The 65,504-nt window shown below is 44.3% G+C and overlaps 2 protein-coding genes across 2 annotated transcripts; one reads left to right on the top strand and one right to left on the bottom strand.

Moving 5' to 3' along the window:
- Positions 1–18,764: 18,764 nt before the first annotated feature.
- Positions 18,765–49,163, top strand: LOC149440717 (uncharacterized). The gene is made up of 6 exons (XM_089658229.1): positions 18,765–21,434; positions 27,360–27,434; positions 36,246–36,342; positions 37,650–37,745; positions 41,788–41,926; positions 45,696–49,163. The coding sequence occupies exons 1-6, from the start codon at positions 18,818–18,820 to the stop codon at positions 45,831–45,833; spliced, it is 3,162 nt and encodes a 1,053-aa protein (XP_089514355.1). The 5' UTR covers positions 18,765–18,817; the 3' UTR covers positions 45,834–49,163.
- Positions 49,164–52,167: 3,004 nt separating this feature from the next.
- Positions 52,168–52,697, bottom strand: SYCN (syncollin). Its single transcript, XM_089658234.1, has one exon. It carries the CDS (start codon positions 52,695–52,697, stop codon positions 52,302–52,304), a length of 396 nt encoding a protein of 131 aa, XP_089514360.1. The 3' UTR covers positions 52,168–52,301.
- Between the last annotated feature and the right edge of the window lie 12,807 nt (positions 52,698–65,504).

Genomic DNA, 65,504 nt, shown 5'->3' with positions numbered 1-65,504 from the left:
GGTCTTTATTCTGATTCTGCCATGGATTACCTAAACTCAGCCCTTATGTGTACAGAAAGGAGTGCCTGCTGCAGTTACACTAGTCTGAATGCAAGGCTGGTATAAACTGCGTAATAATCAAACACAATGGGGTTGATTTACTTAAAGTTATATTAAAGGCAATTAAAAAAAAAAAAAAAAGTCTCACCTGCCCTGTACAAAACCACTGCCCGATCCTTCTCCTCTTGCCAGAGCTCATGGCTCCTCCCTCCTGCCAAGTGCCCCCAGACCCAAACTTGCTATTGGAGCACCCAAGCAGGCTCACTCCTGAGCAGCTGCCCTGTGGGTCCATTCACACACAGAGCCACAACCTGGGCCCTCTCTATGCTCATTGGCTGTGATTGCTGCTGCTGTCTCAGCTAATGAGGATGGAGAGTCCCTGCAGAGCCAGGGCTCCCATACATATCGCTGGATCGCGATGGGGCTCAGGTTAGTATTTAGACTGGGGGGGGGGGGGGTCTGCTGCACCCAGAAGACTTTTTTACTTTCATGCATTGAGGTTAAAAAACTTGAGCCTTTACAACCACTTTAAGGCAGAGACTGAACTTTGAATATATATATATATATAATATTAGTTTAAACATGTATTTAAAATTTATCTCAAGCCATTATAGTGCTCTAAAACCTTCAAAATAAAAAAAATAAAAAATCAGATGAATGCAGTGCCTCTTTCTTTCCTTTCACACCTGTCACGGTGTGCCCTGCTGTACCTTCACTCTCCCCCCTCCTCCCCCCTTGCCGCATCCTCTCATCCTGCACACAGCCTCTGAAGCCAGGCTGTGCAGGATGGGGGGAGGGGACCCCTGCGGTGAGGATCACAGCTCATCCAGCAATCTAGGCAGAGGAGCTGTGACCCCCCCGCCAGGAGACCCCAGCAGCAGACCGCTGAGATGTCTCTGTGCGCCCCGGCGGGCATAGGGGCTTCCCGCGCTCTGCACCCACCAGTGACAAAGGCCGCGCTCACGAGAGCACGGCCCGAGTCAAGGGGGTGTGCCTTGTTGCACCGGCAACGCGGCGCTGGGTCGGCCGTTGCCGGGGCAACCCGGAAGCATCCTGCACGGCTTTAAAAGGCTGGTGCGGGACCAGGCTGGTCTCTCTTCCTTCTGTGCTGTCCGGCCGCTCTCTCTGCCTGCCGCCACCGCTCTCATGGGAGGTTAGTTCAATAAAGCTCATAGTTCAATAAAGCTTTGTGTGTTTACCATCTTTTTTGTGCGTTCTGTCCTGCCTACACTTCCGTCACATTGGTGGCAGCGGTGGGATGACCAGAACACGGAAGAAGGTGATGGAGAGCATTAACACCCCACAAGTGCCTCCAAGGAGAGGTCCCCTTGCCGGCACTTGTAAAATGAAAGGGGGAGGAGTTGTCACAGTGTGTCCTGCTGTCCCTTCACCCTCCCCCCTTGCCACGTCCTCTCATTTTGCACACAGCCTCTGAAGCCAGGGTGGGGGGAGGGGACCCCTGTGGTGAGGATCACAGCTCATCCGGCAATATAGGCAGAGGAGCTGTGACCCCCCGCCAGGGGACCCCAGCAGCAGACTGCCGAGGTGTCTCTGCGCGCCCCGCTGGATGCAGCGCGGGCACAGGGGCTTCCCGTGCCCTGCGCCCACCAGTGACAAAGGCCACGCTCACGAGAGCACGGCCCAAGTCAAGGGGGCGTGCCTCATTGCAGCGGCAACACGGCGCTGGGCCGGCCATTGCCAGGGCAACCCGGAAGCGTCCTGCGTGGCTTTAAAAGGCCGGTGTGGGAGCTGTGCTGAGACCAGACTCCACAGCCAAGGTCCCGCTGAGTCTCCGTGAGCCTGATGTTGTCCCTAGTAAGCTGTGTGGGAGCTGTGCTGAGGTCAGACCCTGTGAGCCTGCTTAATGTAGGTGTCCCTGCAAGCCGCATGTTGTGGAGTGCCATGAACTGTCCTGATTGAGTGCCTTTCATAGTTCAATAAAGCTTTGTGTGTTTACCATTTTTTTTGTGCGTTCTATCCTGCCTACGCTTCCGTCACAACGCCATTTATTTTTTCCAAGGCGACAGGTGCAATTTAACCGCCTCCTGCCTGCCATTTAAGGAATGACGGACAGGCGGTGGTTCCCTCATTCCCACTCTAGCTGCACATGCGCTCCCCTGGGGCGCACTGTGTCCCTGAGACAGTATCACCGAGCGCAGTAAAGAGACAATGATATAGGCTCTATCATGTGATCAGCTGTGTCCAATCACAGCTTGTAAATAGAAAATGCCAGTTATCGGCAGTCCTCTAGTCACACTGACAGCGTGTGAGGAGAGGAGAGCCGGTAAGCAGCATTCCTCAGAGGGGACATCTACACAGATTATCAGGGCACTGATGGATCAGTGTAGCCCCATCAATGCCACATATCAGAGCTGCCTTTCAGTGCCAACAATCAGTGCTGCCTATCAGTGCCATATAGGGGTGCTGCCTGTCAATGCCCATCACTGCAGCCTCATTAGCTCACAACAGTGAAGGAGAAATTTACAACATTTTATAACAGAGACTAAGAAAATACATTTTTTTTCAGTCTCTTTTAGTTTGTTTAGCAAAAAATAAAAAACCTGTGGTGATTAAATACTGCCAAAATAAAGCTCCATCTATCTAAAACAAAAAATGATAAAAATGTTGTTTGGGCACAGTGTTGCATGACCGCGCAATTGTCATTCAAAGTGCGACAGCGCTGAAAGCTGGCCTGGGCAGGAAGGGGGTAAAAGTGCCCGGTAGGCAAGTGGTTAAAGTGAACCTGTATCGGCCACAGAAACACAGAGCATTGAAACCCAAGCATGCAAAGGTTCCTCATTACTTTAACCCATAAACTTGCATGTGCCACCCCAAATCCAACACACAATAAAAAAAAAAAAATAATGAAATACCAACTATGGATTAGGATGGCCTTTAATTAATATAAAATATTTTATTTATTTTTTTAATTATATATTTTATTAGATTTTTTTTTCCATTACAAAAAAAAACATTAAATGCAGATAAATCTGAGGGAAAAAATGTTATTTTATAACCTCCAATAACTAAGCGATATTTACGTGAAATCTTTGACCAATATCCTTATTAAAAAAAAACTGTTGAAACAATGTATCCACCCTCCAATACATTTTAGCCAACAACATAAATTAAGGGTGGGCGCTCGCCAATTACACTTGAGACACCTGTGACCATATTAACATTTGACACAACTGTTCCCAAGAGAAACTCCTATTAAATGAATTGATGTAATCAAGGAGATTAAATAAAATTAGGCCATTAAATGATCAAAAGACGAAAGATATAAACCAAGTATGAGGATGAAGGTGCAGCAGTACTGAGGACACAGGAGTGGCCTTTCTATTAAAACATCGCTGGAGCACTAGAAGTCTTAAAAACTATTTTCTAAAAGGCACCTTGCTAGAGGTAAAATGGATGTTCTTTACTTTAGAATTCAGGTTTTGGGGGGAAGGGGTTCCGCTAGATCCTTGTGGGGGGGATTTAGTGTCACTGTAATGGACTGTATCACCCTTGGCTGCCATCTACTCAACACTTCCTTTACTTTTGTTTTGTGGCCAGTCCAGGGTCCCCATCAGGGTGTAGGTTCAGCCATAGCAGAGAGTGTCACACAGCCAGCTGAATAAAGCCGATAGGAGTGAGTCAGCAGGGAGGGGACACTAATATTATATTACAATCACTGAAACTTCCAGAACAAACACTAAGGTCACCTAACTTTATTTAGGTCTTGTCTGCTAACACTCCCTGAAAAAGTCTGTGCTGTTATAGACAGGTATGCTGTTCTGTACCATTGAAAAACATGAAACAACACTAGAGTGCTGGTAAATCAAGTAGATCCTTTATTTGTAGGCAGCCAAAAAAACTATTACAGCGCCTTGAAAAAGTATTCATACCCCTTGAAATGTTCCACATTTTGTCATGTTACAACCAAAACTGTAAATGTATTTTATTGGGATTTTATGTGATAGACCAACACAAAGTGGCACATAATTGTGAAGTGGAAGGAAAATGATAAATGGTTTTCAACATTGTTTACAAATAAATATGTGAAAAGTGTGGCGGCATTTGTATTCAGCTCCCCGGAGTCAAAACTTTGTAGGACCACCTTTCACTGCAATTACAGCTGCAAGTCTTTTTGGAGATGTCTTCACCAGCTTTGCACATCTAGAGATTGACATTTTTGCCCATTCTTCTTTGCAAAATAGCTCAAGTTCTGTCAGATTGGATGGAGAGCATCTGTGAACAGCAATTTTCAAGTCTTGCCAAAGATTCTCAATTGGATTTAGGTCTGGACTTTGGCTGGGCCATTCTAACACATGAATATTCTTTGATCTAAACCATTCCATTGTAGCTCTGGCTGTATGTTTAGGGTTGATGTCCTGCTGGAAGGTGAACCTCTGCCCAACACCTTCTTCCACATGTTTGCTGTGTCCCCCACATGGATTCTCGCAAACTGGCAAGAAGAAAGCCATTGTTGAAAGAAAACCATAAGAAGTCCCATTTGCACTCTGCCATAAAGGCCAGATTTGTGGAGTGCACAACTGATAGTTGTCCTGTGGACAGATTCTCCCACCTGAGCTGTGGATCTCTGCAGCTCCCCCAGAGTTACCATGGGCCTCTTGGCTGCTTCTCTGATTAATGCTCTCCTTGCCCGGCCTGTCAGTTTAGGTGGACAGCCATGTCTTAGTAGGTTTGAAGTTGTTCCATACATACTCTTTCATTTTCGAATGATGGATTGAACAGTGCTCCATGAGATGTTCAAAGCTTGGGATATTTTTTTATAACATAACCCTGCTTTAAACTTCTTCACAACTTTTTCCCTGACCTGTCTGGTGTGTTCCTTGGCCTTCATGATGCTGTTTGTTCACTAATGTTCTCTAACAAACCTCTGCGGGCTTCATAGAACAGCAGTATTTACACTGAGATTACATTACACACAAGTGGACTCTTTTTACTAATTAGGTGACTTCTGAAGGCAATGGGTTCCACTAGATTTTAGTAAGGGGTATCAGAGTAAAAGGGGGTGAATACACGCCACATTTTATTTATTTATTTCAGGTACTTATATAGCGCCGTCAATTTACACAGCGCTTTACATACGTATATTGTACATTCACATCAGTCCCTAACCCTCAAGGGGTGTACAATCTAAGGTCCCTAACTCACATTCATACATACACATACTAGGGACAATTTATACAGGAGCCAATTAACCTACCAGCATGTCTTTGGAGTGTGGGAGAAAACCGGAGTACCCGGAGGAAACCCACACAGTCACAGGGAGGACATGCAAACTCCAGGAAGGGGGTGCCATGGTCGGGTTTCGAACCAGCGACCCTAGTATTGCCAGGCGGAAGTGCTAACCATTTAGCCACTGTGCTGAGGACTTCACAGAACAGCTGTATTTATACTGAGATTAGATTACACCCAGATTGACTCTATTTACTAATTAGGTGACTTCTGAAGGCAATGGGTTCCACTAGATTTTAGTTAGGGGTATCAGAGTAAAGGGGGCTGAATACAAATGCACGTCACATTTTTCAGATATTTATTTGTAAAAAATTTTGAAAACCATTTATCATTTTCCTTCCACTTTACAATTATGTGCCACTTTGTGTTGGTCTATCACATAAAATCCCAATAAAATACATTTACGATTTTGGTTGTAACAAGACAAAATGTGGAAAATTTCAAGGGTTATGAATACTTTTCAAGGCACTGTATATGAATAATGAACTGCAAAGTGCAGGATATATTATTATTATACAGTATTTATAAAGCGCCAATAGTTCGCTCAGCGCTGTACATTACAAAGGGGGGACAGAACATGTGACAGAACATGGATATAGGGAAGAAACAGTTATATAATTTAAAGGCAAGCTGATTTATAAAAATGGAAACTGTTGGCCATAGCAACCAATGCGGTTTAGAGACTATGAGGGTGAATCTCCCCAACAGGGGCATAGGCAGCAATAAAAACCTGACAGGGGTTCTAATCCCTCTCAATTCTATCCACAACTAAAAAAAATGCGTTCAGTTATACTTTAACCATTTGTATTACTGTAGATAGCACAGACACCTTTCCTACAGTGAAGGAAATAAGTATTTGATCCCCTGCTAATTTTGAATGTTTGCCCACTCGCAAAGAAATGATCAGTCTAAAAATGGAATGGTAGGTGTATTGTAACACTGAGAGACAAAAGAGCAACAAAAAATTCAAAAGAAATGCATGTCTAACAAATTCTGCACTGATTTGCATGTTCATGAGAGAAATAAGTATTTGATTCCCTTCACAAAACATGAATTAGTATTTGGTGGCAAATCCCTTGTTGGCAATCACAGAGGTCAGACGTTTCCTGTAGTTGGACACCAGGTTTGCACACATCTCAGGAGGGATTTTGGTCCACTCCTCTTGGCAGATCCTCTCCAAGTCATTAAGGTTTGGTGGCTGACGTTTGGCAACTCGAACTTTCAGCTCCCTCCACAGATTTTCAATCGGATTAAGGTCTGGAGACTGGCTAGGCCACTCCAGGACCTTAATGTGCTTCTCTTCAGCCACTCCTTTGTTGCCTTGGCCGTGTGTTTTGGGTCATTGTCATGCTGGAACACCCATCCACGACCCATTTTCAATGCCCTGGCTGGGGGAAGAGGGTTCTCACCCAAGATTTGACAGTACATTGCAGGGGATCAAATATTTATTTCCTTCACTGTATATGTACTGTATGTGTCTCAAGTCCAGACTTTATGATAGTAGTTTCTCTTTGATGAAAAGCAGCACAAAAAGTTAACAAGGAACTCCAAGCAGTAAGGTAATATGCATTTGAAATACACACGATATTAGCTTTACTTGCCTACGTTTTGTAACTTTGAAAGTCCTGTGATCCAGGCACCCCTGCCAGACAGCACAGCAAGGCGCCAGACCTCCTCCACAAAACTAACACAGCTTGGTCAAGAAGATCCTCCCCTCCCTGCTGATTGGACAATTAAGGAACAACAGCACAGGGATGAGTCATCCCTCTGCTCACTCTCCTGTTTTCTCTTGTCAGACCCTGACTGGCTCCTAGCGTTGCCCCTCTCATTCTGAGTGATTCTGTACATCTGATATCACATTAAGGTGCATTTTAAAATACATGCTCAATGAAGGTAGAGCTCGCCGGCGCCCGGTGATTGATGAGGATCTCCGACGGGGAGGAGAACTGTATGTAAACAATACAGTTCTCCTCCCTGTCAGCTTGTGCACAGCCATGCAAAGCAGTGTGCTTACAGTGAAGCACCAACACACAGACACAAGTAAAACAGAACACAGTTAACCCTTTGATTGCTCCTCATGTTGTCCCTTCCTGCCCAGTGCCATTAGTACCCATGCCAGCATTTTGTTTTAGCACTGATCACTGCAATGGTGTCACTGGGGACGTCAGTGACACCAAGTCAGTTCCCCCAGTGTCAGAATGCCTGCCACATTCCCGCTTTAAGTCGCTGATCGCCACCATTGCTAGTAAATATAAAAAAAAAAAATTCCAGTATCTATACCGGCATTTGTAGCAGTATAACTTTCACGGAAACCAATTAATTTACACGTATTGGGATTTTTTTTTAGCAAAGACATGGAGCAGAATACATTTTGGCCTAAATTTATGACAAAATTAGATTTTTTAAATTTTTTTACTGGACTTGTTTAATAGCAACAGACATTTTGCAGACCACTTTTGTCAGTCCGCCCCTGACTTTGGCTAAGGGTCAGGAAATAAAGGAAAATCTCTCCAATGGGACACAGATAGCAAAAATAATCCCGACAGGGGTTATAACCCTCCCATACTCTATCCAAAATTAAAAAAACATTGCCTTTAGTTACACTTTAAAGAGGCTATTTATAAATGTTTTCACAGAAGATTTACATAACTTTCACCCAAGATTTACTGTTTTTCTAATTTGATTTAGTTTGAAAAAATGTGTGAATCCTGGGTGAAAGTGTGTAAACCTTCTGTGAAAACATTTATTAATAGACCCCTACGTCTTTGTCCTACCAAAACATTTTTTAAAATTTGGATAGAGTGGGCAAGGGTTTTTCCTGCTGGCTGGGGCTCTATCAACTGCTTGTCCACCGCCCTATAGCAGAAATACTGCTACAGGGCAGCAGGACTGCGCAAAATCATGTATATAGATGTGATTTTGCATTTCCAGGTAGGGGGCGTGCGCACGCACCCTACCCGTGCTGCCATTGGCGGTTTCAACTGTCGTTCACCGGGTCCTGGCCGGTGATTTCCCACTGGCACCCGCCAATCGTCGTGTATCACTGACTGGAGAGAGGTCTGTATGTTAACAATACAGATCTCTCCCCTGTCAGCTCCTGCACATTGCTTTGTATTGCTCTGCATAGCAGAGCAATACAAAGGAATGTGTTTACACAGTAAGTCTGGGTTCACATACGTGCGGTGCGGTATATCGCATGTGATTCGCACAGGGACTGCAGCGCATTCCTGTGCAAATCGCATGCGATTTGTGTGTGGTGCGATCTGAGCCATACATTTTGTATGGCTCTAATCGCACTGCACCAAAAACATGCAGGACCCTTTTTTTGGGTCCACACTAGAATCGGATCGCATGGGTATTCACACCTATGTGATCCGATTCTACACATCGCACCACGTTTTGCGGACCACTTTCGGGGTGTTGTTAACATACACACCCACAGTGGTTTGCATGAACGGGGTGCGATTCTGATGCGGTGCAGAATTCGCACTGCAGTGTGAACCAGGGCTAAAGCACACACAGCACACAGTTAACCCTTTGATTGCCCCAGATTTTAACCCCTTCCTGCTCAGTGTCATTAGTACAGTGTCAGTGCTTTTTATTAGCACTGATCACTGTATTCGTGTCACTGGGGATGTCAGTAATAGTTAGTCATTTCCCCCCAGTGTCAGAATGCCCGCTGCAGTCCCACTATAAGTTGCTGATCACCCCCATTACCATTACAAAAGAAAACATTTTTAACTCCCAGTGTCTATACCACTATTTGTTGACGCTATAACTTTCATGTAAACCAGTTAATTTACACACTTTTGGATTTATTTTTTTAGCCAAGACATGTAGCAGAATACATTTTGGCCTAAATATATGAGGAAATTAGATTTTTTTTATTTTTTTAACTGGACATGTTTAAAAGCAAAAAATCTAAAATATTGGTTTTTTTTCTCAAAATTGTCAGTCTGTTTTGATTTATATCGCAACAAAATAAAAACCGCAGAGGCAATCATATACCACCAAAAGAAAGCTCCATTTGTGGAAACAAAAGACATAAATTTCATTTGGATGCAGCATTGCATGAACGCGCAATTGTCAATTAAAGTAACGCAGCGCCGTATTGCAAAAAAATTTCCTGGTCAGGGAGGGGGGTAAATCCTCTGGAGGGCAAGTGGTTAAAGCACATGCACAGATGTGTTGATCATCGAAGGCCCAATGTAATGACAAGCTGAAATCCATTGATTCCAACAGGCCCAGTTCACACCGTAGGGCTGTGCTAAAGTGCACTGAGTGAAAATAGAACGTGCTGCAGTGCACTACAGCGCATGACAGTACACCGCAGCATGCATTAAAGTGGTAGTAAAGCTGTTTTTTTCACTTGTTCCTACAGGCAACCTATAATAGGGCTTAGCTGTAGGTACTGTAAATATTTCCTTAGTAAAGGAGCACTGGCGCATACACTCTGAAGGAAAGGCATGCCCGTGCCTTCCCGCGGAATGCGCAGGACTGACACCATCGCGGCTCGGCCATTCAAGTTGCCGGAGCCCGCAAACCCGGAAGAAGGACCGGATGAGGATGGAAGCACTGTCAGCAGTGTCAGCGCACTGCTGGAGGGCTTCGTTTCAAGTTAAGTTTCACATAAAGTACTAGTATGTGATGCATACTAGTGCATTATGCCATTGTCTTGCAGGTTTCTTTGTTTTTTGTTGTTTTTTTTTAAAGGGTGCAGTTTACTATCACTTTAAAACGTAGCACTACTCCCAAAGGAGCTGCTGATGATGATGGGTCCTCAGTGAAATCTTTCTAACAGAGAAATGCAACCAAATCTCAAGAGATATTATAATCCTTCCCTATTCTACAAAAATGTAGAAAAAAAGTTTTGTCTGGACTTACACTTTTAGCAAATTCCATAGGGATCGAAAATTTATATTTGAGACTTCTAGCCAACACAAGTGACACAAGTTAGGGTCTCGGTTATATCTATGTGCTCAGGCATTGTACTAACACATCCCATTCCATTTGCAAAGGCCCTTAACAAGCCTCAACACATGCAAAAATGAAGCGAATGCTGAATCATACTGACTTCTGTCTCGGGGACTTCATTCGTGAAATATTCCCTAAAGAATTCACGTTTACACCCACCTGTTACAGACATTGCAAAGCTAAATGCTGCTTTCACACTGTCCCAGTGTATTCTCTATAATATAAAATAACTGAAGAATTCACCCTTAAAGTGGTTGTAAACCTCAGACATGAAATATGAACAAAGCACATCCCACTATAGTGTGTACTTGTCTCAATCCAGAGCACTGTGTTTTCTGTCTGCTGCTTTGTTCCTCTGCTATCAGTATGAATCACTTCTGACAAGTTTTCCAAGAAAAGAGGTGACAGGGAAGGGACAGGGAAGGGACCTCCAGCAAAGTGACAGCCTCAACTCTGTTCCTGTGACCTGTGTCTCTTCCCTCCAATCAGCTCTTAGAGATCTCCTCACTGAGCTCTGCAGAGTGCTGAGTGTAACTTCAAAGCTCCACCCCCTGCTTTCTGAAAGCTCAGACAAGCTGTATACATTCTGTATTTGGGATGTAGAGGAGAGAAGACTGCAGATAAACAGGTACAAATTATGTAGGGGAATTTTTTTCACTTCTGTGTGTCACCTGATGCCAGTCACTTCACTGTGTATATGGAAGGGTTTACAACCACTTTAACAGTGGCGGGTTTATCCTGGACTCATTTTTGGACACAAAGCTTGCCAAAAGAGAATATTTATTTTAAGTACTTATATAGCTCCATCAATTTACATATATATTGTACATTCACATCAGTCCCTAACCCTCAAGGGGTGTAAAATCTAAGTTCTCTAAATTACAATCATACATACACATACTAGTTCCAATTTAGACAGGAGCCAATCAACCTACCAGCATGTCTTTGGAGTGTGGGAGGAAACCAGAGTACCTGCAGGAAACCCACGCAGGCACAGGGAGAACATGTAAACTCCAGGCAGGTGGTGCTGTGGTTGGGATTCAAACCAATGACCCTGGTACTGCCAGGTGGAAGTGCTAACCATTTAGCCACTGTGCAGCCCAGATATATAACTAAAATATCAGTTTTGAGTGGAAATGGCCTTTGTGGAAGAATCAGTGCAAAACACCAAATTCAACAATATTAGTTACTGTGAAAATCAGCGTCTAATATTTGCTTTTGGATGCACAGCTTGCTCTGCATGTTGGGGTCTGAAGCTGGAAGTGACATTTGCATGTGACGCTACACCACTCCTGTGTGTTCTGGACAAAAATTGTCATTCTGCACTTGATGTTCTGTCCAACAGTTATTCCTCCCTTTATCCACAAAATGCTTTAATTGAAAATCGATATTAACATTTATAGGTAACAACACCAGAGATTGTTGATCCTGGGAATATCTGATTGCCTTGCAATTTATTTTGCCACTCTGGAGCAAATTAAACCATGCTTTAGGGGGGGTTTCTTTGCCTTTCTCTTGATCAACTGTAAGTATAGGATTCTATATATGGAGATTTTCTGTTTATTCATTTATTTTTTCTATTAGTTGAACAAGATGGTTGTTTGTCTTTTTTTTTCAACCTGTGTAACTGTGTAAAATTGTCATCCACCTACAGGAAAATAGGTTTGGGCTTATAGTGCAGGTACTGTTGCAGCTTCCATTAGTGATGGGACCACCATGCAAACATTCTATGACATGGAGAAAGTTTAGTTAGCCTGTAGGCCAGTCTCACAAAGAGAAACACCTGTGTGATTATTCTCTGATGGAAGCTGCCATTCTCGACTCATGTGCTGCTGTAAGGGACCGCCTGGCGGTACCACTAGCACTCCACTGAATAGGCGTCCCCAGCGCACGGAGTCTAAGTCCCAGGGTGCTTGTTCACCAGGGCCCCTGATGGTGGGGATGGACTTGGAGCCCCCCGAGACCAGGTCGTGGCTACTGGGTGCGTCCGTCAGTGGTAGTGGTATGCGCCAGGTGCTCCCACGGGGAAGAGTCTGGTATGAGGAGGTCAGAAGACCCCACTGCAAGGGTTTGATGGATGGATGAGCAAGGTCAGACGGGCCGGGTTGGTAACAGAGAGGACGGCAAGGTACAAGGCTGTCAGGGCAGGAGCCGAGGAACGGACAGGCAGGCCTAACAATGTAACGCACTGGCTGATGACAACCACCACCCACAGACCGAAGTCCCTCAGGGCGCGGAGTCTAAGTCCCAGGCTGCCCTTCACCAGGGCCCCTGATGGTGGGGATGGACTTGACGCAGCCAGGAACCAGGTCGCGGCCCCCGAGACACCTCAGCTGCGGTAATGGCCGCCACCAATGGCGTGTAGCTGGTGGAAGAGACAAAAGAGTAGTCAGACAGGCCGGGGTCAACAACAGCAGGACAAAACAGTACAGGACAGCAGACGAGAATCACAGGTCACGAGCCGGGTTCAGCAACAGAGGGTCAGATCAAAGGAGAATACAAAGAATAGTCAAGTCACAAGCCGAATCAGATACCAGGAGAGTCACGAGAGTCAGAACAGAGTAATAGCAACACAAAGACACAGGACACAAGTGCAAAGAGCATGTGCGGGCCACAGGCTTATATGTCATCAGCCACGCCCCTCTGGGGGATGGATCTCAGAGACCTGAAGGCATAAAAGGATTCCCACCATGCACAGCAGAATCCAAGATGGACGCCAGCACATGGAGTAACATAACCTCAGGGAAAAGGTAGGACCTTGACAGTGGCACGGGCATAGAATGGTCGGGTCACACGCCAGGTCAGCAACAGCAGGTCAAATCCAATAGGGGGCATTCAGGAGAGAGGTCAGGCAAAGCAAGGGTCAGAATAGGAGAAAGCAGCAAGGTCAGGTACAATCCGGGTCAAAAACTTACAGGGTACAGGTTTGCAGGATACAGGATACAGGGAAGACCAGAAGGCACTGAATGACAGCTCAGGGCCATTTAAATATCCCGCCCTGCGCTGCCATTGGTGCCCAGCGGGCATCCGCGGCTTCTACTGCGCATGCGCAAACTCGAACGCCGCGGCCGGCCCGGACCTAGTGCCCGTGTCCCTGCACAGGGCGGTGCACTGCGCCTGCGCCGGGACCATCGCGGCGGTGATCGAGGAGATCCCTGACATTGCCCCCCCCTACGGGCAACCTCCGGATGCCCACCCGATCTCTCCACCACGGGTGATCGCGAAAAAACCTCCGGACAAGTTTGGGTGCATGGACATTATGGGCTGGCTCCCAAGAATTGTCCTCAGGGCCATAGCCCTTCCATTTGATAAGGAATTGGGTCTGGCCTCCCCTCCTTCGGCACTTCAGGATTGTTTCTACCTCAAATTCTTCTTCTCCCTCGACCGTTATGGCTTCCGGGGGTCTAGATTCTTGGTCAGGGAAGGCATCTGGGATTACTGGCTTCAGCAGGGACACATGGAAGACTGGGTGGATCTTGAGCGTGTCAGGAAGGACGAGTTCGTAGGCCACTTCGTTAACCATCCGTTTAATGCAGAAGGAGCCTATAAATTTGGGTCCCAATTTCTTCGACGGGCAAAGCATCTTTAAATTGGACATCGCTAGCCAAACCTTCTCCCCAGGCCGCAACACCAGATCTCCCCTCCGTTTCCTGTTGAATGCCTTCCTGTAGTCTTCCTGGGCCCGACTGATGGCCTCTTGAAGCTTCTTATTGTTCGCGGAGAAAAACGTTACCACATCTTGCGTTGCTGGTACTGGGCATTCCGAGACCAAATCCGGGAGGAAGACTGGGTGAAAACCATAGTTGGCAAAGAACGGGGACTGTCCCGTCGCTGAGTGGCGGGCGTTGTTGTACGCAAATTCCGCTAGGGGTAGAAGTGGCATCCAGTCATCTTGAGTAAACGAAGTGTAGCATCTTAAGTATTGCTCCAGGGTCTGATTGGTCCTTTCGGTTTGACCGTTAGTTTGAGGGTGGAACGCAGAGGAGAGGGACAATTTGATGTCCAGGGCTTTGCACAGTGCTCTCCAAAATCTTGACGTGAACTGGACCCCCCGGTCCGAGACAATGTCTTCGGGGACCCCATGCAGCCTTACTACCTCACAAATGAAGACTCGCGCAGTCTCGACCGCCGAGGGGGTTTTCTTCAATGGGATGAAGTGGGCCATCTTGGACAAGCGATCCATGACCACCAGGATTGCCGTGTGGTCTAGTGATGGTGGAAGCTCGACTATAAAGTCTAACGAGATCTTTTGCCAAGGCCGTTCAGGAATCGGTAAGGGTCGCAGCAGACCCCAAACTTTGTTTCTTGATGGCTTGTTCTTCTGGCAGGTGATACAGGACCTTACATAGCCCTTACAATCTTTAGCCATGTCCGGCCACCAGAAGGAGCGTCGGAGAAGTTCCAGGGTCTTTTCTGGGCCAAAGTGCCCCGCCATCGGGTGGTCATGGCAATGCCCCAAGACCAGGGTTCGGGCTTCCTCCGGCACCACAATTCGATCTTCCCTCCATAGGAGTCCCCCCTTGTTCTGGAAGGGCCCTCCGCCTGGGGTAGAGACGGTTGTGGATGCCTCCATTATCTTGGAACGAAGGTCCGACTGAAGGGCCAAGAAGTTACCCGAGGACAGGATGGTGTCGGGTACTGGGATCTCCTTGGCGTCCTCGTACATACGTGATAACGCATCTGGCTTAGTGTTCTTTGATCCAGGCCGGTACGTAATGTGGAAGTTGAATCTTGAAAAGAATAGTGCCCATCTTGCTTGTCGCGGGTGTAGACGCTTGGCGGTTCTCAGATATTCCAGGTTTTTGTGGTCAGTAAATATTAAGATGGGGTGCACCACACCTTCTAGCAGGTACCTCCATTCCTCTAACGCCGTTTTGATCGCCAGTAGCTCTCGATCACCGATATCATAATTCTTCTCCACTGGGGTAAGCTTCCGTGAGAAGAATGCTACAGGATGGAGCAATTCCTTGGTGCCTTTCCGCTGGGAGAGGATGGAACCTACCGCATTCTCCGATGCATCCACCTCCAAGATATAGGGCAGGGCGGCGTCTGGGTGACCCAAAATGGGTGCTGAGGTGAACAGCTTCTTCAAGGCTTCAAAAGCTTCCTGCGCCTCTGGTGTCCATCTGAACTGGGTTCCCAGCTTGGTTAGCTGAGTAATGGGGGAGACCAGACCCGAGAAGTTCTTGATGAACTTCCGGTAAAAATTTGCAAAACCGATAAATCGTTGGACGCCTTTCCTGTCCGTGGGTTCAGGCCAATCCAGTATTGCAGCGACTTTCTGAGGATCCATCGCGACCCCCGCGGTGGAGATAATCAGGCCCAAGAAAGTAATGCTGGATTGTTCGAAACAACATTTCTCTGCCTTGGCGTACAACCCATGCTGCCGCAATCGCCCCAATACCCTCGCTACATGTATTCTGTGTTCCCCCAAAGAAGGGGAGAAAATCAAAATGTCGTCTAAATAGACGATAACAAAGACATCCAGGAAGTCCCTAAAAATATCATTCACAAAGTGTTGAAAAGTGGCCGGAGCATTGCACAACCCGAACGGCATGACCAAATATTCAAAGTGGCCGAAGCGGGTGCGGAAGGCCGTTTTCCACTCGTCCCCCTCCCTTATGCGAACCAAGTTGTACGCTCCCCTCAAATCCAGCTTTGTAAAAACCACGGCTGTTTTTAAACTTTGGAATAACTCCGGTACTAACGGCAGTGGGTAACGGTTCTTTATCGTGACCCTGTTCAACTCACGGTAATCGATACACGGCCTTAAGGTTTTGTCCTTCTTTTCAACAAAGAAAATTCCCGCCCCCGCCGGTGAAGTGGAGGGGCGGATGAACCCCTTCTGGAGGCTGTGCTCGATATATTCCTTCAGGGCCCCCAATTCAAGCTCTGAAAGGGGGAAGATTCGCCCAAAAGGAATTTCTGAACCGGGTAACAGGTCAACGGGACAGTCATAAGGGCGGTGGGGGAGTAGAGTATCGGCTCCCCGTTTGCTGAACACATCTAGAAACTCATGGTAGGCTGCAGGGATTACTTGTTTTAATTCGGCTTCCCCCTCAGAGCACAGGAGGATTTGGGGGACCCCCGGGCCCGAAGTGCGGCAGTATACCCGACAGTATGGGGAAGGGAACGAGATTACTCCGGTCTCCCAGTCAATTTGGGGGTTATGGGCCCGTAACCATGGGAGCCCCAAAATGACTGGGAAGAGGGGTGAAGCTATAGCATCCAGGCGGAGGAGTTCCTGGTGCTGGCCGGCAATGACAGTGGCGATGGAGGGGGTTTCCTGGTTCACTACCCCCGATTTTATTCGGGAACCGTCGGCCAAATAAATATTGAACCCCTTCTGTTTCAATTGGAGAGGAATACCCTGCTGGTGAGCAAAATTAATGTCCAAGAAGCAGCTGCATGCCCCCGAATCAACTATGGCCGATACTTCCACGGTCCTTTCTGGAAGCTGAAAGGAAAGGGGCACCACTAACTATTGGGATGGACCAACATTGCCAATGGATAAGGAAGAAGAGGTGCACTTACTCAGTTTCTGCGGGCAGGATCGTACCATATGACCAGCTTCACCACAGTAGAGGCACAGGTTCTGGGATCGTCTGCGCTGGTGTTCCTCTGGAGATAGTTTAGGCCGTGCGAGGCCGAGTTGCATGGGTTCAGGGATATCTCCAGGTGGCCGGTTCTGGATGTTTGGCCTAGGTGCTTGACTGGGATCTTGAAATGACCCCCAGGGATTTCCATGACCCTGGCCGGACCTCTCAAACCTGCGTTCCCGCAGTCTACGGTCAATCCTAATGGTCAGCGCAATTAAGTCCTCTAAAGTCTCAGGCACCTCCACCCGGGCGAGCTCATCTTTCAGGCCTTCTGATAGGCCTATACGGAACTGATGCAGGAGTGCGAACACGTTCCAGCGTGTGTCCCCCATCCAGCGCCTAAACTCAGACGCGTACTCCTCCGCCGCTCGGCGGCCTTGCCGGAGCGTGTACAAAGTAGCTTCAGCAGAAGCTGCCCGCTGTGGGTCATCGTATAGGATGGCCATTACGTCAAAAAAATTGTCAACCGAACTAAGGTGAGGGTCATTTTTTCCCCGCAGTCGGTGGGCCCAGTCTTGGGGTTCACCCTGCAGGACGGAGATGACAAACCCCACCTTCACGGATTCAGTCACGAAGGTCCGGGGTTGTAACTCAAAGTAGAGAAGACAGGACTCACGGAATGACCTGAAGCGTGTGCGGTCCCCGTGAAAATGTTCCGGTAAGGGTACTCAGGGTTCGGCCGCCGGGAGTGGTGCAGACGCCCCAGAAACCGGCACAGGGGCTGCTACGGCCGGGGGTGCGGGGACCGCGGCCTGTGGGGCAGGAACGGATATAGTGCAGGTCTGGAATTGATTTTCAATCTGCTGACATCTGTCCTGCAGGGCCGATACGGCCTGTGTCAAATTAGACAGGTGCCTGCAGATCTCCTCAAGCGGCGAGGGCCCTCCTCTAGACTCAGTCATGGCCTTCTGGTACTGTAAGGGACCACTAGCATTCCACTGAATAGGCGTCCCCAGCGCACGGAGTCTAAGTCCCAGGGTGCTTGTTCACCAGGGCCCCTGATGGTGGGGATGGACTTGGAGCCCCCCGAGACCAGGTCGTGGCTACTGGGTGCGTCCGTCAGTGGTAGTGGTATGCGCCAGGGGCTCCCACGGGGAAGAGTCTGGTATGAGGAGGTCAGAAGACCCCACTGCAAGGGATGGATGGATGGATGAGCAAGGTCAGATGGGCCGGGTCGGTAACAGAGAGGACGGCAAGGTACAAGGCAGCGGGCATAGAATGGTCGGGTCACACGCCAGGTCAGCAACAGCAGGTCAAATCCAATAGGGGGCATTCAGGAGAGAGGTCAGGCAAAGCAAGGGTCAGAATAGGAGAAAGCAGCAAGGTCAGGTACAATCCGGGTCAAAAACTTACAGGGTACAGGTTCGCAGGATACAGGATGCAGGGAAGACCAGAAGGCACTGAATGACAGCTCAGGGCCATTTAAATATCCCGCCCTGCGCTGCCAATGGTGCCCAGCGGGCGGCCGCGGCTTCTACTGCGCATGCGCGAACTCGAACGCCGCGGCCGGCCCGGACCTAGTGCCCGTGTCCCTGCACAGGGCGGTGCACTGCGCCTGCGCCGGAACCATCGCGGCGGGGATCGAGGAGATCCCTGACAGCTGCCTACAAGTTCTGGGGCAATAGCTCGCTAAGTTGTGTTAGCTTTGCTGCCCCAGAACTAATAGGCAGCAGATCAGGCAATGGTGGGTTGCCTCAGTCAAGGCCTAATCATTGAGGAGTTTGCTTGGTGATGGATTCTCCTCACTAAGTTAGGGTGCTTGAAAGTGCCATTGCTTGAATTTCTTGTTGATAAGCAAAGAATAATGATCTGCTTGTACTCCTAAGGAGATCACGCCTCTATGCTGACACTCCCTACACTCTATAGTTCTCATCCTAACACACCTCTGCACCTGGTTACTGGGAGGGAGGAAGAACAGATTAATAACACCTAGAAGACGCCAGAGAACTGACAGCAAGATGAGTGACGGTACGCAGCAAGCGGGGTGCTCTGACAGCTCAGATGGAGGTCTCATTAAAGTGAGACAGCCCAAGGAGAATGTACACGGTGGACAGAAGATGGCTGGGGACTCTGACATGAAAGAAGACACTGGAAAGAATGTAAGTGGAGATGGCACTCAAAAAGAAGCCACACACAACAAACAGGGTATAGAAGAGGCAACAGAAGAGAAAAATCCAAAAAAACAACAGTCTAGGAACCATACGGACAGTAATCCCGCTTTAGTAGAAAATAAGAAGACAACCAAGAAAGAAGCTAAACAGGCAGAAAAAGATGACAAAGTGTTTACTGAAGAACAGAGAATTCAGAAAGATACTTCTCAAGAACATCCAAATCAAGATACATCTCCACAGAAAGATAAAGTAACAGCAGAGGGATCTGGCAAAAGTAAAGAAACAGCTAAGAAACATAAAAAGACATCTCAGGAGCAAGCGACGTGCAAAGAAAAGAAAAGGCATTCACAGACCTCTCAGGACGAAACCAAGCATTATGAGACAGCTCAGGACCGGGAGACAGCTGACAAACAACAGAAACATGAGAACACATGCAAGGGACTAAATGAGCACAAGGGGACAGAGGAAAAACTCCAGAAAGAGTTGTGTTTGGAAAAAGGGAATTGCAAAGAAAATAAAAATGCAGATTGTGAACAGGGGGAAAACACAGAGACGTGTCAGAGAAAAGGGAAACAAGCTGACACTGAGGATCAAGAGAGGCACTCAACGACCCTTCTGGACCAAGTGAAAGACAAAAAGAGTCTTCATGGGCAAGGAAAGAAACAAGAGACATCTCAGGAACAAACCAAACACTCAGAGAACCTTCAGGAGCAAACACAACACAAAGTGACCTCCAAGATCCATGTGAGACACTCAGAGACCCCTCATGAGCAAACACAACACATAGTGACCTCTGAGAAGCAAATAAAACACTCCGAGATCCCTCAGGAGCAAACACATCACACAGAAGTACCTCAGGAGCAGGCACAACACATAGTGACCTCTGAGAAACAGGTGAGACACTCAAAGACCCCTAATGAGCAAGCACAAGAAACCCCTCAGGAGCAAACACCTCACATAGAGATACCTCAGGAGCAGGCACAACACACAGTGACCTCTCAGAAGCAGGTGAAGCACCCAGAGACCCCTCAGGTGCAAGAACAAGACACAGAGACCTTTGGGAAGCAGGTGGGGCACTCAGAGACTCCTCAGGAGAAATCACAACATATAACAATTTTGAATAAACAGGTGAGAAACTCGGAGACCTCTCAGGAAAAGGCACATCACACAGAGACCTCTGAGAAGCAAATAAAACACTCAGAGACCTCTCAAGAACCAGCACAACACAAAGAGACTCCTGAGAAGCTGGTGAAACACTCAAAGACCCCTCAGGATCAAGAACAACACACAGAGACCTCTGAGAAGCAGGTAAAACACATGGAGACCTCTCAGGAGCAATCACATCACACAGAGACCTCTGAGAAGAAAACAAAACACTCAGAGACCCAGCAGGGCCAAGCACAACACACAGAGACTTTTGAGAAGCAGGTGAAACACTCAGAGACCCCTCAAGAGCAGTCAAGACAGATAATGACCTCTGAGGAGCAGATACAACACTCTGAGAACCCTCAAGTGCAAGGAAAACACATAGTGGCCTCTGAGGAGCAGGAACAACACTCCAAGACCCCTCAAGAGCAAGAAACATACATAGTGGCCTCTGAGAATCAAGTACAACACTCTGAGACCCCTCACGTGCAAGGAAAACACATAGTGGCCCCTGAGGAGCAGGTGCAACACTCCAAGACCCCTCAAGTGCAAGGAAAACACATAGTGGCCTCTGAGGAGCAGGTACAACACTCCAAGACCCCGCAAGAGCAGAAAAAACACATAGTGTCCTCTGAGGAGCAGGTACAACACTCCGAGATCCCTCAAGTTCAAGGAAAATGCATAGTGGCCTCTGAGGAGCAGGTACAACACTGCGAGACCCCTCAAGCGCAAGCACGACAAACAGAGACTGTTGGGAAGCAGGTAAAATGCTCAGAGATCCCTCAAGCGCAACCACATCCTACAGAGACCTCTGAGACGCAGGTGAAACACTCTGTGACCCCTCAGGATCAAACACTACATACAAAGACCTCTGAAAAGCAGATGAAACACTCTAAGACCCCTCAAGAACCAGAAAAAAAGAAAGAGATATCCCAGATGCAGTGGATACATTTGGAGACATTTGAGGAGCAGATTGGCAAAGCTACTGGAGAAAAGGGTGTTCATACCTTGCAGGAGAAACAAATAGACCCTGACCACGAGAAGGCAATTCTTGAACTACAGAAACTTGTTAAACCACCAAAATTCAAAGATGGAGGTGGGCCTACAGCCCAAGAACAACAGACCTGTCAACAAACCATGGATCATGTGCCAGTGGTGGAGAAGGAACCAGACACTAATGAGGGCTGGCTGGAGCTCTGTGACAAGAAATGGGGCCTCAAGGAGAGGGCAGTGGTCATCCCTGACAACTTCAACTGGAGAGATGCCTACAAGAAGAACCCCTTTGGCAGGAACTTCTTGAGAAGCCCAAATCCAGAAGGTATGTTATATTAACCTTACTGGGCCTTCTAGGCTATATACCGAGCACAGTAATTTCTTCTCCTCATTTCTGGGTAATGTGATTTGAGGGTTACGCTTGAGCCACACGTTTACAACATTTTTAGATCACAGGGCAGCAAAAATTCAAGTATGAATGTTGGGAGGTCTTGATAGGCTGTGTCTGGCTTTAGTATTTTACTGCTATATTCCCTAATTACCAAGGTGTGAACCAATTAACCAATGAGAGGTGAAATCTGGATATTAAAGGAAGATAGAGAAATGTTCACATTTTGAGTTCTTAGAAAGATTTCAATGGTATAGGTAAGAGTTAATACGTCTGTCAAATATTTAGTTCTATGTCCTCATTGTGGAGATTTTTTCTAATTTCCTGTCCCTTCCTGTTCCTGTGACACACATACAAGAAAGGAATGGTGCCCTTGTTACAGTGACAATAAGTCACATACAGCAGTAAAAACATTGTTAGACGTTCTAACCCTCCACCATTCTACTTCAAATGTGCTGTTTGTGTCCCCATTAGAGAGATTTGTCCTCATATATTTTCCAAAACAAGAAGTGGCGGAAATCTCCCTATTTAGGGACAAAAAGGGTAAAAGGCTCTTACTCTTCCTTGGTCTATCCAAAATGAAAGAAGTTTTGTCTGGAGTTGGGCTGGGCAGTCTTTAAAGGTGACATTTTTACATGTTTGCGCTTCCTTATTTTTTATGTTTGTTTTAAAGCTGAACTCCAGGTATGATCTTAATTGCATACTTATATTGGTCTAGCTGGACACAGTGTAGATATGCATATTCTATATCTGGAGGATAGATGTGGAAGTTGACAAGCAATCTAGTAGTTGGTGTTACTACGGCGAGTGTCGCAACCTTCCTGGTCCTGTGCCAAGTGGCTGCCCTACTGCACACTAACTACAGGGGAATGCTCACTCGCCACTGCCACTAATCACACAAAGCCTTATATTTTTTTTTATACTAATACAAGACATTCTCTGATTGGACAAGGTGGTGATCATACCATTACTGCCCCTCCTCACTTTCTTGTTCAATCAGAGAATACCTTGTAACAATGTAAAAAATACATGGTGTTCTGTTAACTGCTCTAAGTCCGTCCTATAGCAGAAATACTGCTACAGGGCGGACTCCCTGCTCAAAATCACGTATACATACATGATTTTGCATTTCCAGGTAGGGGGCGCCATTGGCTGCCTCGGCTGTGGATCACCGGGTCCCAGCCGGTGATTCCCAGCGGGCACTCGGTGACTCAATGACGGGGAGAGACCTGTGTGTAAACAATACAGATCTCTCCCCTGTCAGCTCCTGCATAGCAGAGCCATACAAAGCAGTGTGCTTCCATTGTCAAGCGCAGCACACACACAGTAAAACAGCACACAGTTAACCCTTTGATCACCCTAGATGTTAACTGCTTCCTACCCAGTGCCATTAGTACAGTGTCAGTGCTTTTTATTAGCACTTCACTGTATTGCTGTTTCTGGGGATATCAGTGACACCATGTCAGTCCCCCCCAGTGTCAGAATGCCCGCTGTAGTCCCGGTACAAGTCGCTGATCACTGCCATTACTAGTAAAAAACAAATAAATAAAAAAATCCAGTATATACACCGCCATTTGTAGATGCTATAACTTTCACATAAACCAGTTAATTTACACGTATTGGGATTTTTTTTCTTTTTCTTTTTTTTTTTTTATAGCAAAGACATGTAGCAGAATACATTTTGGCCTAAATTTATGACGAAATGTGTTTTTTTTTATTTTTTTTACTGGATATGTTTAATAGCAAAAAGTAAAAAATATTGTTTTTTTTCTCAAAATTTGCAGTCTTTTTTTGTTTATAGCGCAAAAAATAAAAAGTGTACAGGCGATCAAATACCACCGAAAGAAAGCTCTATTTGTTGGAAAAAAAGGACGTAATTTCATTTATGTACAGCATTGCATGACCGCACAATTGTCAGTAAAAGTATCGTGGCGCCGTATCCCAAAAAATGGCCTGGTCAGGAAGGGGGGGGGGGGGTAAATCTTCTGGAGGGTAAGTGTTGGCAGCAGTGCTGAGTGAACATCCCCCTGTAGTCACAGTGGGGTATTACTTGGCACAAGGCCTGGAAGATTGCTGTGATCACTGTAGTAGCGCCGACTATACTACAACCACAGTTAGCTTTCACAGCAGTCCCTGAGGCATGGGACATGCAGCTGTAGCACCCTCCTAGATAGGTGCTAGGTTAGGTAAATGTAGTTATTTAGCTCTCTTGTAATTAGTGGAGCTGCTTGTGATTCCCCTGCTCTGCTCTGAGTTTTGGGCCATGAGTATGGCTGGTTCTCCCTGTTTTCTGGTTGGAACTGGAAGCTAGTGGGCTGGGAGAGTCAAATCTACAGTATGAACATGTATGTAGTCCATGCCAATCCCTGGTAAAGGGGGGCCCTGATGGTGGCTGAGAGTAAGCATAAATAGGCCATTGTCCATCCATCCATGTCTCCGTGCTTAATTTTTATGAGAATGCAGATGAATCATTAGCATTTACTTCTTGGAATCCATCTGCCCTTAGCTCAGGCATTCAGGCAGGAGGAAAGAAAAAACAGAGGGCGCACAGGCCTAGTGCATTACCATAAAAAATGTTTAATAAAAAATAAAGTATGTGTTGTACTCACAAACGACAATATAGTCAAGGCACATCATAAAGAACAGCGCGGTGTTGACCCAGCTGTTTTTTATGATGTGCCTTGACTATATTGTTGCGCCCTCTGTTTTTTCTTTCCTCATTCAGTATATTTGGATTCCCCTGGTCCATTTGAGGGCAGCAAGGTGTGCATGTTCCAGGACTTTAAGGAATTTATGTGGTTGTAGCCTGCATCGAGTCCATCCCCAAGCACAGGAGCATTTGTGTTTGCTGGTTATTTATTCAGGCAGGAGGGTGTCCTTAGCTGGGAAAACAACTTCTCCCTTCCTGAAGACTCCTGGGATGTAATGACATTATGTGCCTAGGCATGGAAACAAGGAAGTAACTACAGAATTGTAAAAAAACATTTAAAACAAGTAAATATGAGATATTTTCCTATTTAATTAACTATTACTAGCAGCATGAGGATTCAGAATGGCCAATATTAATTAAGAGAGTGAAGTTCCACTTTACAAATGGAAATGGTTCATGTTCAAGTTTTTCAATAAAACATCAAACAGATGATCATTGAGCTGTAAGAGTGACGGTGTGTCTGGCCGCTAGTGCATCTGCTGGGGAAAGAACGTTGGGACCAGAACAGTGGGCCCTTTAGGGGGTGAGCACTACGTATATTTACATTGTGCCAAGCTGGACCAAAGTAAGAATGCAATTAAGATCATATCTAGTGTTCAGCTTTAAGTATAATGATTTGTAGATCAGCCTCTAGAACAGGGGTGTCAAACTGGCGGCCCTCCAGCTGTTGAGAAACTACAAGTCCCACCATGCCTCTGCCTTTGGGAGTCATGCTTGTAACTGTCAATCCTGCAATGCCTCATGGGGCTTGTAGTTTTGTAACAACTGGAGGGCCGCCAGTTTGACACCCATGGTCTAGAAGCATGGGGGATAAGCTACTACAATGACAGCCTAACTGCTTAGAAACTGTTTTAAGAACATGTCTGCCACACGGGGAGTGCATTGTTTTCAGTTAGCCAGCAGACTCATAGACTTTCATTGTGAGTAGAAGAATCAAAACACTCCTTGGGGTGTATACTTTCCAGGGGGGTCGTTTGGGGAGGTTTGGTGCTGATCTGGCATTTCAGGGCCTTCGAGGCTGTGGTGGGTGGTTGGGAAGTGGTGGGGAAATAAAGCCTTTTAAAGGCCTGGGGGTGCTTCTTGGATTTTGGGGTCCTGTGCTTGATTGGACTTGGGGGGGGGGGTCTCTCGCGTGTGGTGTCCCTGTGCTTGGGGGGGGGGGGGGCGGCGTAGTGTGTTTTGGGGAGTGGTTCCACATGTGCCCATGGCATGTGTGGGCAATGGATCAATTAAATGACAATCTTTTGTAAAAAAAAAATGTGTTTTTGTAATTTTCCAAAAACTTGTGGTAAAAAAAACCCCCCAAAAAAACAAAAATGAAGAAGTAAAACACAACTACTGTGTAGAACTGCAAAGTAGGAAGCAGTGTCTGCACATGTAATGAGCAAATATGGCTGCTTTCATGTGCAAATACTATTTAAAATTAAACATCGGTAAAAAAAATACATGTCAATAAAACTGCTTACAACAAACTGACATTTTACATCCATACCTTCCTCGTGTTTATAATGTATGTAAAAGAATGTACATTACATTCAAAGCATGTCTAAATGTCAGAGAAAGTCTCAACTTTTTATTAGCATATGTGTTCAATTTTAGTGATTGAAAACATTTAATCCGGAGGGTCCGCAGGACAGGCAGCCAGAATTTTTAGAGGGACGGGTCAACAATGGAAGTCTCGATGTATTCTCATGATAGGTTTCCTTTAACCCCAGAGGATTTACCCCCCCCCCCCCCTTCCTAACTAGGCCATTGTTTGCGTTACAGCACTGTGTAACGTTAACTGACAATTGCGCGGTCATGCAACACTGCTCCCAAATGAAATTTACGTCCTTTTTTCCCCCACGAATTCAGCTTTCTTTCAGTGGTATTTGATCGCCTGTGCATTTTTTTATTTTTTGCGCTATAAAAAAAAGGACACACTTTTGAGAAAAAAAACAATATTTTTTACATTTTGCTATTAAACATGTCCAGCAAAAAAATAAAAACAAATCAAATTTCGTCATAAAATTAGACCAAATGTATTCTGCTACGTCTTTGCTAAAAAAAAATCTCAATACGTGCAAATTAATTGGCTTACATGAAAGTTATAGCGTCTAAAATAGCGGTATATATACTGAGATTTTTTATTTTTACTAGTAATGGCGGCGATCAGTGACTTATAGCAGGACTGCAGTGGACATTCTTACATTGGGGGAACTGACTTGGTTTCACTGATATCCCCAGTGACACCAATACAGTGATCAGTGCTAATAAAAAGCACTGACACTGTACTAATGGCACTGGGCACAAAGAGGTTAACATGAGGGGTGATCAAAGGGTTAACTGTGTGCTGTTTTAATTGTGTCTGTGTGTTGGTGCTTCACTGTAAGCACACTACTTTGCATAGCTGTGCAGGAGCTGACAGGGAGGAGAACTGTATTGGAGTACTGAGTGCTGGGTGTGTTTTACTATGGGGTGGTGTCTGCGTGTGCTTCACTGTAAGCACACTGCTTTGGATGGCTGTGCTGTGCACAACCATCCAAAGCAATGTGCCCGAGCTGACAGGGAGGGGAACTGTTAGTATACAAAACAGTTCTCCTCCCCGCCGGAGATCCTTGGTAATCACCAGGTGCTGGAGAGTAATCACCAGCCGGGACCCGGTGATTGACAGCCGCAGCCACGAATGGCGGCGCGCACGCCCCCTACCCGGAGATGCAAAATCACATATATATATATGTGTGTAATTTTGCGCACCCGTGCTACTCTGTAGCAGTATTTCTGGTACCGGTTAAACATGCAAGCTCCAGGACTGTCACCCTAATCCCTGACTTTCCTACCTAGTGGGTCATTGATCTGAAACAAGTATGTACAGTAGGATGGGACTTCATTCTTGTCAGGCTCCTCTGGTTGCATGCTGCTTCCAGGTGAGTACTACCTAGTAAAGCTACAATCAGGATGACAGTGGTAGCTGGTGAAGTGAGGATCAGGATGACAGCTGTAAAGTCTGCAGCTTCCCAAGTAGGCCATGACACCTTTGATATTTCTGTGAGAAGCTCTTCTCTGTATACTTTCCTCCCCCTCCCGCAGCTTTCTCACGCTCTGTCTTTTTCATCTGTCACTATACCAGGCAGGCTGTAACCTGTATGCTCATTCATGTGTTGTTTTATCAGGTTTATCCACCAGCCAGCCTCCTCCACAACAAGAATTTGATCCACCTCCTGAGAAGAAGCCCCTGGAGACATTAGGTCAGTACTATTACAGGAAGACGCAACAAGTTTTACCTCTTTCCAAGTCACTACCTGATTGTTCTATGATTACACTGCCCACACCCAATGTATCACTGGAAGAACACAAATTGTCAAACTGATTTCCTTCTTAATGCTTTGAGTGATGAGTAACATCAGTTTGGCCAAATCAGGATATGACACTAGCATTGCTAGGTTCCTAATAGACCCGGGCCACCCCTGGGCACTTAAATTGAAATGTTGCAAGCCTTCTAGCATACCATGTCAGTTGGGCGAATCTATATATTTATCCCTTATATCAGTGGTGGGCAACCTTTTTTTTCAACTGAGCCAAATCTGCCAAAACCCCGATTGAAATTTATTTTGAGAGCCACATTTTTAAAACTGAAAATACATCCCCCATATAGTAATTCATCCCCCATATAGTAATTCATCCCCCATAGTAATTCATCCCCCCTATAGTAATTCATCCCCCCTATAGTAATTCATCCCCCATATAGTAATTCATCCCCCATAGTAATTCATCCCCCATAGTAAGTCATCCCCCATATAGTAATTCATCCCCCATATAGTAATTCATCCCCCATATAGTAATTCATCCCCCATAGTAATTAATCCCCCATATAGTAATTCATCCCCCATATAGTAATTCATCCCCCATAGTAATTCATCCCCCATAGTAATTAATCTCCCATAGTAATTCATCCCCCATATAGTAATTCATCCCCCATATAGTAATTCATTCCCCATATTGTGTCAATTCACTTACCTTTGCTCCGCGCGTTCCTCTCGCCGTGTTCCCGCGCCGTTCCGGTCTTCAGGGCGGACTGTGAGAGGAGAGGAGTTCGTCACGCTGCCCCGCCTACATCCTGACAGCCAATGTTTGCCACGCTCCGTGGGCCGGATTAAAAGGTCCGCCGGGCCGTATGCGGGCCGTAGTTTGCCCATTGCTGGGCTAGCTGCAGAGTCCTGACTTTTGGGGCGGCCGCCCGAGAGGAGGGAGGGGAGCGGGCGCCCGGCACACAGAAGAACCGCATTAATGTGTGTAAAGAGCCGCATGTGGCTCGCGAGCCGCGGCTTGCCGACCACTGCCTTATATCATCTCCTTCCTTTCATCATTTCCTCCAGTTGGGTTCTATTCCCTTTCCTATTGTACTTTCCTGCCATTGGTTCTTTGGACCTTTGCTTATGAGATGCCAAACCAAAAAAACCCAGACTTGTGAAAGGCCCTTCAAAAGTTCCATGCAGTGCTACGGTGTCCACCACATGGTATCGTGTGCAACCTAATTAAGCTTCATAGAAGTAAGCTGATACTTGGGATTGTCTTTCATTGGTATCAATACAATCATAAACACTGCCTTAAAAATCCAAGGAGATAACCTCCTACATCAGCTTCCACCAGGGGTGGACTGACCATTTAGAAACTCGGGCACTGCCCGAGGGCCCGGGGTCAGTAGGGGGCCCCATGAGATGCCCCTGGTACCTTTTTAATAGGCTTTTTTGAGTTTGGGCAAGGACACAGGGGCCCCATGATCCCCTATTGCCCGGGGCCCCATGAGTTGTCAATCCGGGCCCTGGTTTCCACCCCAACACACCAAATGAACCATCAGAAACAGCTGGGCCGTCAGACACCACCGCAAATTCCCTTACCCTGAAGAGGTAAACATCTCAGAATACTAGCAGATTCCTTCAATAAGAAAGGCTTAAAGTGGTAGTAAACCACAGCTTGAAAAAAAGAAAAAAATCCGCTGCAAGGTAATGTCATAATGTGTTAGGGCTCATGTACACTGCAGCTGCTAAACTGACGTTCAGGAGCTGTTTCAGCAGCCCCTGAACTCTCCCTAATGTTTTCCTATGTGTCCATGTACACAGTTGTTTACAGTCGTTTACAGGCAGTTGAGTTTACAGTCATTTTTTTGAACACACCAACTTGAGTTCATGAGTAGATTTGACCAGCGTTTAAAAAGCCAACCGCTTGTAAACGCGGTTAACCGCGTTTGCATTTAGAAGCGTTTTTTAACTGTTCCATGTCCCAGATGCTGTCCAGAGCCTTTTTTCATCATCAGAAATGCATGCAAAGCATTTTCCATGTATTCAAATGGACCCGGCACACCAGCGCAGTCAGTTCCAGGTTTCGCGTGAAGGAAAAAATGGCAGAACGTGCCGCATTATGCTCATGATGGGATCCATAGTGAATACAACCCGAAAAGACAGGTCATCTCAACACATACTGCTCTCTCTGCGTCTGCTCTCTCTATACCTCTCAACATGTCTGAAATAGTTACTTATTTACTATTTTTCAGTGCATTCTGGGCATTTTGGAAGGTCTCCTGAGGTTATCTTTTAAAAACGCTTCTAAACGCAAACACAGCTAAACTGATGTTTTTTAACTTACGTTTTCCAGCAGTCAGTTTCCATCGTTCAGAAGCGTTTTCCAAACGCCCCGTGTACATGAGCCCTTAGTATGCATCGCATACTAGCACATTATGAAGGACTTGCGTTAAACAAAGCTCTCCAGCGGCGCTCTGTCACTGCTCCAGAGGCACGGGTATGCCGTTCCTTCAAAGCGAATGCGCCGGTTCTCATAAACAACGAATATCTCCTAAACGGCGCACGTTTAGGAGATATTCATTTTACCTACAGGTATGCTTTATTATTAGCTTAAGTATAAAAAAAGAGTTTACTACCACTTTACACAATGCCTGTAAAACCCAAAGAAAAAAATCTCCTACAATAACTACCTTTTTCATTGGTATTTGAAAAAACCCTTTTCTGTGTGGGGGTGGGTCTAATATAAACTATTTTACAATAAAAAATAATTAATTGTAGCTGTAGTTATAATAATATGTCACCATGATTAAATGAAAAAAGATAATGCATCACCATCGATTAAAAGCAATACAAATCTGTGAACCTGAACAAAGATTCATGTTTTGTCTAGAAGACCATTCTTGGAGTGATAGCAACAATTACTGCAAATGAAGCCCAGGGATAGGGGCTATCTGTAAATTTTTTCTGATCATTCAGTGCCCCTCCATACATTCACAATCACTCACCCCAATGTATGTGAAGTAGTCAGGGCTTTTTTTCTCAGAGAATAGGTGCAGGAACTCTCCCCTTCCGAATCCCCCCATGTCCCCACCCCCTACTCACCTCCGAGCACTGTTCCTTGGTTTCACCCTCTACCCATCTCCCAGTATTGCCCCTTTTAGAGAATACAGAACCAAGTATCATTTTGTGGTGCTAAGTAATTTGTATGGAATTTGTTAATGATATCAAGAATGGCAGTAAAATAGATACCTAGAGCAGTGGTTCTCAAACTTCCTAATGCCGTGACCCTTGAATACAGTTCCTCATGTTGTGGTGACCCCCAACCATAACATTATTTTCATTGCTACTTCATAACTGTAATTTTGCTACTATTAGGAATCGTTATATAAATATCTGATATGAAAAATGTGTTTTCATTGTTACAAATTGAACATAATTAAAGCATAGTGATTAATCATAAAAACAATATGTAATTATATATTGTGAAAGATTTATTTCTAATTACAAATACATAAAATTTTGTATTCAACCACAGATGAATATAAAAAGACCAATCAGCATCCAAATTAAGTTCCCATGGTACAGATATTTTTTTTGCAGTAGTTGATGATTTTACAGTACATGATTTTACATTTACCCAGTAATTATAATTCATGAAGTGTCGTTTTGCCTCCAATACTGCTGCTTTCAACACAGTAGCTGCTTTTAACAGAGTAGCTGCTTTCTACACAGTAGCTGCTCTTTACACATGTGTGACTGGTCCACATAAGTACATTGTGGTGCCAACCCTGTCACATACACCTCTACGGGGTGTATGTGATGGGGTTGGCGCGATGATGTCATCACGCCGGGTACTCGTATGTGGGCGGATCTGCATGCGGGTGGACCAGCCTGGAGACGGATAGAGGAGTGGTGTTTCGGCTCCTAAGACCATCGGAAATATGTGTTTTCCAATGGTCTTAGGCGACCCCTGTGAAAGGGTCGTTCAACCCCCAACGGGGTTGCGACCCACAGGTTGAGAATCACTGCCCTAGAGCTAGCAGCAGTAGACCTCCCCAGCAACAATAGAGCCCCAAGTAACAATAGATCCATCCCAACAGCAATATACTCCCAGCAGCCAGCATCAATAGACCCTCCAGCAGCTAGCAACAAGAGACCCCTCCCGCAACAGTAAATTCCTCCCTGCAAAGATTGACCCCCCCTCCAGCAAAATAAGGCCCATCCCCAGCAACAATAGATCCACCAACAGCAACAATAGAGCCCCACCACAAAAAAGATCCCCTCTAGCAACAATAGATCCCCCTGCAGCCAGTATCGATATACCCTCCAGCACACCCAAGCACCCTTTGCAAATACATACCTACGTTCAGTACTGGAACTGCATTCCTCTTTGTTCCCCTGAAGAAAAAAAGCCCTGGAAGTAGTAAAAGGGGGTTTTGAACTCCTTATAACTGGGAACATGTGTTCACTGCCCTTGTCTGAGTAAACCAATAGGGATTCCAGAGAGTACTAAAATCAAGGCAAGGTTTTCCCTAACTGCCATTTATAATTACATCAACAAAAAAATGGGATATGTGGATACTGCCATTCTTTTTTAAAAACAAGCATTTGTCAAGTGTTAATATTCTAATTTCTGCACAGAAGAAGAGGCAGGAAGGGTCTAACACAAAATCTTTTGCATTCTGTTGTATTATTGCTTTAAACAAAAGTTACTAAAAATATACACTGCTCTAAAAAATTAAAGGAACACTTTTTAATCAGAGCAGAGCATCAAGTCAATGAAACTCCTGGGATATTGATCTGGTCTGCTAGGTAGCAGAGGGGGTTATTAATCAGTTTCAGCTGCTTTGGTGTTAATGAAATTAACAACAGGCGCACTAGATGGGCAACAATGAGACGACCCCAAAACAGGAATGGTTTTACAGATGGAGGACTCTGACATTTTTTCCTTACTCATCTTTTCTGACTGTTTTTCACTAGTTTTGCATTTGGCCATGGTCAGTGTCACTACTGGTAGCATGAGGCGATACCTGGACCCTACAGAGGTTGCACAGGTAGTCCAACTCCTCCAGGATGGCACATCAATACTTGCCATTGCCAGAAGGTTTGCTGTGTCTCCCAGCACAGTCTCAAGAGCATGGAGGAGAATCCAGGAGACAGGCAGTTACTCTAGGAGAGCTGGACAGGGCCATAGAAGGTCCTCAACTCATCAGCAGGACCAGTATCTGCTCCTTTGTGCAAGAAGAAAAAGGATGAGCACTGCCAGAGCCCTACAAAATGACCTCCAGCAGGACACTGGTGTGAATGTCTCTGACCAAACAATCAGAAACAGACTTCATGAGGGTGGCCTGAGGGCCCAACATCCTCTAGTGGGCCCTGTGCTCACTGCCCGGCACTATAGAGCTCGATTGGAACACTAGAATTGGCAGGTCCGCCACTGGGGCCCTGTGCTTTTCACAGATGAGAACAGGTTCATCCTGAGCAAATGTGACAGATGTGAAAGGGTCTTGAGAAGCCGTGGAGAATGTTATGCTGCCTGTAACATCGTTCAGTATGACCGTTTTGGTGGTGGGTCAGTGATGGTCTGGGGAGGCATATCCATGGAGGGACTCACAGACCTCTACAGGCTAGACAATGGCACTCTGACTGCCATTAGGTAACGGGATGAAATCCTAGGACCCATTGTCAAACCCTATGCTGGTGCAATGGGTCCTGGGTTCCTCCTGGTGCAGGATGAAAGAATTGATACCATTGAATGGCCCCCACGCTCGCCTGACCTAAATCTAATAGAACACCTCTGGGATATCATGTTTCGGTCCATCCGAGGCTGCCAGGTTGCACCTCAGACTGTCCAGGAGCTCGGTGATGCCCTGGTCCAGATCTGGGAGGAAATACCCCAGGAAATCATCCGTTGTGTCATTAGGAGCATGCCCCGACATTGTGAGGCATGCATACAAGCACATGGGGGCCATACAAACTACTGAGTACCATTTTGAGTTGCTGCAATGAAATTTCAGCAAAATGGATGGGTCTGCTGCATCATTTATTCACTTTGATTTTCGGGGTGTCTGAATTCAGTCCTCTGTAGGTTGTTAATTTTCATTTCCATCAAACGATGGGGCATCCTTACATACCTAACACATTACCCCGTCCATGTCAGTATAGATATCCAACATGATATTTTCCCCCCCTGATGTGTTTTCAAAGTGTTCCTTTAATTTTTTTGAGCAGTGTATATGTTAGCCAAGATATTGTACCTGAAAGAGTGGCAAACCTACCCAATAATTCCCACGCCTTCATTCATGTATTCCTATCAGTCTGCTCCCTCACAGTGCTCAGTGAGGTTGGAGAGTCTGAAGTTATGAAGGTGCTGTAGTGAATTACTTAGGTTTGAAATGACCGCTTTAGAAAAGAACAGAATTTTTTTTAAACTATGAAAAAAAAAAGAATTTAAAGCAAAAATGAAATCAGTAGATATCACGCACAGGTGTCTAAAATCATTTGATAGACAGGATGGGGAAATTTTTGAATAATTTACTAATTTCTAATGCTAGCCATACACTAGTCGAAAAATTGTTCCAATGTGTTTTCAGAAAAACGAGCACATGGTCGTGGGAGCAACGATATTACCGCCATGTAATGACCGATTTTGAAACAATAAATCGTTTAATGGCCATAAATGAATCAGTTTTTTGTTCGTCTTTTTGCTTCTGGGTCACATATGTCCCGTACAAACAGTTTGATTTTTAATGGGCAAGAAACACAGTTGAATCTTTCAACTTATCGTCCATTCAGTAGAGGTTTTCCAAATTTCGATTTTTTTTTTTGGTTCAAAAATGTCACTACTGATTTTCAATTTCTGCCCATTAGCTGGACAAAAAACGAACTAACTGTCCAAAAGATTTTAAACGATTTTCTAGAGTATGGACACCTTAAGTTTGACTTTGGACAAAACCGTATCTTTATCTTTCTTTCCATCATGTTGTAAACCTGGAAAAAAATACCCCTGCAGTGGGGACCCCCACACTGTAAAGGTTAAATTCTCTTTAAATCTAGTGGGTAGAGGAAGGGGTAAGGACTAATACTTACATTATTATGCTTTAGCAAGTTTTCTCCACCCATGTGACCAGCGGCGTATTTACCATGAGGAAACAAGAGGCGTTAGACTAGGGCACTGCCCCCTGAAAGAAGGGACATAAGTGGCAGGAATGGGGACCTGGTCAGCTCTGCCATGATGTCTGGAGGAGGCTGGGTGCTGCTGGAGGGTGCAGGGATGGCTGGCTGCTTCTGTCATATGCAGGGGCGGACTGACAACTCATGGGGCCCCCGGGCAAAAGGGGATCATGGGGCCCCTGTGTCCTTGCCCAAACTCAAAAAAGCCTATGAAAAAGATACCAAGGGCATCTCATGGGGCCCTCTACTAACCCCGGGCTCTCGGGCAGTGCCCGAGTTTCCAAATGGTCAGTCCGCCCCTGGTCATATGTATTGTTCAGTGGTGGCAGCGGTGGGCTGTGATGGTGGCGGCAGGGGGGCAGGTGGGGGGGTGGAGTTTTCTGATGGGGTGGGGTCAATGGTGTCCCGAGGCAGGTGGGGGGGTGCGCGCCGCACAGGGGGACACCTACTGCATGGGGTGACACTGGACTACTCTATGAAAAAGTAAGTTGTAATGCAAGCCGACGATCCCCACAGGATGGATCCGATCCATCCTGCGGGGATTGTCGGCTTTCTTTACAACTTACATTTTTGTGAAGTGGGTCCGGTGTCACCCCGTATAGGTTGCATGCCGATGATCCTCAAAGGATGGATCGGATCTGCGGATTGGGGAGCATACTGGATTGGAGTCCGATCCATTATGCTCAATCTGCAGATCCAATCCATTCTGTAGGGATCGTCGGAGGGGGTGTCACCAAGTGTTATCGCACCGGGTGACACCAACTCTAGGGACGCCCCTGGGTGGGGGTGCCCGCTTTTAGTGTTGCCTAGGGCAGCACATGACAGCTCCAGCATTCCTACATATTGGCAGTGTATCAACTTTCCATTGGAATAAGCAGAGTCTGCAAGGCAAATGTATGGGAGGTTCAGGGCCCATCTGGGATGATTATAAGGAAGGCTGAGCTGGTCACATAATGGTGATCGCAGTGAAGTGGGCTCATGGCTGGCTGAGGGTAAGTATACTCACCTGCTTCTGTTCTGTAGCTTCACTTACCCTTTAAGGATGGTCAATCCTTTACCAGTATATAAAAGGGAACAATCCTTTTTTATTGAGGGTGTGTCTGTACTTTGTATTTCCATAGATGCATTATGTTTCACAATGTGGGGTAATCATATAATAGACAAACAAGAATTAACAGGATATGAAACAATGAAGAACAGGGCTATGACCACAAGAGCTTACAATTTGGGGGACATGAGGAGACACCTGCCTACTCTATAAAGGACTGCACACTGTTGAAATACAAAAGCTCCCATTGCTGATCTTATTTTTGAAAATGCTAATGGCCTGGCTGTCGTGTTGAGCCTGATGCTTAGACTACTTTCTGAGTCACTGACACAAACACACATGCAGATAAAAAGGTTTTCTTTGTTCTACGTCAATGCCTCAGAATGTATTGAAGCCAGAGGACCAGGATAGGCTGACAGCTAGCATTTTCAGGAGAGGTCGGCAATGTCAGATCATGTATTTTTCTCATGACTCATGTCCATTTTAATAAAAGACTGAGCATCTTTCTGATTTCTCTCTCTACATATATGTACCTTTAGGAGATTTTACCGGCTGGCAGATAAGTACAGAGGAGATTCCGGTAGACAGGAGCAAAGTCCCACCCGGGGTGGTCGTTTGTTATCTACCTGTCTACAGGTCAGTATGGGTAATAGGCAATTAAAGATACTGCCAATATTGGCAACTGAAATCTGATCTATAAGCAGGGGCGGACTGACAACTCATGGGGCCCCTGTGTCCTTGCCCAAACTCAAAAAAGCCTATGAAGAAGGTACCACGGGCATCTCATGGGGCCCCCTACTGACCCCGGGCCCTCCGGCAGTGCCCGAGTTTCCAAATGGTCAGTCCGCCCCTGTCTATAAGTCAAATTATTTACCAGCATGCTCAAAATTTTCATATGCTCAAGAGCCTGCACCTTCTGAAGATGTGACTTTTTTTATATATATATAAAAATTCATGATGAAAATAATGTTGAAACACTGTATTTTTTCTTGTCTAGGAGATGTTTTCATTCTTGGATAGCTTTAGCTGTCAGATCCTGCATCACATTATTTGTAGTGTTCATGTGAACATTCCAGCATCACTGTCACCTCGTGGTCAAAAAGTGGTACTGCAGCATAAGCAAATTATTTATTTATTTATTTATTATTATTATTATTTGTTTATTAATAATAATACTAATAATGATAATAGGGATTAGAAATTAATATAATGATTATTATTACTATATTATTATTATTGTAATAATAATAATAATAATAATAATTACTATTATTATATGAATAATAATAATGATAATAGGGATTAGAAAGTATTATAATAATAATTATTATTAATGTAATAATAATTACTATTATTATATGAATAATAATAATTATTATTATAATTACTATTATTATATTATTATTAATAATAATAATAATAATAATAATAATAATAATAATATTAATAATAATATGAATTAGAAATTATTGTTAATAATAATAGTGGTAGTAGTAGTAATAGTAGTAGTCATTTGTAATATTTTCTTTCTTGGCTGGCATGTTGACCCTCTTACTGAATCACTGTCCCTGAACAAATATACGATAAGAACTTTTGACTTTCCTGTTCTGTAGATTTGTTCCAGGTCAGTGGTTCATAGAGTGCTGAAAGCAGAAAACAGCCAAGGAACTAGCATTTTCAGATGGAGGTCATCAATGACAGCCTCCATTCTTTCATGGCCATTTTCTTTTTTTTTTTTTTTGTGGCGCTAATGAGAATCTCTTCTGTAGCTTTAGCCTAATGAGGTGCTGTTAGCAAGTGGTTAAATCCTTCAGTGGCACAAAATAGCTCAGATTCAATCCTAGTATAGCTTTAGTAAAGATCATTAAATGTAAATGAAGAAATAAACAGCAATGTGAGTAAATCAACTTCTGTTTTCACTGACATGTGACCGATGTCTGCAGTTGGTGTGTGAAGGAACAGATGGTAGATCTGCTGTCTGAAGGTCTCTGGCCTGAACTGCTGGACTCCTACCAACCTGATATCTACATCTTGGACTGGTCAGTGTATTAGAGGGATATAAACATCATAAAACATACCCACAATGTATGTTTTAAGCATATTAAATGTATTGTTTATGTTTTTTTTGTGTTTTTGTTTTATGTTTTTTGTTTGCTTGTTTATGTGGGGTTTTTTTTGTTTATGTATTAATTGCTTGAGGCATCTTGCACACTGCATTTTCTTTTTACTGATATAAATACACACCATTGTTTTCAATATGCCTGTACACATAGGTGCATAAACATAGCCTGTGTATAGATTGGTAAAAAAAATTTGGAAATCTGAGTTGTCGCTCAGTATTCTTGCATGTATACGCACACTTATGCACAAACATGTGCATATGCCACACTTCCTTCATTAAAGTAAAGCTAGAAGAATGTTTTTACTTGTGTGTGCATACTCCCAAATACATGCAAGTGAAATACAGCCCATACTTGCATTTTTATTCTGCCAGGAATGTGTGATGCTCATACATAAGTATAGTGTGCTTATGTGTAGCAAGTGGCATCCCTAGGCAGGTGCAGGGGGTGCGCGCCGCACCGGGCGACACCGGACCCGCTCCACGAAAAGGTAAGTTGTAAAGCAAGCCGACGATCCCCGCAGGATGGATCGGATCTGTGGATTGAGCATAATGAATCGGAGTCCAATTCATTATGCTCCCCAATCTGCAGATCCGATCCATCCTGCAGGGATCATCGGCCTGCATTCACTATATCTGGTCTCCCACAGTACACAGAACATGGAAATGCGATTATTTTAGTAAATATAAACTGCTAAATTCCTTTTCTCATCAGCAGTTAGAGCAGTCTTGTGACTTCTATCAGTGTCCAGCTGAGCACTGGTAAATCTTTTAGGAGGAGTTTTAATTCTCCTCTCGCTGTGCTATGAGGCTGCAGGACCCCTGACCCTCTGTCTGGACAGTACTGATTGGCCCTGTGCCAATCACATGCACCCTTTCAAGAAATAAAAAAAAGCTCTCTAATAATACACACCAAACTGAGCATGTGCAGCTTGCCACCAAGGCTCTCTTCTATCAGGAGATGAGTCAGGGACAGTGGAAGAAGGGGTGGACCAGAGAAGACAGGATTAAACATCCTTTTTACACAATGCAGAGGATTAACCCCTTAAGTTCCACAGTGAGTATAACAAGCATGCTTTACTGCATATATGGATTGATTTTACTGAGAGGCCTGCCCACTAGTACTGTTTCCCAGCTTCAGCGTGTGCATGACACTATCAATTACAGTACCAGTCGTTCATACTTCTTTTAACCACAAGGTGCCGCCGTTTGATGTAGTTGTGTGCATTCAGAAGCTGGGAGAGAGAGTGGTAGGTCAGGGAATTGACAGGGTGGCAAATATGCGGGCTTCAGGTAAAATCTACCCCCTCAAGTTAAATAAAATGAAAATATATCCAGGTTGTATAGTGTATAGTCACCTTAAAATTGAAACATTTTTCGTTTTGGATAAAGTGGTGATCTCTTACAGGCTGTTATTCTGTGTCCTCATTTGTCTCTTCTTGTCCTGGTGACCGCTGTCATTGGGGGTGAAAGTGATGAGAAATCCAAAATTCTGAGTTGTCATCAGATTAGGGATAGAGGGGAAAACTTTCACTGAGGAAACTTGCATCTGTGACAACTATCTGAAGCCGGTCATACATGAGTCGAAAATCGATCGATTTTTCATCCGAAATTCGGACCTAAGAATAATCGGCTGATTTTTGCTCTGTTAATGGGTCAATGGCACTGGCCTATTTTTGTGGTTCCTCCCCTTTTTGGTGATCGGGCATGTTGTAAAATTTGTGAAAAACGAGCTATTTTCGACTCAATGATGGTCAAATCGTATGATTGTTTTTCCGAAAAGAATATGCGCATGAGCCGTGATCTGGAAGGAACAGAAGTTTTGCATGTTGTTATATGGGGTGAACTTTATGACTTGGTCAGCCGATTTTCAAATACGATGATGGCATCATCGGATTACCGAGCGAACTACGTTTCCAATTTTCTAATGAAAAATCGCTCCGAATTCCAACCATGTATGGCCTGCAAGTGTCCAGTGTCACGGTTGCCCGATCGCCACCCTCAACATGCGACAATCGCACGACCAACAATAATACGTCACGCCCGCGGCGTCAGACCCCAGACCTTCTCACCGAACTCATGCTCGAAGGACCGGCCGATCTAAAACCGCGATGTGACGCGCGTAACAATGCCACACTCAGCTGCGCCCTGCACAACGATTGTCCAGCTAATGGAACGCAATCGAGTCACTGGCAGCCTGAATGCGCTTGTTACTGGGTCGGGTTAATTACGCAACTAACCCTTCACTGCCCCCACCACTTTTTGTACAGAGAAAGGGGAAACTCTCTTTACCCAATATGTAATGGTTGAAAAGTCGCCTGTCCAATACGGTCACCGCAGGCCGATTGGGCAGAGGATTAAACAAACACAGTAGCGTTTCTTCAAAAGGCAGGGATTCGTAAATTGCAATTAAGCGCTTTAGAAACAGTTTAACACTTTCAGAAAGAAAGATTTATTACTAAAAGAGTCAAACGGGTGCAATAAAATATTTACAAAAAAAATTTAACTAGATATATATTTATATATAAAAAATAGGAAACAGCCCAGCACAGCAAAGAGATAACAGGAAGAAGTTAAAAGGTTAAGTTACTTGCCATGTTCAGCCTTAAGGTAAGCAGATCCAAGTTGCAGAGCGAAGGGTCTTTGATCTTCTGCTGTTACGATGTTAAAATTAGGAGATCTCTTTAGCTTAACTCTTTAGGCTTGTTACCTGAGTTTTTAAAAGTCCCCTAGCTGGGGGAATGGCGCTGAGTAACTGACCAATCGCTGTTTAGGGAGGGGTCAGTCGGGCGAACTCTGAATTAGAACCAACATCTGTCATAATCCATGACATGAAACATAGGGGAAAACCTGACTTGAGGAATGTTCATTTCCTTCTGTCACCTTTAACTGTTAGGTTTTATGAGGTTACAATCTCTTTCAATTCCTGGGAGAAGCTGCCTTATCTGTTTTATGATGTGTGAGCCTACACAGGTTCTTGGGTCAGTGCTTCCCAATTCTCTGAGAAACACTGGTCTTATCATGACTTAGGTGAGGAAGGTTACACTTTCGCAGACTGCTTGGCACCGAACTAAGGATGCCTTAACCTGCTGTTGACCCATAACCAGCCCACCATCTGTCACTGTGCCTCTCCTGAAGGGAGGGGGAAGGAGAATAAAGGATTGAGGCATACTCCTAATAAAAAAGGGGAACTCCGCGTCCAACTCTGATGAGCAAGTTTGCTACATTCGGCAGTGGATTTCTACAGCATTAAATCTGTGGATTCTTGCAACTGAAATCAGAGATGATTCAAAACAGCTGCAGCCGCTCAGCCGGTAAAATGCAATGACAGGCTGACAGTTGCTGCTGTTGTCTTCTATGTATTTGCACATCTTGGGGCTAGGGACAGATGACCATCCCTGGATGCAGATAGGTTGCAGCCAGGGCTGATCATCTGTCCGTAGCTGCAGGTAACCGCTGGATGTGCCGATACATGCAAGGAGCTGCACCTATTGTCAGCCTGTCATTGCTTTGTACAGATGGTGGGGTTGTTAGACTGAAGCTTCTCTGGTGGCAGGGACTAATGTGGACAGCTTAGTGTCCTCTGGCTAGTGCCACAGACTATATCAGTGTGGTAGAAATGAGTGGCTTAGTGGTTAGCATGTCTGTCTTGCAGCACTAGCATCCTCTGTTCAAATCACGATCAGGACACTATCCTATAGAGTTTGCATGCTTAGGTGTCCTCCCACACTCCAGAAACATTGGCCCTAGTATACATATGTATGCATGGATTAGATTGTAAGCTCCTTCAGGACAGGGGCGGATATGAATGTACAGAATGTAAAGCGCTGTGTAAATTGTCAGCACTATATTAATACCTGTAATAAATTAGGCATTTCTTGGTGGGAATGTTCTGTTCTGTGCACTCCATTGGATATTTAATAATGTAATATATTTTGTATCTCATTATGTCTGCTCTACAGGTATGAGGACAGTAAGCTCCACAAACACGTGTATGAGATGCATGTCAAGTTGCTAGCAGAGGACAAGACAACAGTGCTCTCTCATTTGGACCTGACTCCAGAAAACAGCATGAGCGGGGAGCCTGAGGGGTGGAACACGGTAAGAGCAATGAAGTGTACAGCTTTTGCTGTATTAAATATGCCCCTAAGTCTTAGATGGCAATCTCTTCCTTTCACATAATGCATTTTCCTGCTGTCCCTAGATTGACTGAACTGTCCTGAATTGTGGACCACTGAATGGGGTGGCTTTTACAGCAGACATAATTTCCAAAATATGATCATAGCACAGTGGCTAAATGGTTAGCACTTCTGCCTGGCAGTACCAGGGTCATTGGTTCAAATCCCAACCACAGCACCACCTGCCTGGAGTTTGCATATTCTGCCTGTGTGAGTTTCCTCCAGGTACTCCAGTTTCCTCCCACACTCCAAAGACATGCTGGTAGGTTAATTGGCTCCTGTCTAAATTGGCCCTAGTATGTGTATGTATGAATGTAAGTAAGGGACCTTAGATTGTACTCCCCTTGAGGGTTAGGGACTGATGTGAATGTACAATATATGTATGTAAAACACTGCGCAAATTAACAGCACTATGTACAGTAAGTACCTAAAATAAATAATTAAGGTGAGGCTTAACATTTTTTTAAATGTGTGACCAGGCAGGATTTATATTGCAGAAGAAACATACTATGGAGTGTATTTATAAAAACATTTTCATACCTGTTAAAGCGGTAGTAAACGTCGCTAGCTCACTTACAGGCTTATAATAAAGCTACCCTGTAAGTGAAATGAACTTCTGCGCCTACTAAATAATATATAAAATAAGAACTATAATAGCCAATTTCCACGATTGCTGCTGCTAACACTAATTGTGTTCCCACAATGCAAACAAAATAAATAGATAAAATGATGTAGCGCTGCTAAGAAACATCAGTCCATCATAACAAACATCCAAAGTCAATGCACTGTGCTCATAATAATGAAGTGAATAAATAAATAGATGCAAATATCATTCATTAATACAAAAAGATATATGTAGATATAATAATAGTGCTTCAAATAAATTTGTGTATAAGTTCATATATTTCCATATTTCACACGATCTAACACCATAGATGCAAATCCGTGATAAATGTAAATTCCATGCATTAACTTTCACCTCCAACGCATGTATAAACTGCATGTTTTTAATGAGACATCTCCACAGTAGATCATGATCTCCTTTAGCCACTAGGGGCTGTCCACTCCTCCTCCCATGCAATGGACTTTTAAGGTAGTATTAGAGATCCTCTGCTCCACCGGATACCAGTAACCTCACCCAAAAGAAAGTACGCCTCATATATTGTAGTAGATTAGTAAAAGACTCAATATTTATTAAAATCATACATACATTCAGTTAAAAATTCGATGCGCTTTACGGATAGGAATTCAATCCTTTTACTTCCTTAATCTGCCTCCACCCACACCCGACGCGTTGCATCACTATCACCTGACTTCACCAGGGGAGTTTCAATAGAGGAACAGCTTTGCAAATATTTTATTATATACACCCCTATGTCTGTAAAGCAATAAAGGATTCTGAGAAGCCCAGTGTAAAATGTCAGCATCTGCAGGAATGAATGAACTCCCATGCATGCATGGGAGTTACTTCATCCCAGTGTGGCCAATGAAAAGGCCAGGAGGTCCTGAACCCAGAAGAAGACCAGGACATTCGTTGACACTGGTGTGAAAGCTCTTGGATGTTTCATCCCTGGAGGGGAGGTGAGTATAGTTCCACTTTGCAGACTTGAGACCGTTTTACATTTTGGGATGTGTATTCACATATGTGGCATAAAAACTGTGGCCTTTATGGCCAATGCTATGTAGCCAAAGATAACAAAGTGTATGTTCAGCCAAAACTTTTTTTTGTAGTTTTCAGATAGAGTGGTGAAGGATTTGAACCCCTGGCAGGTTATTACTGCTATCCAGTGCTCCATAGAGCTCCTAAAACAGGTTACAATCTAATTGTACAGATCGATTCTATAGTTTAGGTAGGTCCTCATATTTTATAGTTTGGAAAATCTAAACTTAATTGTACAAAAATTGTAATATGAATGGGGAGCTTTACAGAGAGTAATGACAATGGTTTCACTAGACAGAAAGTGAGGAAAAATCTCTTTTGTCTTTTTTTGGTCAGTTTTATTTCCTTTGGAAAGTGAGTTGATAGCAATAGAACTCTGAGGTTTGATTGAATGATAGTTTTGTTAGCAGCTTTTACATGCCAAAGGTTTTATATGGTCACTTTGGGTTATTGGGATGGAGATGTGTAAGTCTAGAGCTGAAGCCCCCCATATTCTAGTCCAAATATAGGTTTATTCCATTAAGAAATTGTTACACAAAAGTCAATGCGTTTCGGGGGCTGTACTCCACCCCTTTCATCAGGGCTCCAAAACACTGCGTTGTGCCCAGAGTCTCTCAGGGCAGAGTAGAGCCCCCAAAATGGGGCAACTTTTGTAAATAATTTGTTTTTGGAATAGACCGATATTTGGACTTGAATATTAGGTAAAGGCACTTCAATTCTACACTTACCCAGAGACATCCCAGAGTGCCTAATAGCCCCTTCCCTTACATCCATGTGTGCCCTGCAATGTCCCCCCTTACATCCATGTGTGCCCTGCAATGTCCCCCCTTACATCCATGTGTGCCCTGCAATGTCCCCCCTTACATCCATGTGTGCCCAGCAGAGTCCCTCCTTACATCCATGTGTGCCCAGCAGAGTCCCTCCTTACATCCATGTGTGCCCTGCAGAGTCCCCCTTACATCCGTGTGTGCCCTGCAGAGTCCCCCTTACATCCATGTGTGCCAACAGAGTCCCCCCTTACATCCATGTGTGCCCTGCAGAGTCCCCCCTTACATCCATGTGTGCCCTGCAGAGTCCCCCTTACATCCATGTGTGCCGTGCAGAGTCCCCCTTACATCCATGTGTGCCCTGCAATGTCCCCCCTTACATCCATGTGTGCCCTGCAGAGTCCCCCCTTACACCCAAGTGTGCCCTGCAATGTCTCCCTTACATCCATGTGTGCCCTGCAGAGTCCCCCTTACACCCATGTGTGCCCTGCAGAGTCCCCCTTACACCCATGTGTGCCCTGCAGAGTCCCCCTTACACCCATGTGTGCCCTGCAGAGTCCCCCTTACACCCATGTGTGCCCTGCAGAGTCCCCCTTACACCCATGTGTGCCCTGCAGAGTCCCCCTTTACATCCATGTGTGTCCTGCAGAGCCCCCCCTTACACCCATGTGTGTCCTGCAGAGTCCCCCCTTAAACCCATGTGTGCCCTGCAGAGTCCCCCTTACACCTATGTGTGCCCTGCAGAGTCCCCCCTTAAACCCATGTGTGCCCTGAAATGTCCCCCTTACACCCATGTGTGTCCAGCAGGGTACAGGAAATGGAGCAGATCTGGTGGGAGGAAGTCTGGTCCTCCTTTAAATGCTGGGGGTGACGTAACATGTCATTTGATGCTAGGACATTCACAGTCCTGACAACCAAACTATGACTTGGCGGGGTTCACCAGTGGGGACCAGGGGGAGAGTCATGGCTGGTTGGCAGTGCATGCAGCAGTTTCTATATTACAATAAACAAACCGGAACATCTACTGCGAGCCTAATAAAATCTTGTAGCCAGCCAGAGGTGGCCCATGGGCCATAGTTTGGGGTCTCCTACTCTACTGAAAATGAAAAAAAAGTTTTGGATGGACATAGACTTTAAGGTAAATTCTGGTTCATTTTGCTGAGTGTATATTTAAAGTTATTATTGTAAAACCCACGCAGAAGTAATTTTTGATGTGCCTTCCACATTTCACGATAGTATCCTATAATTATCTCTTTATGTTTCAGGTGTCTCATATATTTAAGTCCTATGGACCTGGAGTTCGGTATATTCATTTCTTACACAAGAGTAAGGACCTGTCAGTGCTGGGATTCCACCGTACGCGGGTTGCTGACAGCATTTTATTTGTCCAACTAAGAGGGTGAAGCAAGAACACAGAATGATGAGTGATGGGGACAATATGGAGACCTCAGGATAGTCATGTGTCAGTCATCTCATGTTCAGTGATGGGGACAAAAAGTTGTCCTTCCCCAACAGCGTCATGCACTGCAGTTGTGTGGCGTTGGTGCTGCGTCTGGTTCCTTTGGTTACAAGTACAGTGTATTTCAGCCAGTGATTCCACTGGAGCTGATATGTGAAAATTAATGCAAAATTAAAATAAAATTTGTAAAGGACAGATGTCTTATTTAGAATACCGGGTACCATCAATGCTTTAAAGCCTTTAACACCCCCACCCACCCACCCACAAATGTAGTGCCCCATACCCACATTTACATGTTTTGGCTGCTGGAGCCACCTCTGCCTTCCATTCCTGGAAAACAATAGGGAGAAAGGCTGTGTGCCGAGCTTGTTAGAGTGAATAATGGTCAGTCGGACTCTGAACTTGTGTCTCCCAACTACTCACTAAGGCTGGATGGATGTCTGCAGCAGCACAGCTATGGTAGACATGGCATAGGATTGAGCTGGTGCTGGTATCTTCTAAATGGAAGCTCCTGATATTAAAGCTGAACTCCAGGCAAACACACAGCTGAAATACACATACGGGTGCTGCTTTACCGGACAAATTAGTTGTATTCCCTTTTCATCTAGTCCTGAGATATACAGAGCTCTGCTACTCAGCAAAGTCAGGTTGGTGACCTTTTCTCTACTACAGCTAAAGCTGAACTCCAGGGATTATATAATTTATATATAATCCATATTAATATTCTGGTCCAATGTAAATAATGCGTATGTGTAAGTTGTAAATCAATGTAGTAGCCCAAGCTACTACATTGATGCCCACGATCGTGTGCATATCGTGCTGGGCACCTGCCATTCTGCATAGTAACCACAGTGGCAGAACGGCCATTCCAAGAACACCTTGCATTTAAAAAACTGCAAAGAGTTCTCTGATTGGATACCACCCCTTCTCTCAACCTCATCCAAGGGTAGCCACTTGACATAGCAGCTAGAATATTGTTTACCACACAGAAGTTATTCAGCTATTACATATGCATTCTTACATTAGGCAAATCTGGCCCAATGTAAATATGCAAAATACTGTATATCACCACGATAATTGAGCTTTAAGCAATACAGCTAGGTCACCTCTCTTCTAGGCTTTCATTGGACTGTAAAGGAGCTGCAGAAGATTAATAAGCTCATCCTTCTGCTCACTCTGCCATCTCCTATTGTCAGCACATATGCACACAGCACACCTCCTACTGCTATTCTTTCTTCTCTCAGTGTGTGTGATGCCATGCAGAACATGAAAAGAGGCTGAAATCCAGCCATAGTCATGTAGTTACACAATAAACATACACTATATTGCCAAAAGTATTGGTCGGCCTGCCTTTACATGCACATGAACTTTAATGGCATCCCAGTCTTAGTCCGTAGGGTTCAATATTGAGTTGGCCCCGCCCTTTGCAGCTATAACAGCTTCAACTCTTCTGGGAAGGCTGTCCACAAGGTTTAGGAGGGTGTCTATGGGAAGGTTTGACCATTCTTTTAGAAGCAAATTTGTGAGGTCAGGCACTGATGTTGGACGAGAAGGCCTGGCTCGCAGTCTCCTCTCTAATTCATCCCAAAGGTGTTGAGGTCAGGACTCTGCAGGCCATTCAAGTTCCTCCACCCCAAACTCGCTCATCCATGTCTTTATGGACCTTGCTTTGTGCACTGGTGTGCAGTCATATTGGAACAGGAAGGGTCCATCTCCAAACTCTTCCCACAAAGTTGGGAGCATGAAATTGTCCAACATGTCTTGTTATGCTGACGCCTTAAGAGTTCCCTTCACTGGAACTAAAGGGCCAAGTCCAACCCCTGAAAAGCAACCCCACTCCATAATCCTCCCTCCACAAAATTTTACACTTGGCACAATGCAGTCAGGCAAGTACTGTTCTTCTGGCAACCGCCAAACCCAGACACATCCATCAGATTGCCAGACAGAGAAGCATGATTCATCACTCCAGAGAACACTTCTCCACTGCTCTAGAGTCCAGTGGCGGCGTGCTTTACACCCCTGGATCCGACTCTTTGCATTGCACTTGGTGATGGAAGACTTGGATGCAGCTGCTTGGCCATTGAAACTCATTCCATGAAGCTCTCTACACACTCTTTTTGTGCTAATCTGAAGGCCACATGAGGTTTGGAGATCTTTAGCTATTGACTCTGCAGACAGTTGGCGACTTCTGCACACCGTGCGCTTCTCTTTTTTTTTGCATTTGCTGACCCTGTTCTGTCATTTTATGTGGCCTACCACTTCGTGGCCGAGTTGCTGTTGTTCCCAGTTGCTTCCACTTTGTTATCATACCACTAACAATTGACCGTGGAATATTTAGTAACAAGGAAATATCACGGATGGACTTATTGCACAGGTGGCAACCTATCACGGTTCCACACTTGAATTCACTGAGCTCCTGAGAGCGACCCATTCTTTCACAAATGTTTGTAGAAGCAGTCTGCTTGTCTAGGTGCTTGATTTTATACACCTGTGGCCATGGAGGTGATTGGAACACCTGAATCCAATGATTTGGAGGGCTGGCCCAATACTTTTGGCAATATAGTATATTTCAAGAATTTTTAATACATATTGATATCTGTCTTGAGTTTAGCTTTAAAAGTACCAGAGCATATTTATACATTTGCAGTTTTAGATTTTATTTTGTGCTATTTTTAAAGAAAGCATAAAGTCCTTTTTAAAACATCAGACTATCAAAGCAGGTTTTTGGGTTTTATATATATATGCCGGTGATTTGAATTGTGCCCAGGCTTTTTACCTCCTCTGCAGGCTTCGTAAGAAAGGTCTTTGTTAAATTTGTTAGTCCATTGATAATACAGTATCTAATTTTTGACATTACCAGGAATTGTAATATCATGCATAAAGAAACATAAGACTGAAATATTTGGGCAAGCCCTGATAAATGGGAGTATTTTGGGATACCCAAAATGCATTGGTGACTCCTTTTATTGTCCCTTTGACATCTATTGGAATAAAATTGTATCTTGATTATTGAACAATGATGTGGAGCTTGAATTCTTCTTCTTGCTGTTTTGAACTACAAACCAAGAAGACTGCAGTATTGGCTTTATGGAGCCCCACACAATGAAAATATCAGACGAATGATCGGCCATTTTTTTCTTTTTTTTTTCCATGCTAATCTCCATATTGAAAATGAAGAGGTTAATAAAGTTACAAAAATTCTTGTATGACAGAATAAAAATTCAGTATTGTATTTTTGGACAAAAACTGTACTTATTAAACAAAAATCATATGATCTGGTATCGTACGAGAAACATTTTCATGATTGCCCCTTTAAATAATTTTGGATAAAAGCTGTGTAATAACGATCAGATTATCGTATGATCGCTTTGAAAACGGTATTTTTCGTACAATTTTCTGATCGTGTGTACTAGACTTTAGCCTGCATGTAAGAATTGATATCTACAGCTTGTTACGGATTACCCTCTTTTTTTTTTTGCATTGGTTTTCATAAATAATCCCTAACAATCGTAACATAACTTGTCAAACTGTTGCAGTCATATTATTATATTTTAATTGGTTGTATTCTGCTGTGTTTTAGCAAGGTTCTTAAATAAAGAAATACAGTAGAGAATTGGAATTTAAAAAAAAAAGAAATTTAGTTTTTGCAGTGCAGTTGCTTAATGATTAGCACTTACTGTATGCTTTGAAGAATTGGGGTCCTTGGATTTAGTCCTGGCCAGGACTCTATCTGCATGGAGATTGCATGTTCTCCTTGTGCTTGTATGGATCCTCTCTGGGTACTCCAGCTTCCTTCTACATTCCAAAGAAATGCTGGCTGGCAGACTAATTGGCTATTGTCTAAATCGGCCCTAGCATGTGTGTGGTTTTAAAAGATACAAATACAGCCTCTGAGACAAACCCTGGTTACACTTTGTCAAGTGGCTAATGCAGCTCTGGTACTCATTTCAAACATTGAGCCATAGAAGAAGTAAGGTTCCAAGGATTAAAATATACCGAAGATCAAAACATGGTCATAGTAGTAGATGGATGGAAATGTGGAAACCCAGGGAAAGATTGAATATACAGATGTATGGTGGGAGAGGACCGGGAAGGCAAATACAGCCAACTGGCCATTTCATGGTTGGGTCAGATTGCTGTGGGGGCTAAATAAAGTGAATCACTCAAGGGGTGTATACATGATGTATATTCATTCTGTGCAAATGAGTGCAAAAAAAATGAATGATATTTGGCTTTTTATTGTGTTGGTCGAATATTTTTCGTTGATTTAAACAGAATATATCACATTTGGTCACTAAATGGTGCAAATTATTATTCTTAATACCATCTAGTGACCAAATGTTTTTTTTTTTCTGTTTAAATGTATAATACTCAGCATGGATCACTGACAGAGGGTCCTGAAAGGGGGAGTATATCCATTCAGAGCCACCAACCCAACATATCCTGTATTATTAGTACTGACTTGGGGGCATTTTGCTGTGAAGATCCAAGTACCCCAGCAGGGAAAACTCCACCTCGGTGTTGCCTGTTCGGCCCCCTCCCTGAAACTTTTACAGACTCCTCCTAGGTTTATAAGATGTAGTATTTTCATCTAATTCACTGCATATTACACATGATTTTTTTTCTGCAGCATCCACTAGGGATAATCTGGCTTTAATTATCTTGAGAAACTACCCCAGAAGTATGCAGGTAAGAACTTGTGCTTTATCTGAACTGCATACTTGTACTAGGGCCGTAGCATTGCCTTCTCATCCCTTTGAGACAGAACTCAAGAGAAATACCCTATGGTTATTAAGTCTCTTTGCTACTCATTAGCATCACATTGGTTTTAGTGTACTGTGAATGAGATGGCTACAAGTAGTAAATGGTCTAAGTAGCTCTAGACTTAAGCCTGGTACACGCGGGCTGAATATCGTCCGGTATTGGCTGGTTCAACAGAAAATGGCTTACATTCGGCCCATGTGTACAACAGCCTGTCCATCAGAAGCTGGCAGAATATCTGGCTTCTGTAGAGTGGGCATGCTGGATAAACAGCAGCTGATTGGCATCTGATCAGCAGTCTCAGTCATTGGCTGCGAGCGATGACCAGTGTGTTCTGGTGGGGGGAAGTCCCCCTGTCAGAAAACAATAGCTCAGCAGGGAAGATCGCTGTACTAACATCACATATTACAGGGAGCTCCTCAGTTGTTTTTGGTCAGCCACCTGCCAGTGTGTACCAGGCTTTATGTAGGTTCTGTGGCTTATTAAGCTGGTAATTAAATTGACTTTACCTGTATCTAATTGGCCACAGAGCCTCCGTAATTTACTTACAAAATCTTAAAGATAAGTGACTCAAAAATCACTGAAGACAGACGGTGTGCATAGTAGCCAGGCAACTAGCATTATTCAAAGGGAGTTGCTAATGGCAACCCTCATATTCCTCTAATGACAGGTTTATTGTTCGATAGGCATGAAATCACATGACGACAGCCAGATTGGTTGATGCTCTCACCTCTGCACAGCCCAGGGGCAGCATAGGAGTACCTTGGCCAATTTTGCAATGTACTGGTTTTTAAAGAGTTCCTATTTGCTTTCTAATACATTTTTCCTATATTGTTCATTATAAGCTTTGGCTTGGCTTTTACTGCTATCTGCTACTGTCCAGGGCACCATTGGAGATTTCCCATATAAACTCCTGTCTAGTTAAAGCCCTGGATAGCTATCTGAACCAGACTGAGGATCTAATCCTTTCCCACTCCATCCAAAATAAAATAAAGGACTGACATACACTCTAAAGCCTACTTCAACCTTTATTTTCATTTTGGAATGGAAGTGTTAACATCTCTGTCAGGTTTTTATTTCTGTCTGTGACCCCATTGGAGAATTTTTCCTCCCTTCCTGCCCCTTCCATGCCTGTACAAGAAATGAGGAGAGCGGCCATCCCTTGGACAGGATGGCACAGACATTAATGCAAAATTGTCAGAAGTTCCTCGGTTTCCTCATCAATCTACTAAAAATTAGGTTTTTTTTTCTGCATCCCCATTGGTGAGATTTCCCATCAATTTCTGCCATAAAAAGAAGCAAGGGGACATCTCTCCAGTAGGGACACAGATGGCAAGAAAACCTGACAGTTCCCCTGCTCTGTCCTCAAATAAAGAAACATGTTGGCTGAAGTTTGACTCTAACAAGCAAAAAATGCTCTCACACTCACTATTACCCATTCTCCTGGGTCTCAGTGGCCTAATTACCCCCATCACCTCCCTTTTTGAACTTCCACCACACTGATAGACTAAGGACAATTCTGCATTTTCAGAGACTTTAATAGGAGATTCTAAGGATAGTTATCATACAGACGGCAGCTGGATGGTGGCCCTTCATGTCTTCTTAGGGGCTCCTCTTGTCCCAGAAGGTCCTGTAGGCTTCCCATGTTCTCTCAGTTACATTTGCAATAATAGGAAGAGATGGAGTCATCCCAGTTCCCAAAGAGCCCTTTCTTGACCTCTGCTAGCCGTGGATAGGACCCGCTGCTGAACTTCTTAGTGACACCATCTTTTGGCTTTTTGGACCAGACAGTCAGCTCACATCGGGTAGCCACAACCAATGATGATACACGGTTGTTGAACCTTAGGGCAATGTAAGGCACATCCTCTCCAGGCTTGACATCCAGGTAATCCCCAGCACAGCAGTCTTCATAGTAGACACTGCTGTCAGCATACAGGCGGGCACACAGCTTGTTGCCTTCATCATCTTTGACTTCAGCAGGCAAGGGGCAACCTGCCATGGACAGGACCACCAGCATGGGCAGGATGTAGACAGTCAGTAGCTTCATGGCTGATTGTTACCAAGAGGAGTTTAGGGCAGGATTTATGTGCTGTGGCATGGTTGGCGAATGTGGATCTTGGCACATTGAGAGCCCTCCAGTTGCACTTTTCCCACAGGCAAACACAGATGCAATGAAGGTTAACACAGAAACAATGCCACCTGGTGCAGATCACTTGGCAGAAAATGAAGCAGTGAATGATTACAGAAGATAAATTGCCAATATTTTGAAGAACTTTGCAAAAGTCTAGATGCAGGAGTAATGCTCTGCAGTTATTGTCAGAACTACTATTTTTCATATGCTCACATTCAGGGGACACCTTATTAGCTACACCTACACTATATAGCCAAACGTATGTGGCAACCCTAAACTATTAAGTTCAGGTTTTTCCATTGAAGGATACTGTTAATGCTGCAGCATACATTTTGGACAACTGCACATTTCCAAACTTGTGGCATTACTTTAGGGAAGGCTTTTTTTCTTTTCCAGCATGACTGTGCACAAAGCCAGATTGATAAACACATGGTTTGAGGAGTTTGGTGTGAAGGAACCCGAGTGGCCCAACTGAACATCTTTTAGATGAACTGAAATTACAATTGTGCCTAATAGTCAATTGGGCACAGCTCCTGGGGGTGGGGAGGAGACCAAGCTTTACTGGTTAACTGCAGCAGACAAGTGAGGTCAGCAGCCTGGCTTTCTATATCTTAGGTCTGGATGGAAAGGAATTTAATTCATTTTGCATGTAAAAAAGCTGTTGTGTATTTATTACAGCTTTGGATTTTGGCTGTTTGCCTGGACATAGAATTTTCATTATAGCTGTCTCCTCATACCTCCCTTTTGGGCAGTTATTGGAGAGCAGGAAGATCAATGAAGAGCTCACCAGCACCCTTGCAGTTCTTTGAAAACTACAGGCTGTCTGCAGTAGAAGATGGTAGTTGTAGTGTATTCATTCACAGATTGTTGTGAATGAATGATGCGGCCATTTGGGTGGAGCAGCTCTATTTCTAAATATTGACAGTGGGTGCGGAGAGAAGGTCCTCGCCTGCTGTCATAACGGGGGGGTCGGAAGGGTGCAGGCAGGTGCTCTTTGGTAACATTACATGTTATACCCTAAATACGGGTGTAACATCTAACCTGTTAGCAAAGGTGAACTTATAGTTTACCAAGTAACAAAAGGGGTTTAAAACAAGCCACCAATTGCCTCCCTAACTGCCTGTATGGCAAAGTAATTAATTCTCAAAAATCAGAACAGAAACTCTAAAGTCAGTCTTCAGTCTGTTTCTAATAGCTTAAAACACCTGATGTGTGTTTACATTCAAAGGTTATCAGGCTGCCAAGATACTGCTCCATGTAGAAAAAAGCTGAGATTTCTGTGGTTTCTTTGTGAACATTGACAATTAATTTCTGCACAATGGTTATAGCTGCAGAGGTAAGTGAAGACTTGTTTTAAAGTGCCTTTACTGCTTGTTAAAAATATGTAAATATTTTAGTATGCATAATCTGGGACCTGGTTTAAGTATATTTTGAGCAATTTATATCCTTGATACTATAAAAGTGTATGGATTTTGTAGAAAAAAAAAACAGGTTGTATTTGTGTGGTTATGAAGTATTTTTATGTGGCCGTTTTAGAAACAGTTATTTCTGGAATTTCTATTTAACCACTTCCCGACCGGCCGTTGTATATAAACGGCCGGACGGTGGCACTGCAGGGTCGGGTGGCCGTCAATAAACGGCCTCCCCGCACCCTGCTTGTGCGCGCTCCCTGGGAGCGCGCAGCACCGCGATCCGGTGCCCGCTTTGTCCTCCGGACACAGTGAAACACCGATCGTCGGACGGGACCTCTGTACGAGGTCCCGATCATGTGATCACTGATTGGCCAATCAGTGATCACATGCAAAGTAGTAAGCAAGATGTCACTTGTGACATCATTGCTTACTACGTGTGAAATCTGTGAATGATCACAGAGGTCACATGGTACAAGGCTATTCACAAAAGCCTTGTACCATGTGACAAGCTGTGACCAATCACAGCTCACTCAGTTCTTCTTCTCACACAGAGAGAAAGAGAAATGATTGCTTTTACATCCTATATGGGTGTAAAAGCAATCAGTGTAAAAAAAAAAAAAATCTTCATCACCTCTCACAAGTAGTACAGTGTCACCATGGTGACACTGTACTGCTAGGGTGACAGTATGTAAAAAATAAAAATAAAAAATAATAATATAAAAAAATAAAATAAAAATGTAAAAAAAATGTTTAAAAATTATAATTTTTGCTTATAAACTAATTTTTTACTAAAAAGATAACGGAATAAATTTTGGCTAAGATTTATGATGAAATACTATTTATTTGCAAAATTTTATAAAAAAAACACTTTTTTTCAAAATTTTTGGACATTTCATTTACATAGCAAAAAAAATACAAATCCCAGTCGTGAATAAATACCACCAAAATAAAGCTTTATCTATCTCAAAAAAATGGTAAAAAAATTCATTTGGGTACAGTGTTGCATGACCGCGCAATTGTCATTCAAAGTGTGATAGCGCTAAAAGCTGAAAATTGCCCTGGTCAGGAAGGGGGTAAAAGTGTCCGGACTGGAAGTGGTTAAGGGTATTGTATGTATAAACACATATGCATGTACAGTATATGATTGTGCTCATGGTGTTATTATTAAAAAAAAGCCAATCCTTATATGCCTAGCAGAATGTAATTCAGCGTGCTTTTGCTGACAGCAAACTAAAATGATTAACAAAAGAAAAATAATTATTTAAAGATTTTAATTAATATTAAACTGAACATTTAATTAAGAATACATTTTTCTTTTCTTCACATTTTATGCTATATAAAATATATTAAGGTTACATAAATACATAATACAACTACATAATAAACTTGCACAAGATTTTATGGCACTGCCATAAAACTATGTCTATTGATATTATTATTAAATATACTCCATAAATATATTATAATATAAAAACATATTGTATCAAATATAACACTATTAGGGGAATTTGCTAAGACCAGAGCAGACTCTGGAGCATCTGTGCATGGCAACCAGTTAGCTTCTATCTTCAGCTTTTTATGTTATGTTTTGAAAATGAAAGCTGGAAGCTGATTGGTTGTCATGCACAGCTGCTCCAGATTCTGTCTTATTCAGTCTTAGTAAATTCCACTCTATATCACAGTAGATACGTCAGATTTCCAGTGATCAGGGGCGGACTGACCATTTGGAAACTCGGGCACTGCCTGAGGGCCCAGGGTCAGTAGGGAGCCCCATGAGATGCCCCTGGTACCTTTTTCATAGGCTTTTTTGAGTCTGGGCAAGGACACAGGGCCCCATGATCCCCTATAGCCCGGGGGCCCCATGAATTGTCAGTCTGCCCCTGCCAGTGATGTCAGTTTTTAAGAAGGAATCAGGAAGAGCTTCATTGTCAAGCTCTCTTCAATGGCTGCTTATTGGGTCTTCTTTAAGAAGGCACATCTCGGTGTTCTCTTTTTTTGGTTATATATTTTGTTTTGTAGCTGGTTTTGATGACTTTGCTTTGTTCTTTTTGCCTTTGTGTTTTCCTTTTCCTTTACGTTTTTTTGAAGATTGGACATTGGGGGTGACTGGCAGACTTTCTTTCTGCACATCTCTGTGATGGTCCCCAGGAAGGACAAAGCCCACATCTTCATTAAGAGTCCAGATAAGGTTGAACAGGACATTGCTCTGTAGGCATTCTGCAGAAACCTAAAACGTTACATAGTAACAGATTGATATTAGTAGAAGTACTCTGTCTTAAATTAAAACAAAGTTGTAGTATTTGTCCCTTCATGGTGCTACAAACACTTCTTATGGTGCAGCCCCTCCAGTCCTGGTGCTAAACCATCCCTCCAGTGCTAAGCTCACTAGGAGATATTGCAGTCATACTCAATACACCATTTCCCCAATGTCTTTAGAACTTTGCGAGCTGGAAGGGTCATTGGAGATCAGTGGTTGAGTTAAAGTGAGCATGCAGGACAAAGCAACTTTAATTCTTGCTCTATCAGTAGAACTTTTCATATTTGCTTGGCTCTCTGGCCACTCCATTCGGCTGCTGGGAATGAAGAAAAATACCCTATACGTCCGAATATAGGCTAGCATGTGACTCTCTCTCTCAAGATCTGACGTTTCATGATTGGCTGCCAGGCAGCCAGCACTGTCATATTTAGGCATGGAAGTAGTTCTGAGACCTGTACAAATAGGACTCATTCTCATTGCTTCCAATGTTCCAAGTGTAAAGAAGTTACATTAGCTGGTGTGTTAAAGCCAATATTACAGTGAACCTGTGCAGAGACTATACATGCTAAATCATTTACATATTCTGACAAGCAGTTAAAGCACTTTAGAACAAGCCCTCATTCATTTCTGCAGCTATAGACATTGTGGGGAAATTCATTCAAAATTCACAATGGAGGCACTGAGATATTATGTCTTTTTCTATTACTTACTTACAGCAGAATCTTGACAGCCTGTCAGCCCTAAAATGTATACCAATCAGCCATAGCTTTATGACCACCGACAGATAACATTGATTATTTCCTTACAATGGTATATTAGGCAGCAAGTGAACATGTTGTCCCTGAAGTTGATGTGTTGAAAACAGAAAAAATGGGCGGGATTAAAGATCTGAGGACTTAACAAGGCCAAATTATAATAGCTCAATGACTAAACCAGAGCATTTCCAAAACTGCAGCTCTTGTGGAATGTTCCCAGTCTGCAGTGTTCAGGACCTGACAAAAGTGGTCCGGCGACAGAGTCATGGGTGGCCAAGGCTTATTGGTGCACATAGGGAGTGAAGGCTGGCCTATGTAACCCAATCCAATAGGAGAGCTACTGTAGCACATATTGCTGAAACCGTTAATTCCCATAGGAAGGCCAGAACACACAGTGTCCACTGACTGCTTATGGAGCCCATGCTGACCCATGTCCACCACCACAAGTACATACAATGGGCATATAATCATCAGAACTGGACCATGGAGCAATAGAAGAAGGTGGCCTAGTCTGATGAATCATGTATTTGTACATCATGTGGATGGCTGAGTGCGTGTGTGTAGCTTACCTGGGCAAGAGAGAGCACCAGAATGCAATATGGGAAAAAGGCAAGCCGCCGGCAAAAGGGGGACCTACTCAATATTAGGTGAGTGGTTCTGTTAAGGCGGATGGACATAATGATGTGGCTGATTGGTGTGAACACCCTGTAGGTCTGAAACAAAATTAGGCATCATTCACATAGGCGCCACTCTCCATCACCCCCTCTGAAAAGTGCAGTGGATTGCTTTTCAGGAGGTGTAGAGCATTGGCTGCTGTTTTCAGCTCATGGGGGATTTTATATTGAAATAGTGTGCCGCAAGCATTTGGTTTGTCGTTGAAGTGCAGCCCTATTCGCTTAGGTCTTGTTTGGTGGCTGTACTATGACATGCTGTATACTGTTTGCTGTGCCATGAATCACAGCATCCTGCCTGCAGCATAATGTAGTACAGTTGTGGCCAAAATTATTCAACCCCCACTGAAATTGAGTGTTTTGGCCAGTTTGACATTGCTTTTGATCATTCAGTCATCTTGCTTACATTTACATTAAAGAGGCACTTGTAGGTCAGACAAATATAACATAACAGTTATAATGAAATAACCACAAATGTCTTTTCTGTGCTCACAGCATTATCAGTTTTATTCAACCCCCAAGTGACATTCAATCTTAGTACTTAGTACAGCATCCTTTTACAGTTATAACAGCTTTTAAACGTGAAGCATAGCTTGACACAAGTGTCTTGCAGCGATCTACGGGTATCTTCGCCCATTCTTCATGGGCAAAGGCCTCCAGTTCAGTCACATTCTTAGGCTTGCGCACTGCAACTGCTTTCTTTAAGTCCCACCAGAGGTTCTCAATCGGATTTAAGTCTGGTGACTGCGATGGCCACTCCAAAATGTTCCAGCCTTTCCTCTGCAACCATGCTCTAGTGGACTTGGAGGTATGCTTGGGATCATTGTCCTGTTGAAAGGTCCAACGTCTCCCAAGCCTCAGGTGTGTGACGGACTGCATCACGTTTCCATCCAATATCTCCTGGTACTGAAGAGAATTCATGGTACCTTGCACACGCTGAAGCTTCCCTGTACCTGCAGAAGCAAAACAGCCCCAAAGCATGATTGACCCTCCACCATGCTTCACAGTAGGCAAGGTGTTCTTTTCATCATAGGCCTTGTTCTTCCTCCTCCAAACATAGCGTTGATCCATGGGCCCAAACAGTTCTAATTTTGTTTCATCAGTCCACAGAACACTATCCCACAACTTTTGTGGTTTGTCCACATGGCTTTTGGCATACTGCAGTCGACTCTTCTTATTCTTTGGAGACAGCAAGGGGGTACGCCTGGGAGTTCTGGCACGGAGGCCTTCATTACGCAGTGTGCGTCTTATTGTCTGGGCTGAAACTTCTGTACCCACATCTGACAAATCTTTTCTCAGTTCCTCAGCAGTCACACGGGGACTTCTCTCCACTCTACGCTTCAGGTAGCGCACAGCAGTCGAAGTCAGCATCTTCTTTCTGCCACGACCAGGTAGCGTTTCAACAGTGCCCTTTGCCTTGAATTTGCGAATGATGCTTCCTAAGGTGTCTCTTGGTATGTTTAACATCTTTGCAATCTTCTTATAGCCATTGCCCTTCCTGTGAAGAGAAATCACCTCTTCTCTTGTCTTCCTGGACCATTCTCTTGCCTTCACCATGTTTGTAACCACACCAGTAAATGTCTAGAAGGAGCTGAGTATCACAGTCATTTTAAAGCTGCCTAATTGGTGCTTATTATGCTTGATTGCTGCTCGGTGACATCCACAGGTGTTTTCAATACCTGATGGAAAGCACCTGTATGAACCTCTGTTCTTCAGAGTGGTAGTCTTTAAGGGGTTGAATAATTGTGGCAATGAAGAAACCACATAAGAACCATTTACTACTGTATTACATAAACAATTGATGTCATTTTAGTTGCATTTGGGTAGTTACAACGTCCTTGTAGGATTTGATTCTGAATACAATTCCAAATGTACACTATAGTCCCTAAACCCCTTTACAGCATTGGGGGTTGAATAATTTTGGCCACAACTGTATCCCTTCCGGTTGCCATTGCACAGTTTAGGTGGGCAGTCAGAAGGGGGGAGTAAAAGCGCAAATCAACTGACTGGTTTTACCACCCAGACCCCCAACCTTCCCATCTGGTGGCATGCATTAACCACTGGCCTACTGGGCACTTTTACCCCCTTCCTGTCCAGACCAAGTTTCAGCTTTCAGCGCTCTCACACTTTGACAATGACAATTGCGTGGTTATGCAACACTGTACCCAAACTACATTTTTTTGAAACAAATAGAGCTTTCTTTTGGTGGTATTTAATCACCTCTGTGGGTTTGTTTGCTTTTCACTAAACAAACAAACAAAAAAAGACCAAACATTTTGAAAAAAAAGGTTTTTCTTAGTTTCTGTTATAAAGTTTTGTAAATAAGTAATTTTTTCCTTCATTGATGGGCACTGTTAGGCAGCACTGATGGGCACTGTTAGGTGGCCCTGATAGGCGGCACTAATGGGTACTGATGGGCAGCACTGATTCAACTGATGGGCACTGATTGCCAGCACACATGGGCACTAATGGCTGAACTGATGGGGCTACACTGATCACCAGGACACTGATGATCAGTAGCTAGAGTGGTCAGAGATGGCTTGTTTTAAAACTGCTTTACTGGTTGTTTAAATATACTGTATAAATACTTTAAAGTGGAGTTCCACCCAAAAGGGAAAGTTCCACTTTAATGCTTTGTCCCCCGCTTCCCATTAAGGATTGGCACCTTTGGGGAGTGGTACCCGAATTTGACAGGTGCCCGCTCCCACTTCCGCTGCAATCACCTAGGCGATCAGAAGAGGAAATTGTTCTCCCCGTAGTCTTCTGGGACATGTGACAGGTCCCAGAAGACTATGGGACCATTCACAAAGTGCAGCGCTTCTCGTGCATGCGCAGTGGGCACCCAGCTGTGAAGCCACAAGCTGTCACACACTAAAGATGTCGGCGCAAGGGAGGGAAGACGATAATTGAAACCAGCGTTGATGAGGACACTGCTGGACCGAGGGACAGGTAAGTGTCTGTATTTTAAAAGTAAGCAGCTACAGTTTTTGTAGCTGCTGACTTTTATGGGGTTTTTTCAGCTGGAACTCCACTTTAATATCTATAGTCTGGTCACAGGCACACTTTAAACATAGCTCCCATCTGTCCTTAATTTGAAGGGACTGTCTCTCTTTTGGATCAAAGTCCCTCTCTCACCTATTCCTCCTCATTTGGCTGTCATTTTGGTCAGATGCATACACTTGTATAAAAAAAACACTATTTACCTATCAGAAAATGTTTTACAATACTAAACTTTCCATCCATTTTCTAAATTGTTGCATATGTAAATTCCAAAACCCTTTGGGTTTAACCACTTGCCTAGTGGGCACTTTTACCCCCTTCCTGCCAAGGCCAATTTTTAGCCTTCAGAGCTCTCACACTTTGAATGACAATTTGCGCGATCATGCAACACTGTACCCAAACTAAATTTTTTTATCATTTTTTGAGACAGATAGAGCTTTCTTTTGGTGGTATTTAATCACCGGGGTTTTTTATTTTTCACTAAACAAACTAAAAAAGACTGAAAATTTTGAAAAAAAAACTTTTTTTCTTAGTTTGTTAGAAAATTTTGTAAATAAGTAATTTTTCTCCTTCACTGATGTGCGCTAATGAGGCTGCAGTGATGGGCACTGATAGGCAGAACTGATGAGGAGGCACTGAAAAGGCAGAACTCATATATGGCACTGATGAGGAGGCACTGGTAGGTGGTACTGAAAGGCAGAACTCATATGGCACTAATAGGAGGCACTGGTAGGTAGCACTGATAGGCAGAACTCATATACGATACTGATGAGCACTGATAGGTGACACTGACAGAAGGCACTGATTGGAACTGTTAGCCGGCACTAATATGTGTCACTGACTGGTGGCAGATAGGCGGCACTGATAGGCAGCTCTGATGGGCACTGATATGTGGCATTGATGTGCACTGGTAGGCACTGATATGTGGCATTGATGGGCACTGACAGGTTACACTGATGAGGCTACACTGATTATCAGTGCCCTGATTAGTGTAGATGTCACCTCTGAGGAATGCTGCTTACCGGCTCTCCTCACGTGCTGTCAGTGTGAAGAGGCGACTGCCAATAACTGACATTTCCCTGTTTACATGCAATCAGCTGTGATTGGACACAGCTGATCACATGATAGAGCCTGTGTCATTGGCTCTTTACTGTAATCAGTGACAGTGCACCACCACGCGCAGTTAAGCATAGGAGAACATCAAAAGACATCCTCCCAGAACGAGATTGCTGCTGCCCTCCCATCGTTTCGTTATATATGGCAGGCGGAAGGCGGTTAACCAATCATTTTTTAATTCACCATGTAACGTGGGGGGAGGGGGGTTGTTGTCTTTTGCCTGCATACCATTTGCTAACAGGTGTCCTTAGTTCCCATCTCAGATAGTTAGGAGGTATGTTTAAAGTAAAATATAACAAAAATGGCATATAAAAAGGACAAAAGCTCATGTGTGCGCACACTGCCAAACTTTACTAAGCCACACAAAATGATAATGTTCATGAGGTAGCACCGTGGTCTACTAAGCATTGGAAGCCAGATGGAACATATGAAGACATTGCAAAACATTTTGCAATGTTGTTGACACAATGCTGACTTTTGCTGAGCCTGGAGGCCCAAAGTTACACAAACCACTTCTACATGTGTCAACATTGACCAGTTCATCACAAACCACTTCTACATGTGTCAACGCTGACCAGTCCATCAAAAACCACTTCTACATGTGTCAACGTTGACCAGTCCATCCCAAACCACTTCTACATGTGTCAACGTTGACCAATCCATCACAAACCACTTCTACATGTGTCAACATTGACCAGTCCATCACAAACCACTTCTACATGTGTCAACGTTGACCAGTCCATCACAAACCACTTCTACATGTGTCAACATTGACCAGTCCATCACAAACCACTTCTACATGTGTCAACATTGACCAGTCCATCACAAACCACTTCTACATGTGTCAACGCTGACCAGTCCATCAAAAACCACTTCTACATGTGTCAACGTTGACCAGTCCATCCCTAACGAGTAAGCACATTGTTTCATGATTTCTTGAGGAAGGTACCACCAAAACGACATGTGGTAGGTATCACATTGATGGACCACTTACAGGTTTGTGTTTATCTAAGTAGAGCACCAGGAGCACAAGATACAAGCTCCTTTACAGCTTTAAGTCCTCATGCACACTGGACGTTTTTACAGCTACTGTTTTTGGCGTTTTTTTTCAACAGCCAGTAAACTCCCCAGCAGGTTATCCTATGTGTCCATGCACATAGGCTGTAATCAGCCCCCCCCCCCTAGAACTAGTGGGTTTCTAGGAGTTTTGTAGCTGTACAAATGCTCTAACATTGATAAAAGCTGAAAAACTTGGCTATCTGGCGTTAATGAGCATTTTTGAGGCTGAAGAGTTTGACACAGTTGACCACTCCCTCCTCCTCAAAAAACTCTATTTACTTAGTCTACGTGACTATACTCTCCGTTGGTTTGAATCTTACCTATCTCACTGCACATTCAGTGTCACTTACAACTCTACTTCCTCCTCTCCTACTCCTCTTACTGTCGGGGTTCACCAAGATTTTGTCCTTGGACCTCTCCTATTCTCCATCTACACTTCTTCCTTGGGTCAGCTGATGGCTTCCCATGGTTTCCAATATCATTTCTATGCTGATGACACACAAATCTATCTCTCTACTCCCCAGCTCACCCCATCAGTTTCCTCACGTATATCCGATTTACTAACAGACATATCAGACTGGATGTCACTCCACTTCCTAAAACACAATCTATCCAAAACTGAGCTCATTATATTTCCTCCCCCACGTGCCTCTTCCCCCGATTAATCGGTCAGGATCTATCAACCCATCCCTGCATGCCAGGGTGCTAGGGGTAACCATGGATTCTGAACTATCCTTTCAGGCCCACATCCAATCCCTGTCCAAATCATGCCGCCTCAACCTCCGCAACATCTTCAGAATACACCCCCTTTTAACCAATGATACCACAAAGCTCCTAATTCACTCCCTGGTAATCTCTCGCCTCGACTACTGCAACTCCCTCCTCATTGGCTTACCTTCGCCTAGACTATCCCCCCTCCAGTCCATCATGAATACTGCTGCCTGGCTCATCCACTTTACCAACCGTTCAGTGTCTGTACCCCTCTCTGCCAATCCCTCCACTGGCCTCCAATCAGTGTCCTCACTCCTGTCAATGCCTTCACTGGCCTCCACTCAGTGTCCTCCATCCCTCTCTGCCAATCCCTCCACTGGCCTCCACTCAGTGTCCTCCACCCCTCTCTGCCAATCCCTCCACTGGCCTCCAATTAATGTCCTCCACCCCTCTCTGCCAATCCCTCCACTGGCCTCCAATCAGTGTCCTCCACCCCTCTCTGCCAATCCCTCCACTCAGTGTCCTCCACCCCTCTCTGCCAATCCCTCCACTGGCCTCCAATCTGTGTCCTCCACCCCTCTCTGCCAATCCCTCCACTGGCTCCCACTTGCCCAACGAATATAATTCAAAATACTAACAACAACTTATCAAGCCATCCACAACTCTGCCCCCAGGTACATCACCAACCTGGTCTCAAAATATCAACCAAACTGCTCTCTTCGATCCTCCCAAGACCATCTGCTCTCCAATTCCTGTGTCACCTCCTCCCATTCTTGCTCCAGGACTGCTCCTGAGCTTCTCCCATCCTAAAGAACTCCCTACCCCAATCTGTTCGGCCATCTCTTAATCTATCCACCTTTAGACAATCCCTGAAAACCAATCTCTTTAAAGAAGCCTATCCTGCTTCTAAAGGTTCATGTACACTGCAGCTAATAAAGTCACGTTTAGAAGATGTTCAGCGTTTTTTTTCAGCAGCCCCTGAACTCACCCTAATGTTTTCCTATGTGTCCATGTACACATCTTCGTTTACAGGCATTTGAGTTTACAGTTGTTTTTTTGAATGCAGAAAACGTGCATTCAGCAGTCGATTTTATCAGCGTTTCAAACACAAAACACTTGTAAATGCAGTAAATCGCGTTTATAAGCATTTAAAAATGTCTTTAAACTCTTCCAGTTCCCAATGCTGTCCAGAGCTTTTTTTCAGCAAGAAAAATACATGCAAATTGTTTTCAAGGTACTGAAATGGACAAAACACTGAAAACAGGATGTTCCTACCAAGCTTGTCACACATTGTAAAGACCAATTCACACCTCAGACCTTTCCCACCCTTGGAAACAAAAGATATGTTAATGCCCATTCACACCTCAAATTCTTCATGCAGACCGCCTGCTAGGTGATGTTAATGACTCACTCCACCAGACACCTTTCCCACCCTTGGAAACAAAAGAAATGTTAATGAGCAACTCACACCTAATTATTTCAACACATACTGCTGTCTCTGCTTCTACTCTCTGTATTCTTCTGAAACAGTTAATAATTTTCCACTTTTCAGTGCATTTGGGAGGTTCTCCTGTGCTTATCTTTAAAAAACGCTTCTAAACGCAAACGCACAAACACGTTATTCAAACGAAGCTAAACAGATGTTTTTTAACCTACATTTTCCAGCAGTCAGTTTCCATCGTTCAGAAGTGTACATGGGGCCTAACTAGTAAACTGCCATTTATTTCCTCCATCAGCTCATC

The sequence above is a fragment of the Staurois parvus genome, unplaced genomic scaffold (genome assembly GCF_062004578.1).
Source record: "Staurois parvus isolate SC_StPar_1 unplaced genomic scaffold, SC_StPar_1.0 ptg001058l, whole genome shotgun sequence".
Classification (NCBI taxonomy): domain Eukaryota; kingdom Metazoa; phylum Chordata; class Amphibia; order Anura; family Ranidae; genus Staurois; species Staurois parvus.
Note: the sequence above shows the minus strand (reverse complement) of the source record. Positions and strands in the feature narration are given on the sequence as shown.

What these genes read in the sequence shown, in the direction of transcription:
- LOC149440717 (XM_089658229.1), top strand. Translation starts at nt 18,818, where the DNA reads ATGAGTGACGGTACGCAGCAAGCGGGGTGCTCTGACAGCTCAGATGGA. An exon ending in TGTTATCTACCTGTCTACAG is followed by an intron (nt 36,343 to 37,649) that starts GTCAGTATGGGT and finishes CGATGTCTGCAG; the next exon opens with TTGGTGTGTGAAGGAACAGA. An exon ending in AGCCTGAGGGGTGGAACACG is followed by an intron (nt 41,927 to 45,695) that starts GTAAGAGCAATG and finishes TTTATGTTTCAG; the next exon opens with GTGTCTCATATATTTAAGTC.
- SYCN (XM_089658234.1), bottom strand. Translation starts at nt 52,697, where the DNA reads ATGAAGCTACTGACTGTCTACATCCTGCCCATGCTGGTGGTCCTGTCC.